Source organism: Thalia democratica, chromosome 9 (genome assembly GCF_965202585.1).
Source record: "Thalia democratica chromosome 9, ktThaDemo2.hap1.1, whole genome shotgun sequence".
Taxonomy (NCBI): Eukaryota; Metazoa; Chordata; class Thaliacea; order Salpida; family Salpidae; genus Thalia; species Thalia democratica.
The window spans coordinates 11,340,035-11,412,123 of NC_139173.1; the positions used below are offsets into that span (position 1 = coordinate 11,340,035).

Consider the following 72,089-nt stretch of genomic DNA (forward strand, 5'->3'; position numbering starts at 1 on the left):
AATTGTGGCTTGTGACGTGTTTTTAGTTAAAAAATAACTAATAATTAATTTAATTTACATAACAAGTTTTCTCTTTTTTACTTATCGATTAAATATATTTTCTTGTTTTATTACTTCTTTAATAATGCATAATTTTTCATATTAAAATATTACTTTAATTAAACGATGAGATTTTTCGAGTGAGCTTGTACTGTTCCTAATAACGGGCAACTGACCCCTTGCTCTAAACTATTTTCGGTGATTTGTGCTAGAAAACAAACTTCAAATAGTATTTATGTTAAAATATAACCCTTTGGGTAATAAACTGAAGCAACACTATGTTTTTTGTTAATTAAAATTTTTTTGATAAAATAATATAAATAAAAAAGCATATAAAAAGATTACACTTAAAAAAGTATTTTAGTAGACTCAAGATTGACTAAAATTTTATAATGGCTTAAATTAATTTCAAACAAGAAAACAATAAAAAAGATAATAAATATTCAATAAAACCTTAAGAAAAACTAACCTTAGATCCAAAAATTAAATTTGATATGCTCTGCTATGTTAAACAAAAAGTATTAAATAAATTTAAAACTACTAAGCTTAAAGTTTAATAAACAGTACTTTTAGTTTGTGTGAAAATATGTAAACAATTCGATTTATCAAAATCAAAAAAAAATAATGTTGCTACTAATTAGTTATAACAGTATTAGTATTATAAATGTTTTGTAAACGTTTTTTTTAGTATCAAAACAATTTAGGCCAGTTTTCGTTTGTTTTCATACCTTATTGACAGTCTTTTTAAAATAAGACTAATGTCTTATTACCTGTTTACAATATTTTTTTAGAGTTTCATTATTAACTGGTGATCTCTTATTTTGGTGTGAAACATTGCTTAGAAAATAAAACCTTAAATATTTAAAGTTATACTATTATCCTTATCAATAAGTTGAGATTTTAATTGTTATCTTTAAAGATAAAACTTTTACAATTTAGAATGGATGGAATTCAGTCCTTACGAAGTAGGAATGCCAAAATATGGAGCTTTCGTTCGAACATCGGATTTTAACAACAAGTTTTTCATGGGAGCAATAGCTAAAAGATACCCGGAACCACCTTTACACTTTCTTATGGTATGTTTGTTGCTATACTTATAATAAGAGATAAGCAAATACACAAGTCAACTTTCAAAGTTTTGTCACAAATTTTCTTTAAAGTTTTTAATAAAAAATAAAACTAAAGTTAACGTCTGATTTTAAATAAAACACTTTAAAAAATGGCTAGCAATAAAAGCTCAGTACTTTGAATAAAATCTAACTTACTAATAAAAACTGATTATGATCATTTTTTTCAAAATTCTATTGAGTTGTAGTACTTGACGAACAAGAGCCGTATAAATTTTCTGCATTGATCTATAATCTAAACTTCAAACAATACTTCTTTCATATGCCATTTTTTGTTAGGGAGTCTGGGGTAGCGCATACTGCATAAAGCTTAGTAGGTTGATCGAAGGATACAAAAAATCGGGAAAAAATATTAAAAACGAAGCAAATTCAAACGTAGATGAAAGCAAAACAACTTTCGACAACTCTGATGGTTAGCCAGTACTTTTAAAAATATATTATATAACTAAAGTTAACTAATTTTTTTTTTTTTTAAAGTTACTAAACTTTTTTGTGTGACTTTATAAATAAGGGTTAAACTTTTTATAAATAAAGAACTACTATTGAGATTTTTCTAAAGATTTTTTTGAAATCTTATACTAAAATCAAATTTTCATATGTTTAAGTTATTTGTTATTCCGAGAGCGTATGAGGAAAATAAACAGCATACGCATCGAAATTTGAATTTTAAAAACTTAGGTTAATACAAATATATTTATGTAGTTTATAAGATAATTTATTAAACTGCTATTTCTAATTGCCCTGTAAACGCACACAGAACAATTGTTTTAATTGTTATTGCAGTTACCTTTAAGTTCAAGCAGAAACCTTTTTTTTTTTCTACTTAAAATAATTATAACTTTACATTACATATGATGAACGTTTTTTTCACGATAAAGAAATAACATTTTTATGAAAATGTTTTTACTTAGCTTATACAGAATATAGCTAAAAACCCATGAGAAACGACTTTAAAAATGTTAAAATAAAAAATGTAATTTAAAAAGTATCTGATATAAAACTGCAATTTTATCTTAAATCAAGTAAGTTGTGTAGTTTACGGTACGTATATCTTGTAATTAAGTAACTTGATAGTATAATAATTCTAGTTTTTAGTTATTCATAAAAAAGTATCCACATTAAATAAAATTGATATTAATTTGTTTTTAAATCTAATTTCTACAAATAAAGTACTAGTTTGGTAGATTTTAAAGTTTCAAAAACTACAAAAAAAAAGTTAGTAAAGTATGTTTTTTTGTTTGTAAATGCAATGACTAGACTGTAAAAGTTAACAAAACAAATATTATACCTGCACATATTAATTCTTAAAAATACAATGGCTGTAAAAGACATTTAACTTATAAAAATAAACCTAAGTTACAAAACAATGTTCTGGGTTACAAAATACAAATGTGCACAAATAAAACTACTAAATTTAATCTTCTTTATATACATAACTTTTTTTTTGATTTATTAAAATGTTAACTTAAGGTATTTCTATTTAATTACTTTAGTTTGTATATGTATTAACTAGCGGGTTTCGATATTTCAACGTTCAATTAATGATTTTTTATAACTATAAATTTTTATATGTTTACTTACCTTTTACAAAGCTCTACAATTTATAACATAAAAATTCAGTTTATACTTTTCCTATCTGCTTTTTACAGACGACCTAAACAGTGATGATGATAGCAATTATGGCAATTTAGAAAATCAAGAAATTAAACAAGTGCTCTCCGATTATGACGTAACAAACTCTCGTGTAGCAGAAGAAAACAAAACGGCCGATCAGGCCACAGATATAAAAAATAATCCTAAGGAATATGGTTTAATATGGTAGTGTAAGCTAGTGTGGATTTGTAAAACTTTTGAATAAAATGCAAGTAAATGAAAATAACAGGTCTACTATAAAATTAATGTGAACTATTTTGTAAACAAGTCTAAATATTTTAACTTATTGTTGCATTAAAGGCATAGGGTGTTCCAACATTACTTTTTACAAAAAATAACATTGGCGTTAACATGAAAGCTTAAAGTATAAACTACAAGCTAGTTTTTATAGGTTATAAAAAAATTAGTTCTTATATAAGATAAAGACATTTTGTAAAACGTTTCTAACATAAATGTATAAATCGTAGTTTTTTTGCTGTCAAATTTTTCAAAAATTTAAAATTTACTAAAAACCAATATTCTCCTTCTTTTTTTGAGGCAGAGACCTAAAATGTTTAGGTAACATTTCTTTTGTAGTTTAAAAGACTTTGACTGTTGCGATTTTAAAACATTAAAAAATAAAAATTTAAGATATAAAAAAGAAATAATAGGTGTTTTTTTTAATATATATATTTTTTTACAAAAAAATTTCAGCATTAAACCGATTTAAATACTAGTATAGACTTACTACGAAAACTTGAAGAAGATTGGTTAAAAAATGAAGGAGAAGATAGAGTTTTAGTGAAATAGTCTTTTTTTGCGTCTTTAGTTTGCGACTTCCATTAGGAACCTGTTGTGCAACACCGACTTTGATCGCTTATTTCTCAAAAGTTACTTTGAAATGTCTTAAGCGGTTATAAACTTGTTATAACTCAGATTAAACTCTACAAATAAAACTAACTTGTAAAAAATAAGGTGAACCCTCCCTATGCCCTTAACTTCAAGTTTAAGTTAAACTTAAATTGTTAATCTAAAATATTTTAAAAGGCAGACGCTTATAAAGACTATAAACTGGATCTTATGGTGGTTTACGCCTCAAAAGACTGAAAAAGACAAATATAAAAACTTGAAATTTGATAAAGAAGAAGCTAAAATCCAAAATAATTTGAGTACCAAGGACAAAATTTTACATTCTTTGCTAAATTCAAAAATGTTCGCAGTATGTCTACGTTAATAAATATAAATAAATCACTTTTTGCTTTAAGATTTTTATTTAAAGCTTTGTAAAAGTAACTTTTAACTTTAAAAAGATAAACTTGTTGTATAAACTAGATACAGATTTCTTTTATAATTCTATACTTCTACAAACAGGGCAGAGAGTTTAGAGCAGGGAAAATACTGAACTTTATGAGAGGTTTAGAAACGTCTTGTTCCTGCCCTCTCATGCCAGATTCAACTGATAAGGAAGGTTTAATTAACAACTATTGTCTTTTGATTAAGAACTGATACAAAATTAAAACTTTAACTTTTGATGTTAAAACTTTCATAACAAAGCTTGAAAAAAAAAACCAAATGAACTGCTTGCGTTAGAATTGAAGTAATTTAAAGTCTTTCCTAAGCAAGATAATAATTAAGTAGAATTTATTGAATACTTCATTTAAATAAAAACGGTAAAAATTAATGTTTTTTAGATAGCGTGAGAGACGACTCTACTATTTTTTTTTAACTTTGATTGTCATAGTTTCTATTGAAGCTAAATAGGTTTGCATTTGTAATGTATCTTAATGTGTTACAATATGAAAATTACTATATAATACAATCTGTAACAAACCTTTTTTTGAAAACAAAAAAAGTAAGCTTAGTATTTTATAATTATAAAAGATTTATTAAGATGTTTTTAGTGCTTTTAATAAAAAAGTTTAGTTTTCAATCAAACTCATTTATTGAAAGTCAAACGCAGTGCAACACTCATTCAACTCCATTTGAAACTAACAGTAAAGGTTTTACAAACAAAAACTGTAACCGCCGTTCCAGCAAACTTGTACAACGTCATTTTTTCAGTAAGCTCAAAACTTTTGAAACAGGTGAGAAGGAATTCAGCAGGATGGACGAAACGATCAGCAGCAAGAAGAAGACAGTGATGCTGATCGACGCGGGACTCGCCTTCAACACTCCCTACCCGCTCGTGCTCAGGCCCGAACGTCGGTGTGACGTCATAATTTCCTTCGATTTCAGCTGGAGGGACAAACACGATATGATGCCTTTCGAAGTTTGTTTGTTTATGATAGTTAAAATTAATGAATCACGTTTAAAAATGAAGTTTATAACAAAAGTACTATTTTAAATCATTTTTATAACAATAAACAATAAGTTTGTTCAAAGAGCTTGCTAATTAAACTTTTTGTGATTAAGTTATTTTTTTGTAATTTATTACTGTGTTCATTAAATTACTTCTAGAATTTTTACAAAAGTCACCAAATGATCACATCAAAAGTAACAAAATAAGTAACTTTGACTTTATGTCAATAAAATACAATAAACTTGTTTTCTAAACTACGATTAGGTTTTAAATACAATCCTTAAAATTTTTTTTTTTTATTAAGTTAAAATTTTGAAACTTTTAATAAAACTTCTATGTCTTTTCGATGGTAATAACTAAAATATATTTTTTTCACAATACATTTCAACTCAGGACCTTTTATTGGCGGAAAAATGGGCAAAACTGCACAACCTTCCATTTCCACCAATTGACACGTCTGTATACGAAAGGGAAGGTTTGAAGGAAATGTACATGTTCAAAGATGAGAGCAATCCTTATTGCCCGGTTGTCATACACTTTTGTTTGTGCAACGTCACCTATAGAAAGTTCATCAAACCTGGTTTGTATTTAAAGAAGTATTTACAGATTTAGGTTTTACTGAACTAATTATCTAGTTTGTAACTGGTAATTAATAATACAAAACTCATTGCTGCATAAAACTAAATTTACTGTTAGTTACAGTGCGCAATTCGAGCAACATAATGAGTAATAATGATCAATGCAAAAGAGGATAAGTTTTTATAAGTTTACGCGCTAACAGCACTTTTTATTCTTACTTTATTCAGGAGTGCCGAGACAACCTGGGGACAAGGAAGGAGACTTCCTGATATTTTCAGAAGACACGCCTTACGCAACGTTCGATTTGGTTTACGAAACTGACGAGTTTGAAAGATTGCACAACCTCATCAAGTTTAACACAATACTCAACAAACAAGTTTACATTTAATTGAAAAATATAATAGTAAGACGGAAATTTCAATAATTGCAAATGCTTTTGTTTATTGAAATTACGACTTGTAAGTATGTAAGCTTCATACTAAAATATCATACTTTACAATACTTTTAGTCTTTAACTTTGTAATATTGTGTAAAAAAATGTTTTAACAAAAAAATACGTGCTGTTGCAAAAACATACGGGTATGAACGAATTCATTTTCGTCATTTAATATTTTATTTGCTTTTTTTTCTACAGAAAGTTCTAGATACAATCGCAGAGCGCGTTGAGATAAAAAGAAATCAAAATGATGTAGAAATTAGCGTCTCAGAAAACGATAATGATGAAAAAAGAAAACTGTTTGCAGAAAAGTTTGGTGAAATACAGGCTGAAATTTCATTTAGTCCTGAAAAAGTTGATCTTATTCGCTAAAACAATTTTTTAAACAAAGTTTTTTTTGGATTTGTCTTTTTGTATCACTCAAAATCTTAAACATTCTTTAAAAAAAGCAAACTTAAGCTATACAAACACTTATACTCAAATATATAGTTGTTTTTCACTTGCGTATGTTTATTCTACTATTTTTATTTAGTTAGTTAAGATGCAGAGTTGTCAAATAAATATAGTAGTTTTACCACTACTACGTTTTAAGTACAACTACTAGTTTTTTCTAACATTAAACGGAAAAGTTAGATTTTTATTATATGTACAAAATACATTTTTTTTTTAGTATTGGTCATAAAAATTACTTCGATTGTAGTTTACTGAGCAGAAAACGATCTTAGTATCAGACAACTAAAATAAATTACATCAAACATGTAAAAATAACATTTTTTTTCTATTAGATCTAAAGTAGTTAACTAAATCTTAACCTATTGTGATCTTACTTTTAAATAATAAACAAATTACAGTGGGATAAAAAAATATATTTAACCTTTTAACTCATGTGTCTTTTGAAATTACAGTTTTATTGATTCGAAGGCTAATATTTGAAATACACCTAAAATGTTTCTTTAATTTTTTGTGATGTTTGAAAGTTCAGTTCCTTTAAAACTTTATTTAAAGACTTTTTATAAATATTTCACAAAGACGGTTTGCTCTTACAAGCCAATTTCAAGCTAGTCTGAATTTTTTACAACACGCAGTTTTATTTCGAAACCATTGTTCTTAGTTTAGTATAGTAAATTAATCGAACTTTTAAAGATATGTAATTGTTTCTTTATTTATGATACTTGTAATATTACTGGATTATAATGCAGTTTTTTAAGAAAGATTCAGCAACTTTTTAAATATTGAAAAAAAGTTTTTTACACTGTTACATAATTAGAATTTTACTTTAATAATCTACTAGTAGCTACAACATTAAAGTTTAATTTCAAACTAAAGTTTTATAAGGAAAAAAATAACGATGAATACCAATAAGAATTTTTCTTTTACAACTTTTTTTTTCTATGTAATATAAATACATGTTTACATTTGCATTTAAAACAAACATAAAAAGCCTATATTGTATCCACATTGTTTGTAAATACACACATATGTAAATTTGAAAGGCAATAGTTACCTTACATAAGGGACAGCTAGTGTCTGTGTTTTGTATTCAAATTTCGGTAGTAACTTTAAGCTTTAAAATTTTAAGTACATTGGTATTTTTTAATTGTGCATGTTTAAGTTATGCTATAAAAAGTAGCTAACACATTTTAATTCATCAAAACTGCAATTATTTTAATGACTAAGCTGTCTAACAAAGATCAATTTTAAACACCATTACATAACAAAAATGTAGACAAATAAAAAACATAGCCTATTCATTAATACTTATGACTATTTAGTAGGCATAATAAGCATTTATTATAAACGAGCGTTAACTTAGCTCGATTAGAGTTTTTTGCAATTTTTTAAAAATTTCTTAACTTAAGATCTAATTATTTTCCTTATCTTTATTGCTAACTTAGATTTTTTTTTAATTCTAGAGAACGAATTTTTTTTTTTAATTAGATTCGGGTTGAATTTTTGAGTGGGGCCCCATAGAACTTTTTTTTTTAATTTTAACTCTAACGGATATTTTAGCCAAAATATGTAAAAAAAGATTTATTATTCGTAGTTTGCTGTGTTCTCAAGGTTTTTTTTTTTCTAAAATCATAATATTTTAATGATATATACAAATATTCCCGATTATTTCAAAAACCTTCAATTTTCTAACGGTCACTTAAGAAAAAATAAACTAATAAAAACATGTTAACTTATTTTAATACACTTAATTATGACTATTTTAAATGGTTAACGCTTTTTTTTTATCTAAACTTTTTTTATGTAAGACATGACCCATGTACGTTTTACCGAAATTTTCATTATTTGAACATTAAATCCTTTATATTTCTTTTATGAGGGATTTCATGTTCAAACAATGATAGTTTTAGTAAAACCTTTTTACACTTTATTATATAATCCATTTTATTGTTTTTTTATTGTCAAGTCTCTCACATAAACCTGGTACCTAACAAAATAGTCATGATATTTTGGGATATTAGGTATGTTAGTCCACAGTTTACTGTCCTTAATCCTTATATGCTAGAGATTTATGTCCATGTCTAATATAACTTAGTTAGTAAAAGTATTTTTTGAGAAAACTTGCTGAAAGTGTAGTTTAACTACGTTTTTTAGATTTTTTAAATATTATTTAAAACTAATTGGTAAAAGTAAATGTTTACATTTATACATAAAAACACCTAGCTCATATTAAAGCAGATTTTTAACATTAATCAATTGTTTTAGACAAATTTTATTTAAACAAAATTGTCGACAAACTTTAAATTCAATTTCAAAACTAGTATGACAATATTTTATATTGTTATGCTAGATACAGAAACTTTTATTTATTATCTAAAGTCTAAACATTAACAACTTTACTAGGTATAAAAAGTATTCTGAATTCTTGATAAAAATAAAACAGTGAAATTTATTAGGTACACAAACTACATGAAATTTAAAAAATCTACACAGAGCACTTAAATCTTAGTTTTTAGAATGGAATTCAATACTATGATCAAAAATTTTAAGTAAATAAATTAGTAAGTAGATAGATTACTATAAAAACTAAGATTTAACTATAAGTTTTCAAGTTTCTAGATTTGTTCTATAAAGTTATTTTTAAGTTGTTTTACCTAAATATATTTAATATTTTGGATTTGTTTATTAAGATTTTTTATTAACATTTAAATGCTGAAAAAAAAATATTTAAAGTAAAGTTTAAGTAGCGTTTTGTTTTAACTAAATAAGTTTATAGATAATAGTTATGGAACATGTTAAAAATAATGAAGTGTTAAAGCCTTTATAAAAGCGATTTGTATTTGAATTTTAGAGTTTTATTTCCAGATAAAATTATACAAAAGTATTTAGCAACCTTTAATACTAAGTTTGGAGTGAAATAATTAAACCTATTGTTTATAAACTATCAACACTTATGGAGTTAAATTTTAACTGTTGTCAAAGTTTATTTTGAAGAAATGTAAAGAAACCATGCTATTTGAAATCACTAAGTTCAATATTTTTTTTAGTATTAGTTTTTTATTAAAAAATACAAAGCTTAGAAATTTCAGAATGACTTTTTTTTAAAGAAAATAAAACACGCTACAACATTTTTTCAACAAACTAACTAAAACAAAAAGTATTAAGGTGTTAACACTATTATTGTTTATTGAGAAACTTTAGTTTATGAAATCAAAACCTAAGCGATTAAAACAAAAGAAAAACTGAATTAAAAATGAAAACGTAAAGGTATAAGATTTTTTCAAAAAACACAAGTTTCTTTTTTGCATTTAAACACAAGAAAACTTAGTACACAAAAATAAAATTAATATTTTTTAATTTAAAAAAAACTTTGATTATTTAAATTATGTTTTTAAAGTAGCACTTTGCATATTTATTAAAGTCTCTGCTTATGATGAGATACTTAACACCTGTTGTTAGGTAGTTGGCACAAGACTTGATAATGAGCTGAACAACTTACATCGTCTAAATTCCTTGATCTTCTCATAAAATAAGCACAATCTTGATCGCCATTGTTGTTAGGTTCACCATGACGCCATGAAAATATGAAGTTTGTAGCCGGCTCTCCGTTGGTGAACTTCCAAGTGCCTTCAGACTCACCATCACTGATGCCGATCCAAAAATCATAGTTTACACTGTTCACAACTCTCCATATTTCACTGTTAAAGTTTATTTAATCTATTGTTACATTACAACTCTTATTTGTTTTAACTTTCTCAGAATTATAGTCTGAATTTATTTTATGTGTAACTTGTTTAGTATTTTTAAATTCAACTTACTGTTTAAAAGCGTTTGATCCATTTTAAAAAAACCTTTAATTTTTGTATAAGCATCAAAACCTTTAATTTATAGTAGGTAATCAAGTAACTAACAGTAGCTATAAAACTTATAGTGCCATATTTGAACAGTTTGAAGATTTACCTGTGATAGTTCAACCCATCGTTTCCTAGTAACCTTGATACTATTTCACCACCGAGATTAATACAAATGTTTTTTGCGTCGTAATAATTTCCAGTAGATGACGGAATCTCAAATCGAAAGCAATTGTCTATTTAATTTTTTTGTTTTATTATTTAGCGTACTAGTGTAGATTATTAACATATTTTATACAGTACGACTCAAGAAGAATGGTGAAACTTAGAACCTCTTAAATGGTAAACAAGGATAAAAAGTTTTTGTTTTTAAGATAAATAAAAAATTCAAACCTATTTCGCAATTAGTTCCTCCATAACCATAAAGACAAAGACACTCGTACAATTCGTCATTTGTAGAGCAAGTTCCTCCATTTAAACATGGATTAGTGTCTTTGCAATATTCTAATAGAATTTCAAAAAAAAAAGTTACTTAAATATTTTTTGCATGAAAATATTTTTTGTACATTAAACTTGTTTTGGACTATTTAATTATAGGAAATTAAGTTTATAATTTAATTGAAAGTTATGTTCTAAAATAGCTAAGTCCGGTTTGGCACTTACCAAATTGACAATTATCCCCATAGAATCGAGGCATACAAGTGCATTTATATCCGGTTCCACCTGCTATTGATTGACAACTTCCACCGTTCAAACAAGGATCAGTGTCCTTACAGTGCTCTGTGTTAAGAATAATTTAGTTTTCAAAAATATTGCAGAGTAATTACAAAAAAACTTTATAATACATAAATCAAATTAACTACTCTATATACAAGTCTAATTTTTAAACACTAATAATTGCTAACATATCTAAACATAAAAGCTTGTAAATTTTTCAGCATAGTAATCAAATTGTTTATTCTTACACTATACAAACAAATGCGAAATACCAACACATAAAAAAAAAGTTTGATGAAACATAGAGTATCTTTTAAAGTTTGATTTAAATTTATAAAATGAAAGTTTAAGATTAATGAAGTTTTGTTTAAAAAATATTCGAAATACATTTTCAATAAATGTTTTTATAAGTTAAATTTATTACTATGAAACTTTTTTATTTTTGCATATTTATTAAACCTTTTTCACAACTTTTACCAAAGAATGGCAAATCACATAAGCAAGTATAATAGTCTTCAACATCAAGATTTGATTTGCACTTTCCATTGTTTTCGCATGGCGTCTGAGAACAAACCTCTGAATATCGATAAATAAAAATTAATTGAATCAAATGTGTTTTACAAATCAATTTAAGTACTAAAATCGAATTTGTTTTATTAAACACTTTACAATAGGATAAAAACAACATTTTAGAATTTCGATAATACTTATAATGCCATAAATTAAATAAAGGTATGTTCTGTATAAAAAACTTATGCAGTTTACGCAAACATAATGTACACTATGAAACTAACCAACGCAGCTAAAAGGTTCAATTGAAAGATACGGGTTGAGTTTGCCTCTCTGGCACCGCCTAACGGCCGCACCTGTCGGAATGTATCCAGCATCGCATCGATACTCTACCGCGTCGCCGTGACGTAATAAAGTTGTTTTGTTGTGACGTAACAATGCTGACGAAGAGTTTGTGGGACGTAACATTGAAGTGACGTTGTTTGACGAGTTTTCTATCGGTGCTACTTCGCAGCCTTGAAGTTAATAATATATAACTAGGTGTTGTGACAAATATGCCGTTTTATAATATAAAAAATTTGATACACTTTAAAAATACTATAAGTACAGATAAAATTTACAACTTTTATAAGTTTTTCATTTATTTGTATAATACAAATTTTTATTTAACATAAATAAAAATTTATTTTATATCAGCCGTTAAAACTAAAATTCACTTAAAATTTAACTATAACAAATCAGTTTATAAGTTTTTAAAATTTTAAAACTGTCAAAGTAAATGCTATATGAGCAACTTACTCGAAAGTTCGTCAATTAAAGCAGAGTTTTTCTTCAACACATCAGACTGGTGTTTAATTAGCAAGGACTGGTTTTCCACGGCTAAAGAGCTCTTTCTCAACAACAGAGATTGTTTTTCAATTAACATAGACTGCTGGTCAACTATTCTCTGATGGTCTTCAATAAGCAAGGAGTTTTCCTCTATCAAGGCGGACTGCCGACCAACAGTTGTTTCAAGCCGTTCAAGCTTGCTAGCGTGCTTCGAAACCACGTGTTTGTTCGTTTCTCCTTTCTGTCCGGGCATTCCGGTGTTCCCCTTTTCTCCCTTTGGCCCCTTCTTGCCTCTTGAGAGGTTGCTGGGGTCGTCAGGGACTTGGCCGTCGCAGACAGTTCTGCACGTTGCGAGACAATTGTGCTGGCCATTGGCGCAGTAGAAAGCACAAAAAACAATGAAAAGTAAAGCTGCTTTAAACGCTGCCATTTCCTGTTGCTAATGTTTTACACTAAAGTTGTAAACAACAAGCTTTTATAATAAAAAATATATTTTTTCTATTTTATGATCTCTTAATCATTGCATATCAATTTTCCTCCTTGTTAAGATTGTTGTGGCTTATACCATCGTAGTATCAGATAAGTAGATTAAGCTGATCGGTGTTGTTTATCAAAAGCTTATTTTTATCGTAAATAATATTGGATGCAAATTTTTTTGTGGTTTTAATTGTTTTACGGTCGAAGACGTCTAGACAAATTATAACGCCAATTATCAGATAAACAATTATGTAGCATATTTTCAAATGGGTTATAACGATATAAAAGGAAAACAGATGAAAAATGCACAAGTCTATTTGAAGTTAAAAAGAGTATGTAATTTTTAAAGATAATTCAACTCTTGACGAACTGACTTATCTTCTTTGAAAAAAAATATATTTATATAAAAATTTGGACTAAAATAAGTTTTTTTAAAACTTCAGTTCTTATTTTACTTTTTTTTTTTGTTATGCAGAGTAAAAAGGAAGAATTGAACAATTCTAACAGAGAGAATTCTAAATTTGATATCAATCTAAATAAATACATTATTGTAAAACTAGCTTTACATTAAGTTTTCAAAAACTAATACAATTTACAAACTTTCATAATAGAAAATCATTTTGTTAGCAGATGGGATACTTAAGATATTTTTTAGTTTCTATCCTTATTCATGCATGCTTATTCTACTTAAGTTTAGAAATTATATTATTTAATACGTTTCAATTTTAAGTTCAACCAAACACTTCTTTAAATTTTAATACAAACAATTTTACTGCTACTACACTTAAAAAAAATAAATTTATAATGTTTTAAAAGATCATTGTTTTAAAAAATTAAAATAATCAGATAAGAACTTTTGCGGTTTTCTTATGGTTCGACGTTAAAAATTTATGAAGCTTTTTATAATGCGAAACTTTGCTTTCGATGGTTTTAATGTCTGCAATCGCTCATTCTTATACAAAAATCCGTTTTATTCTCTGAATAATGTCTAGTAGTATTGAAGATAGTTTTGTACTACTTTAAAGTTAATACTAAAACGTCAGCGGTTCAGATTTACTAGAAAAAGATTTTTCGAAGAAAACATATTTTAAAACAGACTTAATTGGTTTTTTAGTACCAATGATTGTTAACTTAATTACACTTTTGCTTTAAACTTTATAGTAACTTTTCTGAATCCTACTACCCGTAAATAGTTTTCTTCAAAAAAAATTATTCTAGTAATCTAGCCCGCTGATTACAAATAAAATACACTGCTTGGTAATAAAAAAAATAATTTTACCTTAAAAGATATGTGTTAATAAGAACAAAAAACTTTTAGATTTCCATAAGACGTTTTAAAGCTAAAAAATTTGTTGTTGGTTGAATCCAGCCTGCAGGCAGTACATTGCCTACAACTACTATGGTAGAAATTTCGCTGAAGATGTAAGTAATAATTTTATTACGTTTATACATGAACTATGTTTATACATTAAATAAAATTTTTGTACGATACTTTAGTATATTTATTTTTAAGTTTAACATAAAAGTCTACTTATAATACAATATAATAATCATTTTCTTAAACTCTTTTGAACACTGATTTGATTTATTTTTATGAAAAATAGGATAAAAAATTTATAAGTAGGGAATTTTTTTAGTTAAATATTTAATTAAATTCATTTATTAAACTTTTTTATTAATTTTTATGTAGTTTTAATAAACTAATAATAATAGTAACGAACACAATAAAAACTTAATGTTGGTATTTTTTGAGGTTTTTTTAAAACTACATATTACTCTTTCTAGTAATCACTGTTCGCAAACTTTAAAACTTGATGCCTACTGGTCTTGACGAACGTCAAATTTGTTGAATAATATCCTTTTTTAATTAAGTAAATTTGACTTTTTTATTGTTTTTAAATGTGTAAACTCTCTTTCATTCAAAAAAATGTTACTTAATTTTTTCAGTATTTATTTTTTTTAGTCTTCTGGTTATTATACATTTTAACATGATACTTATACTATTGTTATATACTCAGATTGTTTTGTTATCTTTTAATATGTTTTGATTAATTTGTTTTGTGTTTATAATTTATTCATCATAAATTTAAACGAAGTTTTATTTACTAATTGTTGTTTATTATTTTTATCAGTTTTACTGTTATTTAGTTTTGTAACTTATACTTTTTCGATAAATATTTTTTGCTCTAGTAATTTACTTTATTAAAATTCTACAATTTTAATGACATTAAACTTATATTAACAAATATATAAAAAAACGAAAAATTGTTAAAATTTTCTTTTCATGAAAAATCTAGACAGTTTTTTATGGTTTTTACCATATAAATATTTATTAAATTAATAAAAATAGAACAAATATTTCTCAAATAAGACTGACTACTTTCTATAATTGTAATTTTTAAATAACATACGTATAATTTTACTCTTACCTAAATTTTGATATGTAGAAATAACAACTGTTTTAAATTATGTTTAAAAAAAATCAATAGAATATGTTTAGTTATTGAATAAAGTTAAAAAAAATATAAATTTAGCATGTTATCTTTAAATAGTAAGTTTAACAAGGTTTTTTCTTTCCAAAAATAAAGTTAAAAACAGACTCAATGAGGATGTAAGACATTCAGTACTGATGCTATGAATATGTGTGCAAATTATTCGTTAAAAAAAATTAAAGATGACTTAAGGACAAATCTGAATTAATCGACTTACTTTTTAACGGGTAACTTTACGAGTGTAGTTTGTTTACAAAATGACTTTATGTAGAGGATTAAAATTTACAAATGTTGTAACTTTTATAGGTATATTTTTCATGAGAGTTTTTACTTTTGTAGTGAGTTTCTTGATAAGTTAAATTCAGAAGACAAAAGTAAAAGTTTTGTAGATATTTTTTCAATACTCTTATCTTTAAAGTTTAAGTATTAAGATTTACATTAAATGGGTTTTTTCGTGGTTTTGAAAATAAGAAAATATTGATTAGGTTAACTAAACACTAAATTTATAAAACAAAAGAGTCGGTTATTAAAGTATGACTGATGATTTTTTAAATAACGATTAATAGTTATCATACTGTTGTTATCATCATCTGCACAAAAACTACGGTTTTATAAAATCAAAACCTGCGCAAAGCTACCAACTACTTAGTGCTTTGAAGCTTATAAATAATATAGATGAAGTTAATTAAAAAATTAATCTCAAATCAGTTACTTTAAAATAATATAAGTTTTTGTTTTAATCTTGTTGTTAAAGATTTATTTTTTACTAGTTAGACAAACTTGCTAACAATATGTAATAATCTATTTAATAAAATTTTAAAATCATAATTGTAAAATTTAATTTTTTCTTTCAAGCTGATTTCAATACGAGCGTGAATTTGGCTTGAATGGCTTTTTTTGTAATTTTTTTTTTACCAAACTCTAAAACCAGCTATTTTCAAATTCTTTTACGCTAACTTGGCACCTTTTTTTTACTCTAAAGAACGTTCTTTGCTTTGCTTTTCACCATAGTTTCCATCGAATTGGGGTTTGACTTTTGTAGTGGGACCCCTTTAAAAGTTTTGATTTTTTTTATATGATTTTAGTTTTACAAGTTTTTCTCCAAATTTTTTTTTTTCAATTTTTTATTTAACATAGTTATTAAACTAATTTTTAACTTATAATTATTTTTTTTCCAATTTTATTTTTTATACCATAAGCCTAAATAAATGTTTCAGAAAAATTCCAATTTTGCACGATTTTCGATTTTTAGGTTTACAGACTTTTATGCAAAAACTTTTTTTTTACAGACCTGTATAGTTAAGTTTCATGATGTAATTATATTTTTTCCTAATTAATTATTGTTTTTAAATATATGACCTATACAAGTTTTACCTGAATTCTTAGCAAAGCTATTTGAGGAATTTCTTGCTCAAGTGCTAAGAGTTTAAGTAAAACTTGTATGGGTCATATATTCTAAAAACAATAGTTAATTAAGAAAAAAATATAATTACACCATGAAACTTAACTATACAAGTCTGTTAAAAATAAAAATTATTAAAAAATATATATGTTTGCATAAAAGTCTGTAAATCTAAAAATCGAAAATCGTGCGAAATTGGAATTTTTCTGAAAAGTTTATTTAGGCTTATGGTATAAAAAAAAATTATAAAAAAAATAATTACAAGTTTAAACTTAGTTTAATAAGTATGTTAATTTTTTTTTTTAATTATTATTTTTGGAGAAAAACTAGTAAAACTAATAAACATAAAAAAAAACTCAAATTTTTTAAAGGGGCCCCAATACAAAAGTCAATGGAAATTATTGTGAAAAGCTAAGCAAAGAACGTTCTTTAAAATTAAAAAAAAATTCAAATTAGCATAAAAGAATTTGAAAATAATTGGTTTTAAAGTTTGGTTAAAAAAAAATTACAAAAAAATCCATTCAAGCCAAGTTCACGCTCGTGATTTCAATTACTAAAAATAAGTTAACTGTATTAATTGGTAATATAAGCATCAATATTTTTTTCGTCACATTAATGAGATATGACATTGACAAAAATGAATGTAGCTTTGTTAACTTTCTTACTATAGACTTCATGATCTGCATTAACTTTTACAAATCTATGATAGACGATTTTGAAGGCTTGTGTAAAGTTCTAAAAGGTATTTATATCCACTTTTACTAGCTTCTATAAAGTTAATACCTACAAAATGCTAACCTTGTTTAGCAGCAGTAGTCTTGCCCAACTGTGACTTTCAAACCATTTTTATACAACGATTTTTGTCTACTTTAACACCTCTAAGTTTTAAGCAAGGTTATTTTTTTACAATCCAAGATATCACTTAACGATAGCGTTAATTAAAATATTAATCGTTTTGATATGATATTGGTAATTCTCTACGAATCTAGTTTACAAAAGAGTGTTGGATGTACGATTTTCTTTTAATGCTAATGATGTTTACTTTTATATGATGACTTCTGTTAAACTTTATTGGATTAATTTAGTTGAAATTAGAGCTATATGTTTTGATCTATAAGTTTTGAACAATTGTATTTTTATTTTACTAAATAGTTTATTATAATATACTTTGTAGGTTACATGAATAATTACTTTTTTTTAACGTACTTTTTACAAATCAAAAAATTGTAGATAATAATAGTAATATTTTAATCATAACAAAACACCAAGAAAATAGGCTTACAGCTAAAGAAATTTCTAACAAATCAATAAAAAACTTAATCATCTTTTTATTTAGATGCAGCATTTTTTTTTCGTTGACTTTTATTTTTATCGAATATTTTGTTTAAATTGATAAACAATGCATTTAGTTCAAACTATATTAAGGTTCTTAGATAAAACTTTCTAAGCTTAAATCGAAAAAAAAAATTATTTAAATACTAGACATAAAGGAAGCTTATTTTATAGATTTCATTTTATAGAACAACATTTTTTAACCACTGAGATACTTTAAAGCTTGTTGAATTTTAAGTTTAAGTATTCTTGTCTATAAAACTATAGTTTTTAAACACAGTTTAAAATATTATTAAAAATTACAATTGAATTTTTAAAATGGTTGAACACTAACAAAATATTAAAATGTGTTATCCTAAACATCTATTTGTGTCTTGTATATCAAGATATGATAAGTTCGATTACATTTTAACAATTAAAAGTGTTACAATGGTTACAAGCTTTGAAAAATAATCGAATTTCAAATAAGATAAAATGTAAGTTAGTGTATAATTATTTTCCTGATAACTTAAGATCTTTTTTAAACAGTTGTAAAAGTCTTTTAAGTTATTTTCAAAAGTTTATTTGAAAATAAAGAAAAAATTGAAACAAAATTTGATTTTTTCAACAAAGTAGCCTTGCTGTTAGAAAAAATTTAATTGTGGATAACAATAGTACAGTGCTTATTCCTTTATCCGGACATGCTTGACGAGATTATTTACTTTAATTATGTCCGGATAATCATTTTTCCGGATAAGTGCATAAATTCTTATTTTTCACAAAATAATACAACTGCTGTATATTATGCAATGCAAAATAAATAATAAAAGCTCAGCTCTTCTTTTTCAGGGTTAAAACTTTTCTTCACTTTTTTTCACTTTTTAAATTGTCGTACAAAGTCGATCTGCCTATGCTAAACTGCTCAATTATAAAAGATTTTGGCACATTGTTTTTTTACCATTTTACAAACTTCTAGTTTGTTTTCAATGTTTGTGCAACTCGTTTTTTTTTTTTTTTTTGATGACTTGTCTATTTCGAAAACTTGATATGTTGAGTTTTTTAAATTTATATAATTTATAAATAAATTTTAAAATATTTATCTTGCACCTCATCTTAAACAAAAAGTGTTAAAAATAACAACTTTTATAATATAGCTTGAGTTAAAAATCAAACACAAAAGAACTAATATACCGACATTTTTTTCACTTAGAATTTATTTAACTATCAAAAATGTTTGTGCTTAATATTTAAGATTTTCAGAATTTTCTTCTGGACTGAAACTATCCGGATAAGTGAAGTCCAAAAATGTGAATAAGCACTATACTAGGTTAAGTAAATTTTTCAAACAATTCATATTAAATCTAACTTATAAGACTGTGTTTGACAGCGTAAAATGTTTAAATTAAGTTTACTCATTTAAAAAGTTGAGTAAAATTGTTTGTACTTAAGGGCATATTATCTAATAAATTTTAGATCAATATTTGTTCTCATTGAGATTCCATATAAGAAGGGACCAACACGTTTTTAATTCCCTCAGAAGATGGATAGGCACTGGTTTAAAAAAACCATCTAGTAGATCATCAGCGATTGCCGAACACTTATTAAACAATTCAGATTGTGCAAAGAACTATAGTGATAGTAACTTTTCAATTATAAGTAAAGCTCGTAATGATTATCACCTAAGTGTTTTAGAATCTTTATTTATAAAAACATGCAAACCTAATTTGTGTAAGCAACAATACGTTTATAAATCTAATCTTTATAAGTTGTTATAGATTAATTTTATTTGAATTTTGTCGCTTATTTTAGTGTTTGTTTTTTTAATTTTTTTATTGTTGCTTATCTTAGTTAAATTACTGGTCAACTGTTTTATATATGTATTTATGAATTGTGAATGTCTAATTAATTTTTGCTCAATTATGCTAATTAGTGTTAATTGATTTTTTCTGATGTGACCTCTAACTATTTATTTACTCAAAATTTAATCTTAAAATTAGTTGCTAACAAAAGTAATTGAAAAGCGTTAGCCGAAATTGATTTTATTTGTTGTTTTCTTTAATAAAAGATGTTTTTGAATGAATGTTGTCTTAGATTTTTGTACAATATATGTAGTACTAAAAAGTTATATACAAAGTCTCTGTTGTATGACGAGATAGTCGTTGACAAACGCAACCGAGGTCGTCAAAAGTTACAAGGACATATGCAAGAGCGACCTAGAAAGCTTGAATACAAGAACTGATGATTCCCGGACAAGGCGCTAAAAGGCATCCGTGGTGTGCGAATCGATAACCGTAAGGTTCTTCGTGCACCAAGTCTTAAGACATATATTTAGAGCGTTGTTTCAGAGTTTCTTGCAAATGACCGCGCCAAAATGGAGATTTACTGTGCAAAAAAGATTGAAAGAAAGGGAAAAAGAACATATTACCGAAGATAATAAAATGACAAGCAGAATGAATTTTATTTATTTTCATGCATTTGTATTTTTATTTATCTGTTTGTTTTATCTATTGCATCACTGTACTATTTTCAGTTCATTATTATCATATATTTTTATTCTCTATGCACAATTACGCATAGCCGATCCTGGCTGGTGACTGGCCTTTTACTTTTTAATTATTATGTTACTTTATTTAAGTATATATACTGCTAATCAGTAGCGACGCGTGGTATATTTAGTAGTGGGTGCAGAAAAGTGTTAACATAAAATCCTCTACCTTAAAAACTTTTTGAACTGTTAGGCTTCTTAAAATATCATGTTTTTTTTTAATATTGTGTTTGATAGCCAAAAACGGCCTCGAAAAGCTATAGTGCCTTCTTTTTTTAAATCCTTTATTCGAACATTTCTTTTATTCTGAAATAGCGAGGTCAAACATTTTAATATCAAGTAATTTTTTGAAGATATCGTTGGATGAAGTTTTGAAAAGATTTGATAAGATGTTGATTAAGAGCGTGATTTCTGACTTCTTCATAAGTGTTGAAAGTACAAACTTTTTTTAATGCTGATATTAACTTTTAGTGAAAATTAGAAGTGGAAGTTTCGATTTTTTTTTAATAGTTAAGCTACACTTCTATATTAAACTTCGAAAAAAGATTTTTACTTTTTTCAACGTAAGTTTTTTCTTTGAAATTTAATAAAAATATTTAATAAAACGTTTTAATATATTATATGGTGAAATTTATTATGAGAAAGCGTAAATAATTTTGAAGTATTTCAAAAAACAGACTTAGTAAAAAAAACTTAAACTAAAAAAGACTTGGATAATAAGCATTTATTTAGTTTTAAAAGTTATTAAAAATTCAATGCAAAACTAAGCTAAATAATTTGTTTTCATTCCGACTCAACAAAATTAGTTAATGATATTTTTTTATTTTCCTAGACATTAAAAAAGTTCAAAAAATAAAAATATTAAATAATTTTCTATGATTAAAAAAAGGGCTCTATATGAAAAATATAAATCTTAAACTTAAAGCTTAAATTTTTATTTTTTACTAGTGCTAGTTTTTGAGGAACTATAATAATCATTTTTATCTTTCCGTCCTTCTTTTATTGTTTCTTTTTTGTCTTTAAAGTTTCTTTTTCTGTGTTTGGAATGTAAAGAAGTTCTTTGCAGGCTCCTCAACGCAAAAGATGAGCCTTCTTTATTTCTTGGATCTTTATTTCTTTTTTCTTTATTTCTTGAATCTTTATTTATTTTTGTTTCTGACATCCGGGCACTATTGAGTGTGTTTATGAGAAAACGTTTGTTGATGGAGCTTATTTTAGGTTTTTGCCTGAAAAAAATCATTCATTAGAATTTTCCATTCATAAAAAGTAGTTGCAATTACAAGTTTAAAAACTCAAAAAGCAATTTCAAAAAAACTTTAAAACATTATTTATTTTGCATGCTTTCAGAAAAAACTTTGAGAGAGAGCACACACATTTTCACTAATGTATTTTATTTTTATTACACTTGAACATTATAACTGTAATTAAATAGATAATATAGTACAAGCAATCTTATTCAATTTATCAGCGACTGTTTGTTTAGAAACATATACTTGTAGAGTTTAAGAAATTATACACTCTTTGTGCTCTTAGAATTTTTTAAAACTCGACTAAGATCTTAGATTAAATTTATTAGACCATAGTGTTGGACTAAAAAACTTTTTTTTTTCAAATGAGCAATTCTATTTTGTTGTTAAGAGTTTAGAAAAGTTAGGTATTTTATTTAAGAATTGTAAAAAAAGCTTAAAGTAAAAGAAATCTTTTAAACATATTAAAGCTTTATTTAATTTTAAAGATGTAATAATTTTTATTTAAATTTTCTTGTATTCAAACAGATGGGTTTAGATTTTTATTCAAACGTATGGGTTGCAAACTATTTATAAATTAATTTCTTTAAGTTTAAAAATTTATTTCTTCCTAAGTTTTGTAAACTAGATTCCTCAAACTTTCAGGAAGCATTCCTTACATAAACTTTTTGAAAGTTATAAAAAAGTTCAAATAAAAGTTTTAGATAAGTAATAACAAATTAAGAGTCGTGTTCTTTTAGTAATAATTAACAAAAAATTAAAAACTTCCTACGTTTAAAATATTATGAATAAATATCTAGAGATATGGATATTAGCAATGGACTTACTGTAAAAATTTTTAAAAAAAGTTAAAACATGAATGAAAAGATATATTTTTAGTCAAATAGTTTTTTTTCGTCATTTTAGTTTTGTACCTTTATATCTCGAGAATTGCTTTGAATTATGTTTAGCGTCTGATAGCTTGGAACTTAGATAAGACAAGACTAAATTCTAGCTAAAATTTTGAGCAACGTAAAAGTGCATGATACAGAAAAGTAGGGTTGCCACAGATCAAGCTGAGAAAAATTTCCTGACTTTTTTAATTCCAATTCTTAATTTAAACTTATTCTAAAATACATATGCAAACACTTGAAAGTATATAAAGCTTTCAATCTTGTATTTCCTTTTATCATTTAGTATAAAATTTATAACAAATAATCTACTCTTATTTATTTTAAAAAATTATACTTATTCTAAAAAAAATTACAAATAAGTAAACTTAACCATGGAATATACCTCTCTTATAACTTATTTTTCAAATTTAAACAACTTTGAAAAATTATGAAGAGATAAAGCATACACACACCCTTGTTACATAAAATACTAAACTTGAGCTTTATTATAAAGAACTTATTTTTTTACTTAAACAAAAAACACTTTAATTCTAAAATTCTGCAAGATAAACTTTTGTTTATACAGTTCAGTTTCACTATGGAAGTGTCCTTGCCACAGATCATCAATACTAAAAAGCATACAAAAACTGCTAGTTCAAGTAGGTTATCTGTCTAATATACATTAATAGAAAAACTTTGCAGTTTTATAAAGGATATTTTACTAATTTTTACCAGATGAAGGCATTGGAAAATAAGTAATTTTGTAAATTAAAAAGGAAAATTTTGAGGATTTACAATCAATTTTTAACCATTTGATGGCTTTAGAAAATAACGAATTTTGTAAACTAAACAAACAAAATCTGACATTTTTTCAAATTTCTTGACTTTTCCTGACATTTTTCAAAACCCCCATTATTTCCTGACTTTTGTCATTATTTTTAGTTTTTCCTGACTTTTCCTGACTTTCTTGACCTTGTGGCAACCCTGGAAAAGTATTTAAATTAAACGTTTTAAAGTATAACTGTGTAAATCATAATAATGTAATAAATGTTTTGTTTTATTTTATGATTTCTGCTCCGATTAACAACTTTTAAAAATTTTGAAATATTTTTTAAGGCAGAAAATTTGCTGCATTGCAAACAAGTTTGGTAAACACATTTACGCTTTAAAAATAAGAAATATTTCATAAAAAAGAATGTGAGCAATAAATTGACAAAACATATTGTAAAATAAAAATATTTAAAATAACTGCAACAACAATTTAAAAATGACTCAAACACGTTTAAAAAACATATTTAAGTAAAAATGTACAAAAAATACCAACCATCCCATAGTGCCCATCGTTTTACTCCTTTCTCTGCCTCTAGCAGCATCTCTTTTTATTTCCAGGATCGCTTGCTTTTCCAGCTCCATATTTGCTTTTTTTTTCAGCTCCATATTCTTAGCATCATTCGTGCAGTTTGACTTGTTATTTGAACTCATCTGTAGATAAATATTTTATTCATAATTAACATGTTAACAATTGTATTTTGCAGGTACTAAACCAAGGCGAAAATATTTAAAATTTAGTTTTCCAACATATACTGAATGCAATGTTGAATACAGTGAAGCATTGTTGGTAATGTAAAAAATACTGGTGCAAAAAATTTCGATTTTAATTATTATGTATTTAGTAATTTCTCTTTCCATTTTACATATAAATGTTTTACATATTATCTTTTGAACAGCTTTTTTCCGGTGCATAACTTATTAAAAATATATAACAGAATACATTTCATTTTCTTTAAATTTATTTTAGTACTTTCGTAGTAAGGCTCATCAGAAATAGTCTCTTACTGAATTGGAATGATAACAAATTGAAATAAAATCATACTTAAGTTTAAAGTTTTAAGATATAAAATGACGTAATAATCAAATGTTGAAAATTAAATAAGTGCTAATGCTAAACAAATTTGGTATACTAATAAAATTCGTTAGAATTAAAACAAGCTAAATAAACAAGCGATTAAAATTTTAAATTTAAAACTATACTTAAAAATTTTTTTGTTGAATTTTATTTTTAAGTATAGTTTTAAATCATAATTTTTATTTAGATTGTTTTAATTCTAACGAGTTTTATTAGTATACCAAATTTGTTTAGCATTAGCACTTATTTAATTTTTAACATTTGATTATTACGTCATTTTATATCTTAAAACTTTAAACTTCAGTATGATTTTATTTCAATTTGTATTCATTCCAATTCAGTAAGAGACTATTTCTGATGAGCCTTACTACGAAAGTACTAAAATACATTTAAAGAAAATGAAATGTATTCTGTTATATATTTTTAATATTATCTTTTCTATCAAATTTTAGCTTCAATTTTACCTTAAATTTTTGTCGTACGTCTACATATTATTCTTTCTAATTAGTGTATCGGTTACAATAAATAGAAAAACAAACTCAACAAATACTTCTTAAATAAAACAATAGTTTAAAAAAGCTTTCATATCAAAACAAAATGATTGCTATATTTTGATAAAGATAAGTATGTTCTAGCATACGACAATAATATCAAGTTATTTTAAAAATTCAGTTTAAGTACTCTTCGAATATAAAAATGTTTATTTATATTTAATTTGAATTAAAATAAAATAAATTTAATAAACATAAAGGTAATTATTTGAATTTATGACACTTTTGGTCATTTTTGTTCACAAATTTATTAACTTTTAATAAATTTTTACCAACATAGTATCAACTTATAAGTTAATCGATTATGTTGTAAAGTTCTTCAAAACTTATAAAATTTGTATAAAGTAAGGGCTAGATATATATTTACTTTATAATGAACCAAAGTTTAAAATCATGCAGGCTTATTAAATGAGGGTTTATAAAAATCTAGCAAACTTTTTGACTCTTTTTTTTTAATTAATTTAGTAAACAATGTTTTAACGTCTCAATGTGTTTCTGTAACTTGACTACCTTTCATCTTAATTGCATAGAAACTTATTTTTGTCACATCATAATACTTATTTCTATTAAAATTAACATTTCAACAGAACACATTTGAATAGTATTAAACAATTAGTTACAAAAAGACTTACTTTTCCTCTTCTCTATTTGGTATCTCTAAAAGACTTTTTAAATAAACCTGTAAATATTATAAGATTAGACAAAAAGTATAAATGGAAAACCATAGTGAAAATATTATTTTATTCAAGGTCAATTTACAGAGCTCAAAAGAAAACATAGTAAACACACATTTAAAACAAACAGACACAAAAAATTCAAAATAATTTTTTACAAATATTTAAAATATACTAAAAACAAATTGCAGAATGTCTTCAAACTAACTATGGCCTTTCAACTTGTCGTTTAAAAAGTGTAATGTTTTATTGTAAAAAATTTAATTAAAACTGATTTAAATTCAAAACTCAGGTTGATTATAAAACTATTTTTTCAAGTTAACAAAGGATTATAGAGTTTTTTTTACCATTATAAGATAGTCTAAAACAATTCTCAAAAGAAGTGAAAATGAAAAAATTACAGTATAAAAACCACGTAGGTAGTAAAAGTTAGAGCAATAAGACATGATCAAAACCAGTTCCATACAAACAATTTTAAACAACTTAAATAAAACTTCCTCTAAGCTATCATTGATCTTTGTTAATGACATTTAAATCCGGTGCTTGAAACCTATAGTATTTCGACTTTATAATAAAAAAATCATCATGGTTACTTGGCAATGATTGTTTCTACAAAATACCGAAAACTAAAACAGGTCAGTTTATATTAATTTTTAAACATCAGCATTGCCGTATAAGCTTAAAACATAACGAAATGGTCAAAATGATAAAAGTAAATAATGACGAAACACTCTATTACTGGAACTGATCGAAAGAGCTTAAATATTTTTTAAAACTCAAGATCATTAATGTTTTAAAATAAAATAAGTAAATTTATTTGCATTCATAATTGAAATAAATACAAAAAACATGTGTAATCTTTAGAAAAATTATCGAAATTATGTAAAAAAAAACAAGATTAAAAAGTTTAGATATGCAGACTTAATGTACAAAAAGCACTTAAACTGATCATAATATAAAAACTTCATTGCCATGGTAAAAAGTATAATCAAGACACTTAAAAAAACATAAATTACATTTTACCATACAACTTTACATGATATAATACAGTTCATCAAACTCAACCAATGTCTCTCCACCGTCATCAGCACTTTCTCCATACCAATTACGAGTTGCTGACCATGGGGGAAGTACCGTTCTGGTTCATCACGATCTGCTGCTCGTTGGAACCCATCTGCTGCTGCGGCTCCGACTTGACGTTCTGATTGCTGATTGGCCAGTTTCCCTGCATGTTCATGTTCCCGCCAAAATCATCGCCGGGCTGGGGAACTCCCTGCTGGCCCTCAGACTTCACCCTCTGCCCGTTCGGCTGCTGCATGTTGGGCTGCAAGACGGGCGTGCCTTGCTGCGATTGGCTGAAGTTGGGCGTGCCCTGCTGTGAGTGGCTGAAAATGGGCGTGCCCTGCTGCGATTGGACGAACTGGTCGTTCTCGTGGCGAGTGATGGTTCTCTCGTCGTCGTCACCGAAACTCTCCATCAGCGTCGGTTCCTCCACAAGCATGACGTTGGAGGGAGGGGGCAGGGAGGAGGGCGGCTGGAAGTTCTTCTTCTTTGATGAGCCTCCTGATGAAGGTTAAAATTCTAAATTAGACATGCTCGTTGTACAACATTACTTTTGATAAGTTACTGCGTGATTGTTGATCTAGCTGGTTTGTTTTTATTATATTTGTTTAGATAAAATTCTTAAATATGGTATCTACCGTTGAAGTAAAAGCTATACTGTAAAAATAAAAACAATTTGACATAGTTAACTAAAATCTTATGATTTTAAAAACAGAAATGAAAAAACCGGTGGTGGTGGAATTCTTCCTCCTTCTCGGGTTCCTCCCGCTCTTGGTGCTCCTCTGGGGCTGTTCGGTGGCGGTGATGCGCTGCCACTTGTGGAACAGGCAGTTCTTCAGGCACTCGTGCGGGTCCATGTTGTAGGTCTTGTGGCCGGACATGAGCTCGCGCATCGGTTCAAGTATGACGCACAGCTTGAGGAAGCTTAAGACGTTTTGTGGCAGCCCGCAGCGGGTTAAGTGCTTGTACACCTCCTCCGACATCATCGCACCTGTTGATTTGTCGCTTGAACGATTATGATGAGGTGATTATTATATTTGAATCTAGCTTAAATTCATATTGATTGTGTATAACAACTAATTTTAGAGTTTTCAACTCAACTTTTGAGATTTAACCTTTGACTTAACTAGAAGAAATAAAAACAGTACTAGTAAGTTTATTTTTTAATTAATTGTTATTTGAACATTTCAATTTTAGTTTTTGGTTCCATTTTAAAGATCCCATGATTTTCGTTTTGACTAACTGTAACACTTAACATTTTTATACCATTTTTTTTTGTGTAAATTCAAGAAAAACTTGAGTGACATATTTTCAAACCATATACAACTTGTACAAACCAGGGGGTGAGTGGGGGTGTATGACATACTGCTTGGGGATGCATTCGGAGTGGCTTTTTATTGAAAAGTGCCAATTTCTGATGAGCATGTCTTCCACGTTGAACTCAACCACCAAGTACCCTTCGCATGTGACCTGTGAGAAAATATTTGTTACACTTATTCAAACAGTTTTGTTGAGAAGATTTCTGTTTTTATCATTTGCTTTAAACCTTATTAGAAATGCTGCAGCTGAGTTTAAACTTTTCTATATTTTCACAGCTATAAAAAACTGGGAACGGGTTTAAATTGCACTAAGATACTTTTGCACGAGGGGACTAAATTGCATGAGGGGACAAATTGTACGAAGACATTTTGCACCAAGGGTCAATTTTGCACGAGAGTAAAAAAATTAAGAAAAAAAAATCAAAAAAAAATGACAAAAACAAAATGAAGTTACCGACTGAGGGTAAGGGTTAGGGGTTACAATGATAGTAAAAACAACCTTTGTGTAGATGGGCTTGACATGCTGCATGACCATCGACGTGTGCTTGCTCTCCATGTGAAGGCACCCAGTTTGCATGTTCGTCATTTCTTCCGTCATTCTAGTAAAAAAATCAAAACTATAAAGTACCGTACAAACATTAAAAACTGTAAAAAAAATGTTTAATGTGTATCATTTCTTATGTCAAGACCATGGAGGTGTCCGGAACTTCTTTTACATAAACTAATGTTGGCCCTGATTAAAATGTTTAAGTATATACTAGAGGGTTCTTTTTTCACAGAAAAATATAGTCAATAAATTTTTGAGATATAATCAGTTTAGCAAAAAGTTTCAAATAAAAACCTTATGAAGATTTTCATAGTCAGTTATAACAAAACATTTAAAAACTACTAACTACCTATCTTTTAAATATCTGTCGAACATTTTTGACCAATTTACCTGTTTAAAAAATAATTTCATGTAACATACGTTGAAAAAATACTTTGAAATTTTAAAAACACGGGAAAAACCAACTAACAGTTTAGTATTTAGAGTACTAAGACTAAATGTAAAAAAAAAAGATTTAACCTCTACGGCCTTAAATATTATAAATTAACTTAAAGCCATACAAGCTCAAACATTTTTCTTACGAAAACTAACATTGGCTCTTATTTTATTTGAAAACTTTGAGTATAAACTATGAGATAATGTTTATAGCACAAAAAAAAATCAATAAAATTTTGAGATTAAACCAGATTTGTAAAATAAATCCAAAACAATCATGAATAAAAAAAATTATGGCTGGTTTTCTAATAATCTTGACAAATTCATCAAAATTTATCTTTTCCTTCGCTTTTAAAGCAATTTACTTCAAATTTTCAGAAAATGTTCTTTTTAATGTTACTAAGAACTTCTAGGAATTAAATTAAAAATAAACAAAATTAACTTTATGACCAAAATTAATATTATAATAGTATAACTATTCAAAGTATAAATATAATCGTTTGTTAACAAAAGATTCTAGCAAAACAAGTTCACAGGAATATATAATAATAATTAATTGTACAGTATCATAATTAAATTATTAGTTATCCTAATTTATAACACATGTTTCTGTGTGTTAACGGATTAACACACTTCAACGGAGCTATGAAAATGTAGGAGGTACTTCCTATTATCATAATTAATATATTTTTTCAAAACCAAGTTTTTTAATGAAATTTCAACATACCTGAGTGCGATAACAGGAATTTTTAGTCTGGTAATGTTATTAGTTTACATCTACTCTATAGTTCTATAAAAACTCAAAAATAGTTTCAATAAATAATTTTGACTCTACCTTATATATAGTGATAACTTTTCAAAAATTACAAATTTTTCATAATCAATTGTATACTTTATTCTAATTATTAACAGTAAATTTTAAAACTTTTTTATTTTAAACTCAAATTGGTTGTGAAGTTTTTTGTTTAGTTTAGACAAATATTTTCATAGTTTTTCAACTATTATTTCAAAGGAGACGAAATATTTAAATTCATCAAAATATATAGCGATGCTATTTGATTTTCTTTGTTCAAATTAAAATTCTCAGTCATAATGTTCTAAATATTGTTGACTAAATTTCAACATCTTTATTTTAGAATTCTACTTAAATCTAAATTAATTTACTTAAAAATTTGTAAAAAACATATGTTTCACATAAAAATAGACAGATAAAACAGTTTCACAAAAACTAATACTATTTAAAATGACAAAACAGATCTTATAAAGATTATATAAGATGAAAGTGTTTTTAAATTAAAATTATCACAGCAATCACTTCTTTTTTTTTTTTAACTTGTAAAAATAATTTCTCTACAACAAAAAAAAGTTTCTGACTCTTTGAATAACAATATTTAATTTATCTGGCTTTTCCTGACCACTTTGTAAAATAAAAAAATTACTCATTTCCTGATCTTTCTGACAAAATGGCAACCAAGTATATAAAATCTCTAAAATTCAAAGTGCATAGCATAATTGTTACATTAAATAAAATCTGTAACTATAAAAAAACTGCATAAAATAATATAAGGGCCTTATTTTACACTGGTTAAATAATTGTAATTTATAGAAAATGTATCAATTTTATATTCTTTTTGTAGTGTATACATATATTACACAACCATAAAGAGGCTATTTATTATCAATATTTTGATAGTGACCTATATTTTGATACCAAAAACTATTAGAACTGTTTTAATGTCTTTTATATACCACTATCTTTACAGCCTATAGTTGTTCAAAGCTATTTGAAATTGAACATCAGCTATTATATTATCCACAAAATGTTGAGTTAAAACAAAATAACTTAGAACTTTTTATAAATTCAAGAAATAATTCAACTGTTTTTTTTTTATCATATTTATAAAATACTTACTTTGAAACTTTTAAATGAACAAATTTCTTTTTAACAATTTATCAAAAATTTACTAAACAGTTATTACAGTTTGAAATTCAATGATATAACTAACTTTTATTTCAAAGAAAAAAAGTTTTGATAAACATCAAATAAACGAAAACTTGAGATATATATTTATTGCTAAAATTTACCTACTTAGAAAGATATAAAGGACATATAAACTCATTTCTCAAAATATTATTCTTTACTAAATAAGTATGAATAAGTAAAACTTGACCATAGGAAACCATATAAATACAGGATAATTACTATTAACAAAACTATTAACAATATAAAACAGGAGTCAATGTATTTATCATTAGCAAACTAAATTGCTGCTTACAAAACCTATAAATTAATTAACTGTTTAAATTTAAACATTTTATTGCATTCAATCAATTAAGATTTTAATCGAAAAATTTTAATAACTTACCTTGTAATAAAATGAAGATCTACAACTCCTCCTTCATAAATTTTTCTGAAAAATCTTGGAATTAGTGTTCTGCCTAGAGTGTAGTGTTTGTGGCCGTCAAGATAAAATGATATTGTGAAGATTGCTTTAGGATGAAAGAACTCAGAGATGACCATATCCCACCATTTCTGATCTGACTCATCCATTCGCTCCTAAAATAGTTGATGAGCTTTTTTTTTATTTATATATGTACTTAAAATTTAAAAAAACAACTTTAGTTGAAGTATTTAAAGTAGTGAAGAAACTAGTACTTAAAATTAATGTTCTAATATATCTCATAACTAAAAATATACAACAAACAGGGTTGCTATTTTTAGAAATAAAAAAGCCAACTCAGGTTTTAAAGTAGTAAAATTTATTTTTAAATTTTAAAAACATAATGGAAAACTTGAAAAAATTACTGTTATTCAAGCTGTGATACTTAAACAAATTGTAATAATAACAAAAGAAATTAATATATAGCGGAAAAAACTTAAGTTTTAAGAAAAAATATATAAACATTAACCTGAGACTTAGTAAAAAATCCTAATAGCTAGAGCCGGCCTGAGTTTATTAAACTGTATAAAAATATTTTAACTATCCTTATTAGGTCTGAGTCAGCCTGAGTTTTTCTAAAATTTTTAACTAGATTGAGTTATACATTTAGCTTAAATAGCCTGTTTGGTTAGTAACCCGTAAAAAACACTTGTAAAAATTTAAGTTGTTTATTTAAGTTGTTTGTCTCTACTGTATAGTTTATTGAGAACACTTCAAACTCAGAGATTTTATATTCTGATAATTCCAGGGTTGCCACTCTTTAAGTAAAAAAATATTATGAGTGACCTTAAAGTATACTAAATCATCCTGAGTTTTTTAAAATCTTTAGAAAAAAGTTGTTTGTGTCTGGTATGGTGCAAAAACACACTGTTATGTTTTTAAATAATTAACAGTTAGCCTTGGCCGCATGTAATCCAACTAAGAGTGAAGAATATAATAATAAACATTAAATTAAATTAAAAAGTACATAAGTATAAATCCAGTACTGCTTATACCCAGTTAGTAGGACTACCAACAGTCAGCTTCAAAATAAATAAGGGTAGGGTCAATAATAACAAAATTAATTTCAGGGTCATCTTTGAGTCAAAAAATCTTCCCTGAGTGACCAGAAACTTCCCTGAGTAACCTTAAACTTACCTGAGTTTCCTTGAGTTTTTTTCAATTCCTTAAATAAATTTTATTTATTAAAAAATTACCATATTAATTCTTAGCAGGGTTTGTGCGCAAAAATTTTTTCATTTAGCCTGACTGAAAAAAATTTAGCTTGACATTTTTTCAAAGTAAGGAAAACCCCCTTTAGAAGTCATTTTAGGTATTGGATGTCTTGATTAGTACTATTGTAGTCTCCGACTTCAACCAGCTTTATCTCAAAAATATTTTGAGCTTTAAAAATTTGCAAAAAGCAACTCATAGCTTAGTTACAACTCAATAAAATAAGATTAAATTGTGAAAAGAATGATTTACCCCCCTATGCCCTTAAAGTACCAAATTCAGTGATAAGTTTTAAAATAAGTGTTATATATAATCTGTTACTTGTGTAAAAATTTAATATATATTACTAAACACAATTGTTCAATTTAATTAAGCACAAGTAAAAACATTATAACCAGAAGATTTATAATAAAACAACGTGCATTGTTGTGTTTTATTAAAGTTAAAAATGAAACGCTTACTTGAGTATTAAAATAAGTAAAAAATGTTTATTTTAGTATTTTGACTAATATTTAAACTTGATACATAATTATAAATCCTAAACTCTAAATAAGTATAGTGATTGTTGAGTCATATCAGATTTAAAAAGCTTATACTTAAATTAAAAAAAAACCTTTAATATTTTGTTCTTGTATAGAAAAATGAATTGTACCTAAAATTTGTACTCCCACAAAACTTAGTACTTATATCTTAAAGCTAAGTTTTAGTGTTGTGAACATCTCTAATAATTTTAAACAAACAGTAAAATATATAAATAAACTGCTAAGAATTTTAACCTAATAAGTACTTGGTATAATTATAAAGCCTTTAAATTTGAAATTAAAACAGTTCAACCAACAAAGCTCTGAAAAACATATGTAAACAAATTCAAACAAACAGCTAAGTTGTTGAACTAAACCGTAATGTTTAAATAGTATTTTTTTATGAATTTTCATAATTATGACGTATATAATCTACTCAATACAAAATAATGAAGATTCTTAAATTAGAGATTTAGAGATCCAACAAAAGGTTTTAAGCATTTATTTTTACAAATACTGACTTATTTGGTGTTTAATAACTAAATCTTTATTTAGAAATAAATTCACATCTCAATTTGATCTTAAAATGATTTCTCAATATTTTTTTATCAAAAATTTTTAAGCATTTGAACTGAGAAAAACTGAGATTCTCAAATTTTTAAATAAAAAACTGATTTAGCCTGACGCTTTTCAACTTTTTTCAAAAAAACTGATTTAGCCTGACTTAGCCTGATTTAGCCTGACGCGCACAAACCCTATCTTAGACTATTGAAGAACTTGCTGCAAGGCAAAAAATTTCTCAGTAAGCATCTTAAAATAAAAAAAATTAACTTTTTTGAAGAAAATATTGAAACTGGATTAACTAAATCTTATTCTAGATCTAGAAAAAATTTCCCTGAGATTTTTTAGAAGATCTTAAAATTTCCCTGAAGTTTTGGAAAAAACCAAAACTGCCCTGAGTTTCCCTGAGTTAAAAAAAGAGAATCAAAATACCCTGAGTTTTCCTGAGTCTCTGTGAGTTTTCCTGAGATTTTCTACAACTTAAAAACTCCCTGAGTTTCCCTGAATTCCTTGAGTGTGTGGCAACCCTGTAATTTATTATTGAAACTAATACTGATGTCTTTTTGGGTTAAGTTTTTCTAAGCTAAGTTTCTTAAACATAGTTTACTGTAAATCAATATCTTCACTTCCTACTTATTATTGGCAAATTTTAGTTGTTAATGAATAAAAAATTACTGTTTAGATTAAAAAAATATCTAAATAGAACATTTAAAACTCATCAAACAAAAGTACAACTAGAAATTTTATAGTTTCAACAAATATACTAGTAGAAATCAATATAAAAAAATTTGGTAATTACCTAGCATGATGTCTCACCAATCTTGAGCTAAAATTCAAGAATACTGATATCCTACTTTTATTTACTGCCAAGTCCAAATTTCCAGATTGTCATTTTTCTAAAGTATAGACATCTATAATGTACATTCTTTACGATGTACACAGCCGCACTAGATTTTTATTCACACGCATATTTTTAAACTTATAAATATTCCTTATTCTAGACTTCATAATAAATAAAAATTTAGTGCATACCTTGAAGCTGCATACTTCTTTACAAATACATCTAAATTTAATAGATAAAAAGGTGAATAAAAGTTTAATGCCTTCTCCTTAAAGAGTGTATCTTATCTATGTCTTTACTTTTTTAAATCAAGGACTGAAAATTTGCACCTATTGTGAAAAAAAACAGAAAATCAATAAGAAAAAAGTTCCTGTAAATATTGTAAAATTTCAGCACAATATATTATGCAACGTCATACTAGGTAATTACCAAATTTTTTATTTCTAACTATTCATTTTAAGGGCATAGGGGGTAAACACCCTTTTTTGGTTTTTGATCTTATTTTATATAGTTTTTACTAAGCTACAAGATGCTCTTTACAGATTTAAAAAAATCAAAATAGTTTTTGAGATATAGCCGGTCAAAGTCAAAGCCGACAATAGGATCCTTATGGGAGGCGCAAACTAAAACGGCAAAAATAGACTATTTCACTAAAAATCTATCTTCTCCTACGTTTTTTGAGATAACTACCTCAAACTTTCAGGAAATGTTCCTTGATATATTTAGAAAATTCTGTCGGAAGGAATTTTTTTAAATTCTGTTCCGACAGAATTTTCTAAATACTGCAAGGAACATATCCTGAAAATTTGAGGTAGTTATCTTAAAAAACGTAGGAGGAGATAGATTTTTATGATTTCTAGTTATTTGATGTTTTAGTTTGCGCCTTCCATAAGGATCCTATTGTTGCCTCTGACTTTGACCGGCTATATCTCAAAAATTATTTTGAATTTTTAAATCTGTAAAAAGCATCTTGTAGCTTAGTAAAAACTTTATAAAATAAGATCAAAAACCAAAAAAGGGTGTTTTTACCCCCCCCCCCATGCCCTTAATACTTATTATAGGCATAGAAGGGGGGGTATATCACCTTTTTCACAGTTTGGTCATACTTTATTGAGTTTTAACTAAGCTACAAGTTCAAAATAATTTTTGAGATATAGCAGGTAAAAGTCGGATGCAACAATAGGTTTCTTAAGGGACTGGGAGGCGCAAACTAAAACAGCAAATAAAGACTATTTCACTAAAAGTCTATATTCTCCTACGTTTTTTGAGATAAGTACCTAAAACTTTTAGGAGATGTTCCTTGCATTATTTAGACAATTCTGTCAGAACAAAATTTAAAGAAATTTAAAATATAAATTTTATTAAAAAAAATTTAAAAACTTTATCATAGCATTTTGTTTATGTTTATCTTTTTTTTGTTCTAACACAGTTTTTTAAATATTGCAAGGAACATTTCCTAACATTTTGAGGTAGTTATTTTAAAAAACGTAGGATGAGATAGATTTTTAGTGATTTCTAGTTATTTGCTGTTTTGACCTATTGTAGTCTCTGACTTTGACCAAGTATATCTCAAAAACTACTCTGAGTTTTGAAAATCTGCAAAAAGCATATTTTAGCTTAGTTAAAACTCTATAAAATAAGATCAAACTGTGAAAAAATGATTTACCTTATTGCCCTTAAACTGATTTCTAGTAAAGTTCTCATTTAAAAATGTTTAAAACTTGCAATTATGTTTCCTCAACAAGTTTACTTAAATATTAAATTAATCTGAGCAGCAATTTTTAATTCATCAACTACTAAATTTTTCACAGTAATAAGTAAATCAAAATATTGATCTATAGAAACCTATGCTTTAAAAAACTTAGCCTTGAAAAAATTAGTCCAAAAAAATTTGTTAAATAAATGCTTTTATTTTTGCTTTTACCCAATAAAATTATGCAAAACAATAAAAACTCTATACATCATGGACAAGACATTAAAACGCATCCATATTGTGTATGACGTGATATTTTGTTTTTTGCACAAGAACCAAATATCTTGAGTCCTTTTTTTTATCGCTCAATTAGCTAACAACTATAATTCAGGTGGAATAACACGTGATGAGCTCAAACTCACTTGCTTGACCTTCAGAAAACGTTTATCGTTGCAGAGGGGAGAGTGAGTATTTCTGATGTTTTTCTATCATTATAAAAAAAATTAATAATAATTACAAACCTGCAAACGCTTGTTCAAAAGAAATAATCTGTAGTCTGAGTGAAACATGGGCATTGACCTTGGGTGAATTGCATGGGGAGGCATAGGGCCAGACGGTGGAACCATATTTGGAGGTGGTGGTCCAATATTGGGCCCAGGAATGCGTGGCATCGATGATGGCATTGATGATGGCATTGCTGATGGCATAGGAGATTCCATGCAGGAGTTTTGCTGCATTGGGCCAGATCTCATTATGCTTCCTTGCATATTTGACATTACTAAAAACTTTAATAAAGTTTATTGTAACTTTATTATGTGTACTGTTGATGAGCTAATTTTACCAGAATTTTTTTGTTGATGCTGAATTGCTGTATTTTAAATATTTAAATTTACAATTTCGCACTACAAGGTAATTTATTTGCAATAGGCAAACAAATTTATATTTGAGGTTCTAAATTGAACGAATTTAGTTCTCAACTTATTTAAAAATAAGGAGACAAATATACAAGATTATTTTTTCTAAACTTTTATAACATCAAGCATTATAGTATCTTCCATGTTTTGTATATCTTATATTTTGCAGATTTAGGTTGTAACTGAAGATCCCTTAAAGGGTGAAACTTAGCTTTGCAAATAAAAATCTTGATTAATTAATCTTGTATTGGTAAACAAAGGTAGATTTCTAAGACTAATTTTTTTTAATATTATCAATGTAAAAACTTTATATAAATTCAAATGTTTAAATTTAAGCTTATCAAACTATCTTTAATCTGAATTTATTTCTTATAAGGTTTATAATAAACTACTAACACAAGAAGCAAATAAATAAAGAAACCAATTAAAACTATTTCTTGTGTATATTTAACTTGCTAAAACATACAATGAAAACTTAGTGCTAAAACATTATATTATTGTATGTGTATAAGGAAGCCGTAGCCATAACTGCTTTTGAATCTTTGCATATGACCTTTCTGTAGTGTTTAAGTTTAAGTCTTAATGTTTTTTTTCGAAACATAGTTATTTTGAAATTTATTAAAACTTTAAAGATCATTTAAAGATGTATCAAGAATTTTAAAATAAAAAATTTAAACAGTTATACTTTTGCGTTTAATCCGTCAAAAAACAATAACGCTTATAAGAAATTGTTGTTAATCGAAATATTTATAAAATTATTTTTTCTTTAGATTTAACACACTCTTTTAAAGAAAGTCTCGTGAGGGTATTTTTAAATTTTCTGTACTTTTTTATTATTTTTCGTTATTTTTAAGTTTTTTTTGAAGTGCCTTAATGAAACTTCCTTCAATTGTCTGAAAACGCGTAGAATGTGTTTTGTGATGATTGCTACATATACAAAAATAATTTTAGTCAAAACTTGAAGGTGGAAATTTTAAGGTCTCGTACAATTTATAAAGGGGTTGCTTTTAGAAAAATGAAATTAGCGCGACGGTGGCTAAAGCTAGGAAGCTAAATTTTTTGTACTTTCTTTTTATGTGATTGCAACGTATAAAAACTTAAGCTAAGCTCTAATACAAAAATTTCTGACACTCTAATATAAAGTAACTTTTTTTATAACAAAATTAATAAATAATCTTTTACTGCTAGAATTGATTTAAAATCTATTCTAAAATAAGACTAAACTTAAATATTAATAAATAAAAATTGCTAAAAAAACACTGTAATGATAGTATGAATGTTTTTATGACTTTTCAAAATTAAAAAAAACATAAATTTTATTTATTAAAATTTCACCATAATAAAAAAATATTCTTTAAACTTTTCTTTATTTTGAATTATTAACATAGTACTAAAACATTATGTTTAAAATAATCTGAATGATTTTTTTAAAACAATTTTGTGATAGTTGAAAATGGTTTTGTTAATCATTTACAATTAAAAAGCTTTTTTCAGGCAGTTTTGTTTATTCTATAATTGGAATTTAAATTCAATTTTGTTATTAAGTATTTTTATATTTCGATCTTTAAAACAAAATGGCTTGTAATTTAAATCCTAATTAGTGTATCCTTAGAAAATATTTGACCTTTTTAATCAAATAAACATTGTAGTGTACAGTTTGTTATTTATTAAAAAATAAAGATTAGCTTATATTTAAAAAACATTTTTTTCACATTAGTTTCTCACTTACAGTAGCACTTGCTAAAAATCTGCTTATTTAGGATAAAGTTTTATATTTTATAACAAAGCAGATCGTTACAGAAAATTTCTTAAAATTGTTTTCCTTATGCCAAGTATGCCAAACTATTTGGACAACGAATTCGGCTAAAAACATTTATTGTTTAACTGTTTAAATTTCTTGATATCTAATAGTACTTTTAAAAGTGTATAAAATAACAGCAGCAAAAAACACAAAACTTTCTTTTAATCGTTAGATCGACATTTCAAACGATAACCGAAAGGTTTTTAAGTACACCAGGTCTTTAGACTATGATCTTTTTTTTTCAATAAATATAAACAAACGAAAATGCTAAGATGCTTTTGCCCCTCACCTCTAACTATTAAAGTACTATTTGAAGAAAAACAACAGGTTTTGTGTATGAAATCTCTAGTATTTAACCGTGTAGTTGTTTTGTGCTGTAAATAATAACCGTTTTAAATTTTAAATTTAGAAGGTTGTTCTCGCTTACCAATATCACCTTTAAAAATAGATATTAGTCAGTTTCAGGAGTGTGTTTAATATTTTTCATTCATTACATGTATTTTCAAATTGCTTAAAGTTTAAAAATTTTGATGTACCTAAAAATTTAAAATAGTTATTTAGCAACTTTGTCCTTGACAAGATCTTAAAAGGTATCCAAGTGGTGTGCGACTCGATAACCGAAAGAGTTTTTCTTTCACCAGGTCCTAGAACCAAATAACTTGAGAGATTTTATTTTTGTCGTTTAACTAACAGTTTAGTAGAAAGCTTTATAATTTTCTTAAGTGTATCATTGAAAGTAACTACACTTAATACTCTTAAATTGAACAAAACAATTATGCAACCCCGCTAAAAAGTCAAGACATGAGCCTGGTCTATTTCATTACTAGTTTATTACAATTTCAGACAGATGACTGCTAATAAAATTTTTATATTTTTTAATGGGATTTAATGTATATTTATAAGCAACGTATTTACTTTTAAGATAAATCGTTGTCAAATAGTACTATAGCTAATTTCATTTTTCATTTATTTTATCAGACAGTCACTTACTAAACTTAATATCATTACAGTTATTATATATGTTTAAACTATTGCTTATAACTAAAATTTTACTTACTGCGTAATTACTTATTCAAGTTATATCTTTAGAAATCTAACCTTGCCATACCATTGATTTTAAAACTATGCTTTACTTTAAAACTTTAAGTAGTTATATATTTTCAGACGCTGTAAAACTGTCCTGGACAAGACGTTAAAAGGTTTCCGTGGTGTGCGACTCGATAACCGAAAGGGTTTTTTCGTGCACCAGGTCCTAGAACCAAATATGTTGGCGCTTTTTTTGCTGTTCAATAAACTAACTAACTATTCGCACAAAAAACGTTGTAAAACTTGAAAAATATTAGAATTGAATACTTCAAAGTATTGATTTTGTATTTTATTTTTCTGTTTAATAATAAATATATATTTGCTTAAATATCTAATTTCAACTTTTTATAACAGTTTTTTTTTACTCTAAGTTCTTACATTTACAGCGACAATATAGTTAAATAAACAGTAAATTTAAATCAAATTAATACATACCTCATGTCAAGAGTGCTCAAAAATTTTTTTTTAGTAGTTAAAAACTTTTAAACATTTGAGAAATATTGTTTTCAAGAAAACTTATATACTTGGATTGACTCTGTTAATAATAAATTGATTTTCGTTATCTTGAAAAGTTCGCACAATACTACGTATAATTCTGTCAATCGTATGTTAGTTTTGTTATTTTTTGATGATTATTTTAACTTATTAAATTAATAATAAAAGATGACCGAAGTTTACGTCTAATATAATTTATACTCAAATGAATTTTCTTTATTTGCCTATAATATTCCTAAATGTAAGTTTTCGAATTCTGATTTTCAAAACTAAGAAAAATTTATGAGACCTACTGATATAAAACTTATTATTAAAATATTATGAATAAAAGTCTTAATAAAAATCACTTTAGTACTATTATAAAAGCTCATTAAAAATGAAGTTCAATAAAACTTGTAAAATTTTTCCTGCCAGCATTATAAAGTTCTCATGTACGTAAAGAAAATTCATATTAATAAGTTATTTAGTGGACCTTTGATATTATTTTGTTATGTTTTGTGTTTACCAACATACCGACCGTCCAATCTAAAAATATTTTTCAATGCTTCACAACACTGCATAAGTTAAGTAACAAGTTTTCTGAATAAGTTTATTTTTATTTATAGTTTTAAACAACAATCATCTACCGACTAAAACCTCCAGAACAATCGAAGTAGTGCAGCATGTTTTAAATATTATCAGGAGCTAGATATACAAACCACATCACTTATTTTTAAATTTAATAATGACTATTAGTTTATATAACAATGCTATCCATTAAAAGTCGAAATGATAAAAAACAAGATGTCAGTTCCCTTTAATAAACTACCAAAGTATTTTTATAGTTTTGTGGTTTTGTAACATTTTTGTTGTATAATTTACATTTAATTTCTATTTTTTATAACCTTATAATTGTTATATACTTTTTATCATAATTTTAACTAATCTGGAAACCAATGTAAATTTTAAAACTTTATGGAGCATTGTTATTTTACTGAATTACCGCATTATTCAAAGAAAGATAAAAAATATCTTTCAGTGAGATGTTTGAAAGAAATTATTGAAAAAAAAAACAATTTTCTTGCTGTTGTATTAAGTGATGTAACCGTTACTTTAGTTTATTCAGCTTAAATAAAGATATAAAAATGTTTACAAGTTGAAATATATAAAAATTTTCAGTTTTCTGTTTTATTAATTCTGAAACTTTTTATTTTCAATGTTTAGTGTATGGCGTTTAGAACGATAAAAAAAGCGCTAAAAAAGTTTTGTCTAAGGACTTGGTGTATGAAAAAATAATTCGGTTATCGAGTCGTTCACTACATGCTTCTACAATTTTTTACGAGTTATAAAAATTAAATTTCTATAATCTAAAATTTCTAGTTGTAAGAAATAAAACAATCAATAAAACGAAAGAATAAAAAGAAAAGTACTCTTCTATAGTACTATTTTTTTTTCAAATGTATTATTTAAATATTTTGAAGATAGTTTATCTTTAAGTTTATAACTGGTTTAATAGTTTTAAGAAAATAGCATTTTCTTTTAATTTTAGACATTATTAAGTTGTTTTCTTATTTAAGGAAACTTTTAATAATTAAGAATGCCGTGTTAACAGTAGGTAAACTTATATGATGTTCTAACTAATCACTGACTTTGAACAGTTTTTCTTTAAAACATTAAACTAGTTGTTTTTACTTACTTAATCTCAAAAACATTAGATAAAACGTTAGTTTGTAAAACGCAACGCTATTAAAATATGAACAGTGTATTAATTCATACGGAAAAAACTTCTAAAAATTCAATATAATAAATACAAACAATTTAAATAAAAAGTAATTTCATCATTAAATCCGATACTGACTAATCAATTAACACATACTTTTTTGATAGTTATGACTATTTATTTTTAAACAATATAATTTGATTAAAAAAAGCTTTCATAAAAATTCATTTAAATAATTTTTGGCAGACATAGCTGATATTTTCTATCAAACGTTTTTTTATCAACCGTTTTTTTTTTTGTAAATAAAAGCTTAAAGATTTTAGGTAAGTACGACGAAAAGTATCTACAAGACTTAATCATCGATAATTATTCATTATATAGCATCAGATACTCGTAGCTTTGAAAGAGAAAGATTTACAAAATATTCACACATTTTTCCAGCAATCTACGTTTTTAACTTTCATTTTTCTTTTTGACTTTGTTTAGCAAATTAGTTTTCTTCGACATTGAAATAACAATTTGCTCTTTATCTCGTGTGACAAACACTAAGAAATACGTGATTACAAAAACAAAACTGCCGAAAAAATCAAATTTAGAAATTCAGAAAAATAATTTCAGGTGTTTGTTCTTTCAAACCGACCATATACCATGCACTAGAATTAAAGAGCAAACCCGTCGGAAAGGTCAGGAGCCAAAACTCCACTCCGAAAAGTTTTGCTGAGGTATTCATGGCTGTACACAAACAATAATGCCCCGTACAAAATCTCAGCTGACAGCTGGAAAATGACCATACAAAAATGTTCAATGTGGATGCGAACTATTGATCCATCAAATATCAATTCAGACTTCAATAGAGTTACTTCCATAGCTGCAAACGTCAAGCCGACTGCGAATAAAATTATAAACGAAGTCAGCAGGAATAATCTTATTATGATTCTAAAACAAGAATGCTGCATTGCTTTATTTTTGACTTTTTTCACTTTAACGACATAAGGCATTGTTCCTTCATTTCTGTAACATTATTAAGTGTTATACTATCTTCCGCAACTTTTTTGGTCTTGTAAGTATTCTCATCCATTTTTGGTTTTAAGTGAACTTGTTTACTAAAATGTGTCAGACTTATTAGTGTTAAATATGTTATTAGTTTGTCAGACATTTTAGTTTTAAGCATGAAAAACTTTTAAGTATAAATTTTGTTATTCTAAGACTAACTTATAGAGTTTTGTCAAGTATATCTTATCCATACTACATGATTTCTTTTTTTTTCTATGAGCATATTTATTTTAGTTGTAGTTATTTGCTTAAAATTTTTGACTAAATATTATTTGTAATCAGCATAGTTTACGAAGAGAAGCATTAATTATAAACTATTTTTCTTGAAATTTTATTTAGTGTTCGTTTTTTGGTTTTTAAGTTTAAATTATTTGTATTTAGATATCTCTAGTTATGTAACAATTATATATTTCTTAACAAGCTTGTTTTATGTAAAAGTTTTATTGGCGGCTAAATGTGTTAATAACCCATATGAAATAAGCTTTTAAGATGCACCTTTTTTCAAAAAGTTTTGATTTACTGTATATTATAAAGATTTCATAAGAAGTTATAAATTATGATACAGCTTAATTTTTACTAATAGCCCTTTTTGAAGACTTTATTTTTAACTCTATAACTGTTTTCTTTTAATTTTGTAATGTTTTTTGTATAATTAGTTAAGTAAATAAAGTAGGTATTGGTTTAATGTTTCGTTGTTTTTATAAGTATCTAACTATAATTTATATTTTCTTCATTGGAAATTACTTTTTCTTATAGTTTTAGTATAGTTATGAGCCTGTTTCAAAAACATTAAAATAGTTTTACTAGTGTAGTAGATAACTTATTAAATAAAATAATACTGTTACTCATTTTGTTTAAAAGCTTAGATAGATATATTACTATAACAATAAGATTGACTTCATTTGGATAAAAATAACAAACGTAACACAAAATATTTTAAACAATAGTTTACTTATTTTAATCTAAATTAGCAAAAAGTAACTGAAAAAAGGAGACTTTTTAACAAAGCATAAGCTATTTAAAATGCTTTATTTTAACTAAAACTAAAGGATATAAATTTTAAATTCTTTTTTTTTTTAATTTTCAACGTTTTTAGTTTCTTATACATTAAGTGTATCTAATAATTAAAGTTTTAAAGTCAATAATGTAAACAATTGTTCATTAACAACAAAAAATTACAAGTTTAATTTAAAGTTGTTTATCTTTTCTGTTTCAATGAAATCAAGTGTTACAAAAATGCTGTAAAAACGAATCTAAATTCTTTAAACTTTTTATAAATCTTTAAAGTTTATTTTTACTAATAATATGCTTATTACAAGTCGAAATACGCTATGCGTGTTGTCTTAAATTTATACATAAAACTCTAATTAATAAAGGCAGAAACAGTGATGGATCAAAGTGATAAATAAAACAATAAACTTAATTAAAGAATATGATAACAATTATATAAATTATCCTGCTTTTTATTTCCTCGTCTGCTTCGGTTTCTAAGAGTGGTGCTTTTTGTTGTGTTTTGTGAATAAAAGATTGGCAATTGTCGAAAATAATAGCTAGGATTTTAAACTTATCAGGGCTGAGATTCAATCTCTTTTGTATTTGTAAATGTCCTTAAAACATAGTGTTGGACGACCTTGGTTGCGTCTGCCTACAGCCAACCGGCTGTAATTAAAACTTTTTGAATCGTCACCCTTTCTCAAATACAACTTAGCCAACAAGTCCTGAGCTGGCTAAAGTAAATAAATTAAAACAGGTTTAACGCCTAATTAAACACTTCCTTAATGACGAACTCAAGTAAATTTCATAATAAAATATGTTCAAATTCGATAGCAACATTTTAAAAAAGAATGGAATAACAGTAAAATTGAGTTATACTCCGATAATACGCTTAGAAACGAGGTGTTACGACTTAGGGTCAATATGATAATAAACAAAACTCAGATAATTATATCAAGTAAAGCAAACCGTTATAATTAAGTGCTAGGTAAATAAAGCGGCGACAAAGAATAACTTTCAAAAAACAACGGGATAATCCAAAAAAAGATTTTTTCTTATATAAAAATGTTCATATGCTTATTTTATTACCTTCACTATTGCTTAAATAACTATTGATAAATTTATTCTTTCAAGAATTTATTTTACAAACTAAGTTTCGGTCAAAGATCTCGTCAGTGCTTAAATAAATCTAAAAAGATATGTGACAGTCATGGAAAGTAGCACTTAAACAATTAAATCAAAATAAAAACTAATTTTTACTCAAAACATTTACTTATTTTAATTTTATTGTTTAAGTGCTACTTTCCATGACTGTCACATATCTTTTTAGATTTATTTAAGTACTGACGAGGTCTTTGACCGAAACTTAATTTGTATAATAAATTCTTGAAAGAATAAATTCATTATTGCTCCTCCAGTAGTTGAGATCTCTCTATTTGTTTTCATAAAACCAAAACATATAATAACTAATGATGTAGATAGCTAGAATCATTACAAAGTACAAAGGATGTCATTTAATACACGTACTTTTTCAGATATTAACCCTATATAATTCTTTTATCTAACTTAGAGTATATTTTTTTATTTATTCTGGCATATCTTCTACATTAAGTTATATGAAAATTGAGCTATAAATAAAAAGAATATACTTTATTGAAAACCTACAATTACTGCAACTATATTTCTAGCTACTTGCAAGTAATGGCTTAATAGTATTTAATATTTATTAATGTGCAATTACAGTTAATATATAAAACAACTTATGTTTTTTTATTTTTCGGAAAATCAGTGATGTTTTATGTAAATTGATACTACAGTTTTCATTTATTATATACCCTTTTTTATTTTAATTTCCATTAACCCTTAAATACCTTTACTTAAGATCATACTAAATTTTAGATTTTGTTTAATTTAGTTTGTTATCTCAAAAAACTAAATATTTTTAATTTGAAGATAAATAACACCAAAATTTACATTCTGCGAAATGTAATTATTTTTATGAGCTTGAAAAACAAATGGTTGTAGCTTAGTTTTACTTTAAAATGTGTCGCATTAGTACTAATTGTTAGCATTTGATTAGTTGTTAATGTAACCATAATTTACAAAGGTTTAATAATTTGTACAGTTGTAACTAAAAAGCTTTATCTAATTTAGAATATAATGCATTCAGTCTTAAATTAATAAAGTAAGATTTAAAGTTTTACAATCAAAAAATAACATATACCTAAAACAAAGTAGTTTTGAAAATAAGAATTCATAAATGTGTTGCTTTATATATGTATATATAAACTCTGATTGCAGTATAACTATGCTCAAAAGTCAAAAGCATAGTTAGTAGACTTCTAAAATTAATTATCACTTGGATTTAATGCTTGAACAAACAAACTTTAGTTCATTATTCAGAAATTTATTTATTGAATTCTGACAATACTGGTCTAAAGAAAACTGGTTATTTGTTAAATTAAAACAGAACTAATTATAAAAAATTAATGTTTTAAACTAACATTATTATAAAAAAATTAAATCAACAAAAACTTGTATTGATACACTTTTTTTCCCAAACTTAACGGTTTAATTAAGGATAAAATTAACTAAAATCCAAAAATATTGTTATTATTAAACATTTTTATCATATTAGTAGAATAGTGTAATTTTGTTAAAGTTATATCTTATGAAGAACAATTTTTAAACAAAAATTAAATTTTTTTTGAATACATAAGTACTGTATATTTATCAACTTACTTCAAAACAGACACCATTTTATAAAGAAGTATACTTTGTATCGTTTAAAAGTTCAAGTAAAACTTTTGATTTTTTGTACTAAAAATTAAAAAAAAAAGATTTTAAGAAATTTATATAAGCTATCTATTTTTTGCAAATTTTCGTTTTTAAATGTTAATCTATTTAAAAGTATTGGCTTGTTTTGCAAAAAGAAATTACATTTTACTTAATGAAAAGTATCAAGTGAATATAATTTATGTTTTTTTGAAACTTTTAAGTAATATAGTATAAAATAAAACTTTATTTATTAAAATAGCTAAAACTAAGAAGTCTAGGGATTAATAATTAATAGTAACGTTAGATTGAATAAAGATTTATTTTATTTTTTATTTTTTTATTAATAATTTAACTATCTGCATAGAATTTTCTAAACTAAAAAAAAATCGTTTAATGTAAGTTTGTTAACTAGTTTTTAAATAAGCTTTCATTAGTTTTCTGTTTCAATTGTGATCAAAGTAAATTTGATCTTTCTGTAATTTTATGTTTACAAAAAATCGAAGCTTTAATATAAACTTTTTCCGAAATTAACGTTTTGTAATCAATACATTTATAAAAAAATTTGTATTGATTTTGCTAGCTTTTTAAAATGTTAAAATTAATTTTATTTGTTTGATAAACAAACTAAAAATCATAAATTAGTATTGATAAGTTGAAGTTTTACAGTTTTATTAGATACGAATTCAAATATTTTTCATTAATATGAAAAATATCATGTTATGTTTATTATTGCAAACTGAAGGCTTTCTGTACAATTTAAAATGATCAAAGATAACGTCGGTTAAAGTCTACAGAGTAGAGTGAATAAAATGCTGATACTTTTCATGCCTAATGAGGACTGAAGTGTATAAAGTTTTGTTTGTTTCATGTTAATAATTTCAAGCTTCAGTAAACCTAACACTGCTTTTTACCAAGCCTGTACATAGTCTTAGCCTGGACTTCCGTATGCCGTGAGACGAGCTCTAAACAACATATGATTTGATCATACTACTTTGACCATCAGACCACAAGCCTTCGGTAGATTAGACCCAAGTTCCGTTCTACTGAAGGCTTGTGATCTTATGATCGAAGTGTTATGATCAAACCATATATTAATGACTTAAAATGTTAAGATTGTTATATAAAAGCAAGCAAAAGTAAAAAACAATAAAATATATACATTAAGATCTTGATATGAAGTTTTCATACTTTTTTCTTTAAGGTCAACGTGTACTTTTTTCATATAATAATATTTAAGAGAAATTACTTGAACCAATGAGACAAAAAGTTAAACCCTTATCACTGGTAAATAAATTTGTCTTAGAATAAAAAAAGCCAATTTAGTCTATTTTCATCTAACTTCATATTTTCCAACTTAACTCTTCTGCTACATCTAAGGTATGTTCTGTAATTATTTATATTTAGCTCAAAATTGAAATATATCTGGTACAAAAGCTAATTTATTGTTACAAGTATTTTATCAGCAAATTGAAACTTATCAAGTTAAATTTAATTACAGTCTTTTTTTTATTTTAATTGCAGATGTTTAAGCAACCCTTTCAACAATCCTGCTTTACTTAACCTATTATTTAGTGTGTATTTGTTGTTTAATATCTATAATATTTGAAATAAATGACACATAAGTACACAGTATCAGTTTATTTCCAGATTTTAAATTTCTGTTCTTACATTTAAGTAAAATACTAATAAAGGTTCATTGAATGGAAAAAAAAAAAAAAATTTTAAATAATCAAGTATAAATGTTACTTTTGCAAATGGGTTATGATTTTAGATTCTTAACCATATTCCAAAATTATGACCAAACATATTTAAATGAAGCCCATTTACATCTTTAAAATGAAAACATATACTCATTTTTGATATACTCAATGTTGAATATTTGTCTTTTTTCCATTAGCATAAACTTTTTCCTTTATAAATTAAGAATTATTCTGTTCCAGTGAATTAGTTTAATTTGATTTTACCCATATGTTAAACTTTGCTGAGCTTGTTTACAACAATAAAATAATAGTCTTGTATTTAATTTATCTCAATTTTACTAAACATTTATTTACCACTGTTTTAGGAAAACTTTCAATTTAACTTATATTTCAATCGAAAAATTGTGTGAGATTTATTGTTAAAATGATATTTTTGATTTAATTAATCTTCATTTTCATTATAAAAAGAGTTGCAACAAAATCTGGTGTCCTGAAAAAAATCTGAAATTTGAGATATTAAAAATTTTTTTTTTGAAATTTCCAGCAAATTATATATGTTTAGTGATAAAAGTTAGAATTAAGTCTTTTATAAAGGTAATTTATTTTTTTAATAAATAAATATTACAGACAAAATATTTCAAGTAGCTTAGCATACTACTTAACACTGTTTGAAACTTGAAGCTAAACTTCAAATTAAAATTGACCAAAAATCTTAACTTTCAAAAACCTTGATGAATTTTCTACAAAACCAGTTGTAACCCTGTATATAATAGATATGGAGTTTTTATTCAAAAACAGTCTGTCATGGTTTATAATAATTAGAAATTTAAATCAGTTATTAAGTTTTACACACCTTAAATATAGACCAAAAATATATTGAATTTGCTATGAAAAAAACTAATAATTAATTGTGTTATTACAGTTAACACTTATACTATTGAGTTCCAATAGTTATAATGTATTTGTATATTTTTCATTTTTTAATTAACAAAATTTATAATGTTCATGTAAAAAACAGAAAATTTCAGTTTTTATTGATTTTAAAGAATAGTTAATAGGATAAATTTCAGTGGAGATACTGTGTTAGCAGGGTTGCCTCTTTACTTGGAAATCCAAAAAGACCTGGGATTTGAAAATTTAGGCAAAAAAAACCTAGCAAAAACCTGTAATTTCACATGCTGATCTGTCTCAAATATCTTTATTGAAAAACATATTTAAAGTAACTTAACAGTATCTTTTCAATGGTTTTATGCTGCTTAAACACAGTTTCTATCCTTAAAATAGACCCAAAATGTTTACTTTTAAAAACCTAGATTTTTTTTTAAACAAGGTGGCAACCCTACTAAATATTATCACTTAATCAAATTGAATGGCTGTTGTAACTGTGTATAAAAGTTATTTCTAAACTATTACAAGGATTTTAATCCTAAATATCTTAAATCTCATCATTTATACAGGCAAATTTTAAGGCATCATGTCCAGGTCAAAGATTGTTAAGCAAGGTAAAGACCAGCCCACTGAAGTGGAGCAAAAAGTCTCACAAGCTCTCATGGAGTTGGAGCAAAACAGCAGTGACCTCAAACAACAACTCCGTGAGTTGTACATCCATGGTGCTAAGGTTGGATTGTTAGAAATTATCAGAAGGAACATTCTTAGCATAATTATGTTGAAAGTTAAAAATATTTAAAACATTTTCTTTTAAACACCATTATTGTATAAATCAGCAACACTTGCATCACTTGAAATAATCAATTCATTTAATTGAATAATTACAAAATTAAATTTGTGACTATTTTGTAATGTACAAAATGATATTTTAAGATTTTTTCTAAGAAAGTTTCCAGCAAATAAACAACTTAACAGACACATTTAAAAAAATGAAGTAAATTGTTTGCAAGTTGAAGAAAATTATTTTAATTTTGTTGCATTGCTTCTGGAAATTTAAGTACGTTCAAACCCCTTGTTAATCTATTTTTTTCATGAAATTTATGCTGAGTTTAAGTTCAAATTATCTCATATGACTAAATAAAGTCAGCGTTACCAACTCAGTATACTATTGACATTTTTAAACTTTAAAAAATCTTGGCTATCTCATATTACTATGTTTTATTTTAAACTCACAATAACTTTTATTTTTCAAGATCTCATGATATTATAAAGATTTAAAAAATATCAGGTCAAGGTTTTTTTATATTCTGATTGAAATTCAATGTATTGATTTAAAATAATTTTATAACAATATATTGATCAATACTTGAATTTATTGACTTTAAAAAAAATAAACAGATAACCTTTCCAACGATTTGAAAAAAACTTGAGGTCACTCCTGACAGTTCGAGTGGCAACCCTGATATACATAAAGCTATTCTTATGATTTTTAAGATATTAATAACAATATTTTGATTTCTTATTTATTGCAACATTTTACAGTAAGGTGAAAAAAAGCTCATGATTAAAATTTTTCATTGATTTTACCCCATATAATTTATCAAATATATCAGTTCTATAATTTTTAAGTTATACGGTTTGTTTTCCAAAATACATTACTTAACAAATACAAAAACTAAAACATGTGGATAAATAATTTACAAACCAATTTCAAATCTTATCACAAAGTTTTTACATGTAATTTGTTTGAAAGTTGTTATAAGTTATGAAACTAGAAAATCAATGATCGACAATTGTATTTACTAATAGTAATGGGAATGATTTAAATATTTTTTAATAATTATGGCCATGGGGAGGACTAAAACTTTTTGAGTTATTTTTTTATACTTATAATTACGGTAGGAGTTGTCTAAAAATAATTTTTACTGTTATAATATTAATAACATTTGAAATATCTGAAACATTTTAATTTTTTCTTCATATTGCTAGGGACATATTTTAAAACTTTTGTTTACTAGCACAAAAATGAGTGCATCTTTGAATGTATGTCTAAATTGTCAATGGTAACTTAAGGTCAATAGGTTTGTATTGAAAACTTAACAAACTACAATTGAAAATTTCAAGTTGGTCTAAAGTTGGTACTTTTGAAGATTCATTAAAAAGCCAGTTTGAAAATAAAAAAAATCAGATTTATGGATTTTTACTATAGTCTTCTTTATTTTAAAACTGGACCATTCAAGGTTTCCAAAACCTCTGAATCCTGGAGAATCTTTGTATTTGATAATCAAGGCAAAAAAAAAACTATAAATCAGGAAATTTGTAAGAATTATCTTTAAGAAACCTATCATTTTAAAATGTTTCTATTTGTTAAGTAACAAAACCTTAACTCAATACGAAATATGTTTTCTAAGAATAAAATATTTTTTGTACCATATACTTTTTTTCATAAATAAACAAATTTTAAAATAGCTTTGAATTGTCTTTTAAGTTGTGTACTATTTAAACAGTTTTTTAAACCTCGATGTAATTATATACTAAAATAGGACAGTTTTTTTAATTGGTAGAAATTCACAAAACCTGGAAAAAATTTACAAAAAACATCTGAGAATCCTGACCATTTAAATATAGATATGCATAATTGAAGTCTTATATGAATTGGTTTATTATTACCGTCATTATATGGATTGGGAGAAATACTGACTTTTAAGAAAAACTAATTTTTACGAAACATATTGGCTGGCAGGTAGAAAATTGTACGTTTCGAATTTGTTGACATAAAGGATTTTCTTTATTTTTTTTTGAAAAAGATTATGTTTTAAAGGTGAAACTAAAGTTATATATTTTCTTTGGACACCAATTGTATTAATTTAATTGAAACAAGGCTTTAAATGTGGGTCTTAATTTGCTGACGCCTAGTATAGTCCCTAAAAAAACTATTATTGAATAAAATTTCATTTTCAAATATAAATTATAATGGTTTGTTTTTTAATTTTTATTTCTCTTTAATCTAAAGATTATACATATGTTATTGATTTTCTCTGAACATATTAGAAGATTGGTTAAAAATAAGATTATTCAAAAGAATGTATTTTTAGTTTGGTAGTCTTTGATTTTTTAGTTTGTACTTACCATTTTATTCAAGCAATTCCACCATTTTATTTGCCTATACCTCGAAAATGGCTTTAATTTTTTTAGAATGATAAATATTTTATATACCTAAGAAAAAAATCAAATAAGATCATTTATAAACACTCAGTGGATCAATTTACTTCTAGAATCTAAAGTTTCTTTAATATAATTATGCTTTGTCTAATTTTTAATTGTTTATTTTTGTATTTAATACAAAAATTTTAAGTCATTTTAAAATGTTTAGTTGTTAAAAATAATAAGTTTATTAAGCATTTATAATTTTTGTTTTTTAAAGGAAATTGATGTTGGAAACAACAAAAGAGCAATGGTTCTCTTTGTTCCAGTACCACAGAAAAGATCATGGAACAAAATCCAATCATCTGTTGTCAGAGAACTCGAGAAGAAATTCTCCGGTAAACACGTTTTGATTGTTGCCCAAGTATGTTTTGTCTTAATGAAAATATCTATGTTTGATAAATTTATCTAGTATATCAATTTAGAATATATTTGAATTTTTGTTATCAATTTCAAACATTTCTTCGTCTTTTAATATTGTACTTTGAATTATTTAACATGTTGAAGTATTTCAAATAAGTTCTAATAGTTTACATTTTGGATATAATCAGTAATATATAATTCATCAAGTTTATGATATTTTTTGTCTACCAAATATTACTCCTTGAACACCATTGGTTTAGAAATTAATGTAATGATTTAAATATGATATAATAATTTACATTCAGTAATAAATATTTTTAGGAAATTAAAAATATGTAAAAAATTGTGTGACACACTTAGTTATAGATAATTGTTATAGAAATTTTAAAACTAATTGAACATTTTATTGGATTCTTAACTATCTCTTAGGTTGTGCAATTTTTTTGTAAAAATCTATAAATTTTGATTTTCTCGTTTTATCTCGTTATATTAGCTTTATGTAAGCTTAAGTTGATTTATTAGTTTTTGTTATAATTTTTATTAAGTAACTATTTATCAGAGGCGCATCCTCCCCAAAGAAACCCGTAAGCAAACCAGGAAGGGAGCACAGAAACGTCCAATGAGGTAAATTTTATTCAATCAAGTATTATTTACTGCATTTAAAACTATTTATCAGTTTTATAACAATATGTAGTGATAATCTAATTCTAGTCAGCAAAATACTATTCATGAAATATTGGTTACCATGATTTACACTTAATAAGTCTGTATAGAAGTCTGTATAGTATCCCTGATTATTTTGAAACCTGAAAAAAGTTTTTCCTAAAAAAATCTTAGAATTTAAAACTTTAACTGATACTTACTGAGCTGTAATGTTTTATAATTTGAGTTTAAATCTTAATGTTTATTTTTGCAAAAATTGTGTTTATTTAATGTGCTGCAATTGAGAAATATAGTATGAAATAAATTTTAATGTGTTGAGTTTTAGTTTAGTGAAATAAGTATAAAACGAAAAATGTTTAGATGTTTCAAAGCTCTAAAATTACCTGTAGATATGTTTGAACTTTAACATCAATGTAAAAATTTTCAAAGTTCTAAGTATTGTTATGTGTTAATGATAAATATTTTTTTTCATCTAATACTTCAAATTTCTGGGGTTGTATAAAAATTAAGGTTAATATGAATCCAGTAACAAAGTATAGTTTTTAAATAAAGTTTTCACAAATAATTACTTGTACTTATATTTAATAAGATGTCATAACGAATGTTCCAAGTTGAAAGTCTTTTTAAATGAATTCAAATTGTCTTGCCAAACAATTTATTGCCATGCGTTAAATGTAGATTTAATATATTTCAGCCGTACCTTGACTTCCGTTCACGACAAGATCTTGGAAGATCTCGTCTTCCCAGCTGAAATCGTCGGAAAGAGAACCCGCGTCAAACTCGACTCCTCAAAACTCATCAAGATCCACTTAGATAAAGCAAACCAGAACAGCGTAGAACACAAGGTTAGCATTGCTGATTTGATTAAAAGTTCTAAGTTTAAAGTATTGTAATGATGATACATCACGATGGTCTTCTGAAAAAAGTATATGAAGATTAATTTAGCTCTATCTGAAAAATATCACTGCTTTTTATCAATAAATAAGTTTATAAACGTGTGTTAATCAAAAATTTGTTTTCAGACCGACACCTACGTCAGTGTTTACAAGAAGCTCACCGGAAAGGATGTCACTTTCGAATTCCCAGAGTTTTAAGAAATTACGTAGACTATTTTTTAGTTAATAAAATTTACTAGTCAAAATGGTGTACTTTTAAAAATTGTCGTTGTGTTTTTGTTTAGAACAGTAAGTTAGAATCTCTTAATTGTGTTTAAACGTTAAAATTTTTTAGGTACTTTTTTATACATTAATATAATATACTGTTCCGTCCTTTTCATGGTTTCAAGTAAGTACGTGATACTTAAAGTAGTAACCAAAATTATCTAATAACTTACTATACTAAAGAAGGTCCTAAGCTTTTTAAAAGTGTTCTCTGGCATTTAATTAAAATTAAAGTTATGTTACAATGATGCTATTTATTAACTTAAACTTAATCATAACTGTTGAATCCGATTTAAAAATATTGCCAGTTAATAATTCCTCCAAATGAGGTTCACACGATTAAAAAACGTACAATGAACTAATTTTTCAATACAACTAGCATGTTACTAAACTAAGAGAAAACTGATAAAAACTACATTATTTACTGGTTTATAAGTCTAACACCAGTGTAAACCTTGGTCTATTTTTTTAGGTCAAATAAATAAGTTTTGAACTATGCGTCTTATTAATGCGTAGTTACTCAAGTAATTTTAAGTATTACATTACGATAAAATTTAATTACGTTTCTTAAAGACAAACACAACTTAAAAAAAAATTATATCTTTGCCACTATAGGTTTTTATGTTGTAAAATTAGAAAGATTATTCTTTACAGTAACCTTCTAACTAGGAACGAACCCTGAAAGCATCGCAAAAATGCGTATCCAACTGGTAGTGCGTACCTAGATTTTTACATAAGTACGCTTGAATCACTTTTCTCAGCTCGCTATTTAAATACTTAATTTTCTGTTTAAGTATATACATCTTAAATATTTTTGCATTTACATGCAAAAAGGAATAATCTATAAGTATTCTGAATTGTATTCAAAACAGTAGTCTTAAAAAATAATATAAATAGTAACCAGATAGAAATAGCTGCAATCTAAACTTCTGTTATTGTAACCGATCATATCAACTTCGAGAAAAAAGAAATTGAGTCCTAAATGACAAAAGCTAGTAATTCTTTAAACAAAAGTAGATAGACTAGTCATGATTACTTGTGACTTTGAAAAACACTATTTAATTGTTAAGTTCATCCTGGAACTTATGATAATGACTTTAACATAATGGTAGCTTACTTTTGGTCTATAATTTACTACTTATGTAAGATAGCAATTTATGACCTATTTTACTGTTGAATATAGGTAGGGAAATTTGTTTCTGATGACCTCGTTTGAGAATTGTGGACACTTTTTATACTAATAATTAAATTTAGCTGATGATAAATTATTGTTAAACTTTAAGGTAAACCGGCGTAATTCATATAGATATAGGCTTTCAACATCTAATATTATTCTATAGGTCTTCAATTTTCTTACACTATCATCATATTTCTTTCAGTGTGTGTATTTAAGCGTGTTCTTATGAATAGTGCTCTATTTATAAGAACATGGATACAATTTTATTTTCTCTTCACCAGCATAATAAACCATAATCTAACATTGCCCATACACAAATAATTAAGGATTAAATATAATGGTTTTCATTTTTAAAATGCCTTGTTTTATATTTTAAACACATTTTTTTTAATAATTTTGTTTTTATAGTTTCTATATGTTCTGGCCAATCTAAATTTCTGTCTATAATTATTACCAAATGTTCATAGCTATTTGCTTCCTCTTTGTTCTTATTACCACGGTAGTCTTTATCAAAATATTACTTGGTTAGAATTTAATTTAAACTAACTAGTTTTTTCAATTCTTTTAGAGACATCAAATGTTAAACTACTACTGTTTAAGAAGTAAAATACATTTGTTAACTATAACTTTTTATTTTATACTACAGTTTTACAAAGCTTGGCAGCCCTCTAACAAAAGTTAATTTGTGATATGTCCGGACTACGTAAAATTTTGTCTATAAACTTTAGCCTGTCAATAAAAAAATTAAAAATATTATTCTAGATCTTGTATCTTGTGATCTATCAAAAGTACATAAAAGTGAAGTTTCTTGAAACCAGTATACCTGGCCAACTCAACGACTAACTCATCTGAGCACAAAATAGTAAAATGATTCCTAAAACTTTTAAAAAAATTATAATTTTACTTTAATAGAAATATTTCGCTGCTGAGACTTTTAGGTTCTTTGTTTGTAGTTTATACTTATAAAGTATGAAAGTGTAGAGGAAAAAATATAAAGTATTAACATTATCAAATCTTATAAATATGTTAGAATTATTAAATACTACTGGGGAACTAATAAATGTTCGTTAAATTGTTTATGTGTGTACTTAGCAAAAAAAAAACTGTATTAGTTCTTCAAAACTTCAAGTTAAAACTCTTAGTACTAGTTTTAGCGCAAACAATTTTTTTATTTGAAAAAGGACAAGGTTTCAAAGATAGTTAAATTTTTAAGCTATGATTTAATGTCAAAGGAGCTTGTTGTACTGTTTTCTTAAGAATTCTAAATTGATTGAGTATTAAAACTTAATTCTAACAGTACTGTGCGTATTTAAAAAAACGATACTAAGTAGAAATTGTGCGATAAAAACTTAACAACATGCTCATAAACTAAGTGTTTACTATAGAAAACTCAATAAACAGTTTTTTTTTTGTTTTTAGATGTAGTTTTTCATTTAGATAAGCAAAGTTTTTTACAAGTATATTAGCCCTGATCAAAATAAAACTAGCATGATATGTTGTTTCGCTAACATAGTTTATTTCTGGTCTGATAGGTATTTAGCAGAATAACTTTTAAACTTTTGAAGAACATTTAACACTATCATTGAGAGACGTTAAAAGGTATCCTTGGTGTGCGACTCGATAACCGAAAGGTTCTTTGTTCACCAGGTCCTATGACAAAATATTTGGAGCGTCATTTTTTGTTCTTCAATAAGCTATATATATATGGGTTATTCTATTGATAAGGTCTATAATGATTTAAAAAAGTAAATATTGCAATAACAAAATTGGGAACGGGTATAAATTGCACGAGGGGATTAAATTGCACGAGACAAAGTTGCACTAGTGCACAAAATTACACGAAGCCAAATATGCACGAGGGCACAAAATTGCACGAAGACGGTTTTGCACCAAGATTCAATTTTGCACGAGTTATATTTTTAGGGGTAACAGTGATAGTAAAAACAAAAATAAAAAACAACTGGTAAAATTAAAAAATTTAAGAATAAATAAATTAAGTAAAAATTAAAAAAAGCTACCGACCGAGGCTAAGGGTTAGGGGTAACAGTGATAGTAAAATAAACCAAATAAAAAAAAAATAGTAAAAAAAAACAAATTAATAAATAAAAATCTTATCCGTGCAAAAATGTCTCCGTGCAAAATTGTCTGCTCGTGCAAAAGTGTCTTCAGTTAATTTTTTTCACTCGTGCAATTTTATTCCCTCATGCAATTTTGTACGCTCGTGCAACTTGACAACTACCCAACAAAACTAGTTCTTACAATATATCCAGTGTATTTAAAATGACTCATAACAATAAAAAGACCTTACAATACAACTGAAAATCATAGTTCAAAAATGTTATCACCTTGTAACGGGAACGGGTCTAAATTGCGCGAAGACAAAATTGCGCGAGTGTACAAAATTGCACGATGATACTTTTGCACGAAGACTAGTTTGCACGCGGGCACAAAATTGCACGAGGGGACAAAATTGCACAAAGACTATTTTGCACGGAAGGTCAATTTTGCACGAGTTACAATTTTGCACGGAAGGTCAATTTTGCACGACAGACAGTTTTGCACGGAGGGTCAATTTTGCACAAAAAAATACTAACTTAAAATAACTAAATAAAAAACATATTATAACCTTTATATTTAAAAAAAAAGCATGTATTAATGTAACTAATTTTATTTTTATTAGGTTTATATTGATTTTATTTATTTATTTTAATTTATTTAGCTTTTTTTTAAATTAAAAATAAGTTGTTGTGCTTAAAAACTAATATAAGTTAAAAAAGTTTTTAATAAAAACAAAACCCGTGCGAAATTGACCCTCCGTGCAAAATTGTCACTTGTGCAAAAATTACCTTTCGTGCAAAAGTGTCTGCGTGCAAAATTGTCAGCTCGTGCAAAAATATACCCTCGTGCAAATGTGTCTTCGTGCAAAAGTGACCTTCGTGCAATTCTGTCTACGTGCAATTTTATCTTCGTGCAATTTTGTGCTCTCGTGCAAATTAGTCTTCGTGCAAAAGTATCTTCGTGCAATTTTGTGTTTTCGTGCAATTTTGTCCCCTCGTGCAATTTTTTACGCTCGCGCAATTTAGACAGCTACCCCCTTGTAACACTAATAGTAACTTTAAAAAAAAAAAAAGAAAAGTTTCCAGTAAACAACAATGACCGACTTCCCTAAAATCATAAAAACAACATTTAAAAAACTTTTAAGTGATTGTAAAAATACATACGTGTGAAGATACACAATTAGTTAAACTTTCCAAATAGTTAATTTAGTAGCAATAGCATTGCAAAAAAAAAACATCAATACTGCATAAAAATAATGTATATATACCATAAAGTGTAAAGTTTGGCGTGTTTAAAAATTATCTTAAATGCTCTTAAATGTTCTTTTTTATTAATCGCGTGTAATAAATGTAAACTAATCTCATCCTCTTTTAATATTTTTTTGGTTTTAATTTAGGATTATTTAAATAATCTGCTTGTTTAAATGGTGTACTGCGTGCATAGTAAGAACTGCAGCTTTAAAAGTTGTAAAAAAAAAGTAGCAATATATTAGCGAGATGATTTATAACTGTGAACAAAGTTATCTTACTATTATGTATTTTCTTAAGCAGGCAGACGCGTTAATGATGTAAGTTGTGATATATTTTTACCTAAAACTTGAACGATGTAAAGTAAAATGCTTACTTTTTTCTTGTACACGTCAATGATTTAATTTCTACAATAGATTTTTAAAATAAGATGAATGCTGATGTGCATATTTGAGTTTTTAACATAAACATCATACAAATGTAATAGCGTTTTTGAGTTATTTTATTTTTACATTTATTTGTTTAATTTTGTTTAACTTTGTTGACAATAATATATTTTTTATAAGCCTTTAACTTTGCTTTCTGAGAGCAGCGGCTTTTCTTACGGTAGCCAACTTCATTCCTTTTCGATATATGTTCTTCTAAAAACAATCTAAAGAACCTTCCTGTCATTTTCGTTCAATTGAGGTTCGGTCAAAATACTTGCAGTTTTTTTTTTCTTTTGAGCTTTTTGTAATCATAGTAATTTTGCCTTCCCCCACATTAATTCAAACATTTCTTTTTGTGAAGAAGCCCATTCATTGTATCTGAAAAAGTTAAAGAATTTGAGATTGCTATATTCCTTTAAGAAAGCGCAATTTTTCTCTTTATGAGTTGTTGCGGATGCAAAGCCACTGTTTAGATGGTTGAGTTGATAATAAAGTCTGATAAAGTTTGATAAATTATAGTTTTTGCTTGATTTGTTGTTTTTTAGTTTTTAAATAATTCTTTAAAGAAACTTTTTTTTTGGAGATTATTTTAGTATTACCGAAATTGTTTTAAATGGAAAAAAGTAAAGTTTTAGACTGCTTAGGTTATAATAATAAAAATCTAATATTAATTATTTAAAAGCAAAAACTTGTATTAGAATATTTTTAATAAGGTTCCTTAAAAGTGTTTTTTCACGTAGTTTTTTGAATAAGTTAAGAACTACTTATATAGCACAGTCTGTTTTATCCGTGTATTTACTACTTTACAATTGCTTTAGTTTATGTTGCTGAAATTTATGTATACTTGAAATATCTGTTGTGAAAAATTGTCTAAAGAATCTTTATAGACACATATTCTAGTAATTGTATTAAATGAGTTGAGAATACTGTTTATTGCAAATATAAATTTTGTTGATTAATAAGATCACCAAATTTTGGGCAATTTTTTGTTTGATTTTATAATAAAAAGGTATTGTAAACTGTTTACGAATTATTAAAACTATTGAAAATAACACTTTATAAAGTATTATATACTTTTTATTGTATTTTTAAACAGTAGAGCATGTATCGTACTATCGTATTAGATAACGTACTACTTTAGAAAATTCTACTTGTTGCTTTACGTGTGAACCACTTAGATGCATCATTGCATTGTAATTATAGCACAGTTGCCACATTTTTTATTGTTTATTGAACGACAAAAAATACGCTCAAAAGGTTTGGTCCAAGGTTCTGGTGTACAAAAAACCTTCCGGTTATCGAGTCATACACCAGAACAGTTTAACGTCATGCCCAGGACCAGAGATGTTAAAATGCTAAAAGTTACTATGGTAATTCAGCAATGAAGTGTTTTATTTTTGGTTTGTTTTAAGTTAGTAATTTCACGCTTGAGTAAACAAAGCAGAGCTTTTTAACATGTCTGCCCAGGACATATTTAAAAGTTTATCTAGATTACCAGGTTTAAAAAATTTGAAGTTTTACTTTTCAACTGTAATGTTAGACCAAGGGTCGGCCTACTGTGGCCTGTTGGTCAAATTCGGCTTGCAAAGCCAAAATATGCCGCCTGCGATAAATTTTGACTAAAAACGTACATTTTTAAAACAATAAAAAAGTTTATGTAGTATAAACTTACAGGTAGGTTCACTAATAAATAGCGCTTTATATTAGTTATTATTTAAAACTTTTGGTTATAAATTTTATTTTTAAATGAATACTACAAATATTTAAAGTAGTTGCAGCCTGTGGAATGAATTTTTCAATACAAAGCGGTCCGCGAGCAATTTTTTGAACATTTGTCCGTTTTTTATGAAAGGAGTTTTAACTTCAAAAAATTATAGTTGCAGATACTTCGTAGGTCATTATTGTTTTTAAACTTAAAGATACTGCATAGTGCTTTAAATCTTGTGATTTAAGTATCAGGTTAATTTGGATTTGTATTTAATAACTAATTGTAGATTACCTTAGGTAAAAGTGATTAAAGAATAAAATAGTCGGAATTTTTTAAATTTATAGTTATGGTAAACACTTGCTCTTAGATTTTATCTTTATAGTTTTCTTACATTTTGTGTTTACAATGTTTAAATATAATTTTTGAGAATGACGTGCACCAATAAGCCTAATATATTTTTTTATCTGAATAGCAAAATATCCATACGTCTAAAAGACTCAACTATGAACTTATGTTAAAATTGGAAGTGTGTAACTTAAAAGACAAACTTAAAATTTGTTTAATTCCCATTTTTATTGATAAAAAAGTTAAAGCTAGTTTCGAACTTTAGTATTGAAAATAAGATTTTAAATCAAAATGTATGTACTCACAAATAAAATGTTTACTCAAAAAAAAAAAAAACAACAGTAATGATTGATTAAAACTAAGGAAAGTTTAACCTTTTAGGAAATTTAATCTCAAGCAGCTTATATTTATTTACTTTCTAATATTTTTTTTCTTTCAAAATATCAACTTTATTTTTCTTCATACTTTAACAAATATATACTATAAAAACTTTTTTTTTTGTAAAAAATTAATAAAACTTTTGTAATAAAATATTTGCGAGAGAGTTTAAAAGTTTTTTTGATACTTAGTTCTAATTTTAAATATCTTATTTATTGCAATAAAAATAGAAAACATTTTTTATTATTCTTTTAGATACTGTAACATAATTAACTTTAGATAAGAGTTTATAGGAAAAAAATATAGCAAAACAAACTGGAAAGGATCTAATGCTAACGTCGTGTTGTTTTACTCCAATAATTCAACGTACTTGTTTTAAACAGAGTTTGGATAATATCTGTTACAAAATAAACTGTTAGTTTTTACGACCTTAGTTTTCTATAAATTAAGTACTCTATCGTCTGTAGTTATATATTTTATAATAACAGTAGCTTTTTATCTATCGCAAGCCAATTTTCCTAAAGAAATTACTTGCAAGCCGCATTGTTTAGTTAAATCTTAACGGGCTGTTATTTTAAAATAGTTGTACTAGTTATTGTAATAGGTAGTAATCAATATAAGAATACTTTTTTATTACTAAGATATGATGAAAAGTTAAGTATACTTAGTAAGTTTGTTCAATCGAAACGAAAAAAATAAACGACGGTTTCCAAAACACTTTGCTCTAAAAATTATGGGTCTTAATTGAAAATCTATCTATTTTTCAAAAAACCTCTCAGTAACCGAGTCTTACACAGTTATTATTTTATTGAACGACAAAAAATAACGCTCAAAAAATTTGGTCCTAGGACCTGGTGCTCGAAGAACCTTTCGGTTATCGAGGTGCACACCACGGATACCTTATAACGTCTTGTCAAGGACAACTAACTCAATTTAACATTACAATGAGCTAAAAACTGAACAGTAAACATTTAACCCCTAAAGAAATAAAAACTTACAATAAAGAGTAAAAAGAAACTTAACAAAAAAACTAAATTAAATACGACAACTAGTTTAGCACACGATCAAAACAGGCTTAACTAAAATAATATCGAAAAGTTAAAAACTATGTCATCTAATTCCTGGTCTTGGAAAAGACGTTAAAAGGTATCCGTTGTGTGCGACTTGATTACCGAAAGGTTTTTTTGTGCACCATCTCCTAGAACCAAATATTTTGAGCGCTTTTTGTTTTTCGTTCGGAAAAAAATTTATAAAAAATAAATAAAAATTTAAACTGTTGAAAAATATAGGTGTAATCGTTTGCTAATAAAAGATCCCAGTGAAGTAAATTCACTGGAACATAAATAAAAACAAATTGTACAGTAATCTTCCTTTATTGTACCAACATATGTTTCTGTGTGTTAACGAATCAACACACAGAAACATATGTTGGTTTGGTACAATAAAGGAAGATTACTTATCATCAATAAATACAATAAAGGTTTGGTACAATAAAGGAATAATTAAATCGTTGAATATCTGTAATTGCCGTTAAAAACTAAAATTAAAACTAATATAGTTTGTTTTCGTTATTTTTTTTTTAATTTAATAAATATTTTTATGCCTATTACAATGCTTTATACGTAGTATTACGGAAATTAACTTACAGTTATATAACTTATAGTTTGGAAAAAAACGTTTGAATTTTTAAATACAAACAAATTGTACAGTAATCTTCCTTTATTGTACCAAACCAACATATGTTTCTGTGAGTTATCTTTCCCATTAACAACCCAGTTGAAGTGTGTTGATTCGTTAACACACAGAAACATATGTTGGTTTGGTACAATAAAGGAAGATTACTGTACAATTTGTTTTTATTTAAAAATTCAAACGTTGTTTTCCAAAATATAAGTTGTATAACTGTAAGTTAATTTCAGTAATATTACGTATAAAGCATTGTAATAGGCATGAAAATATTTATTAAATTAAAAAAAAAAAAAAACAAAAACAAACTATAATACTTTCAATTTTAGTTTTTATCGGCAATTACAGGTATTCAACGATTTAATTACTATAAATGACTAATTAATTTAAAACTTGATTAGTAAACAAATTTTATCTAAAAGTAGAACCTTAACTGTATTTACTTGTTTAGTTTTCAAATAATAATTAAAATTTTATTTTTTAATTGAAACCTAAAAAGAGTTCTGTCATTATTAGACTATTAAACTTTACAACTGTAATTAATTTTCCAAACTAAAATTCCTAAAAAAACAAAAAAAAAATTGTAAAATATTATCCAAAAACCAATAACAAACCGAAACCAATAACTGTAATGTTTTTTCTTACACCAAGTCGTTGGAAAAAACTTTTTGAGTACTTTTTTTGTCGTTCAATAAAAAATAATTATAAAAAAAATTAAAAACATCAAAGCACAATAAAAAAAAGGTTAAATACAGAAACTGTTACCATAAGTAAGTCTTTCATTATTTTATAAAAGTATGTTTATATCTGAAAAGCAGATGGCAAAATCAAGTTTTAAGGACTCCATTTAGCCCGCGGGCTACAGTTTTCCGATCCGAGTTATATACCAATGAACTTACTTCGTTCGAATTTATAGTAGTAAAACTTGTTAAAAAATAATCATTTTTAAAAACTTTGTTCAAAAGTATTTACTTTTACGTAAAATGTTTTAGCAACTGTACAAAACATTAAAAAATAAGTATTGAGTTTTTAAGTACGTTGTTTTAAATACTGAATGCTTTTCTGTTTTGTGTGCATTCAAGTGTAAAAGTAAGCATGTTTGTTGAACAGCAATTTTGCTTACTAGTTTAATACTATAGTAACAGTAAAGCAGTAATCAACAAACTTTTGAAAGTAATAGGATATTATCAGTAAAAAAATCTTAAGAAAATAATAAAGCATAAGCTAGGGAAAACTGTCTGAAGTTTATCAAACTTCGTTTTTATTTCAGCTACAATGATATACTTGTGTGGTCTGATGGCATATGACTCCTAATGATTGTTTTAAAAACTATTTGAGTTGAATTGTAAGATACAAACCCAGTGATTGATACATATACAAAAACAATTAAGTTAAATATGTAATTAAGAAATTAAATTAAATATCACATACCCAGCTATTCTTACATAAAAGCTTGTTGAAATCCATGGTGAAAACAATTTTAAACTCTTGAATATTTAAACTAGTAAGCCTCTGCCTTTTGTCCATTTGATTTTAGAATAACATTTTATTTTGTTTCTATTGAAATTATTAATGATTAATTTAATAGTTTTAAATGATACTTTCTAATAATAATCCAAACAAAACAAGTCTGTTTCAATGTAATAATTTCAACTACTAAAGGACTCAACTTTTTAATGTTTCACTATTTAACTTTACTTTGAAACAATTCTACAGAGTTATACCTAAGGTTGTTGTATTCAGGATTTCCAAAAAATCTGGAATCCTGGAAATGTCTGGAATGTGAGACGTTTTGAAAAAAAACCTAGAATTTTTAACAAAAATCACAAAAATTCTGCAATTTAAAGTAGTTTTTACATGTTAAGTAGTGAAATTTTGATCTGACACAAAAAAAAGTGTCATATAGATAATTATATTTTGCTATTATTGTTTTTTTGAAATAAAAAACACATTTAAAGTAGCTTTACAATATATTTTTAACATTTTAATAGAAATTAAAAAAGTTTTATACGTTAAACTTAATTTTATACTAAAAATAGAGCTAAAATTTTGTACTTTCAAAATACTAGAAGAAATTTTTCAAAAACCTTTGGAAACCCTCTATATGCTTAACCAAGGTTGTTTATAAGATTACTTAAAAAAAACATGGTTAAAAATATAAAAAAATGTGTTGTCAAGTTTATCTAGATAAACATGATGTATCTTATAAATTACTTATGATATTTTAAGTATTTTATTAGTTATTGTCCTGGACAACAACGTTAAACTGTATCCAAGTAGTGTACAACTCAATAAGCAAAAGGTTACTTGTACTCAAGGTCTTAGAACTAAATATTTTGAGCACTTTTTTTTTGTTGTTCAATAAACAACAGTATTGTAATAAAAATAGTAGCAAATTTAGTTAATAAATTAATAAAAAAGAAAAAACTGTGCACACAATATTACTACGTGTAATGACTTTTGTTTTGATAATCATAACTTATACATAAAGCAAAGTTTGACTAATAATAGTTTAAAAATTCTGAATTAAGTTTTAAAATTAAAAGAGTCAAAAGGATACACCTAACTATTCTATAAAAATGATTAAAAAATATATAGTTTAGATAAGATATATACTCCTAAAAATATAAACAAGTTTTTATTTACTCTTACTTTTGAAACGTTGCTATGCTTTTAGAGGTTTTTTTTAGGTAAAATAATGCTTACAGTTTTTAAAACTAGAAAATAAACAAATTTTGGTAATTCAGTTTTACAAGTAGCTGTAATTATTGTAATATAATAATTTTTCATATGGTGTTTATCACTTTTAAGGTCTTCTTAAAGTTAAAAGTTGTTTTTGAAATTTTATAGTCAAAAATTTGAAAAGCTTTGTCATAAATCTATAATCCATAAAAATTTAACTATACTTAATTGGCTGCATTTGCTTATTTTGTATCATGCATTTGTTTCTATTGTTCTAAAATATCTCAATAGTTTCGTATTGTTTGACCATTCAACATAACAGCAGTTATTTGAAATACTTGAAGACATTCACAAATTAAGTTAAATTTTTCATCACATCGCTAATAATCTTAAACTTAATTAATGGTATTAAACAAGTGCTGTTAAACATTTTACAAAAAGTTAAACTGTAATTAGTGCTATTTTGTTTAAAATAATTAACTCAATGTATATAAACTTTTAATGTTAAATTTTTTAAAGTTAGACTAAGTTTGTATTATTTATGCAAGGTTATGCACAGATGTTGTTAAAAATCATGTTATAGTTTTATATAATTTTTACCACACTCTCTTATTTGTTTAAAAATAAACACATTGTGGTTTCAGATAGTTTTGTTAAATAAACACAATGGGAAGTTATGGTGGCCATATCCTTCCTGGAACTTTTTTTCTTATTTTTGGAATCTGGTATGCTATTAGATACTCTGTAGCTTATTTAAGGTAAGTTTTATTTATTTATTTTTCTCTAACTTTAAACAATGTGCTCATACTACTTATTTAATAATTATTTTTGGATTTTAGATACCTAAAGTTTATTCTTTGTATTTACTTGTATTATATGTTTTTTTAATAGAAACATACACTTTCTGATTTTCTTTCAAATTGTTTTTTTACATTGTATAATCTATTTTTGTTGCTAAATATTTTTTAACAAGCTTAAAATGTTCAAATATTTATTAACGTTTTATATGCTATGTTCTTGTATTGTAATAAATATAAGATTTTAATTGTAAAAAATAGAAAACTAAAACTTGTCACACCAAAAAGTAAATTACTAAAATTAAGACTTAAGTATTATTAATTCAAGTTAATTTTACAACCCATCTAAAACTATTATAAAATATAAAACATATTATACGTATAAAACAGTTTCTGTTTTTTTTTATAACAGAAAAGTTATGAGAAAAATAAAGATTTATTATAAGTTAAAATTTTCTTGACGATTTACGTTTTAATTAAATCATTCAATTTATGTTCTTTTTAAATGGTTTGTTGAAGTGGTGTTTGATTGAACATATAGTAATAAAATATTGTTTGTTTTTTTTTTCATTTACAAGCTTGTACTTAGCTTTTATAAGCATTTGCTACAAAAAAAATTGCTACATTTGCTACTACTAATTAACAAAGTAGTGTCTGAAATTTTAGACTTTGAAATTTTGTTTATAGCCCTTGCTTTTATGAATTTCTAAATACTAGTTGTAATGAATCATGTATATGCTAGAAAATGAAATAGATAAGTGCTATATCTTATGCATATTACCTACTCAATACAGAACTAAAAGCAAAAATGAAGTTTTTTACTGCTGTAAAGGAAAAATACCCTTTTCTGTGCCAGTGATAGAAGGTGTAACAAAAATTGTCTTTATCTGTATAGGTTTGGTTTTTCTAATATTATATACTATCACAAAACAGTCATATAGATTATTAGCTTTATATTAATTAAAATAAGTAACTTTTTCTGTTAGCTTTTAATATATTTTAGCTATAACTAACTAAAATGAATAATAATTATTCATGAAGTACTTGGCTTGTTTATGTTTAAAGCAGTTTGCTCAAAACAAATATTGTTTTAAGTATTCTTATCAGTCTTATTTGGTGACTCATATACTAAGTCTAGTAAAATAAAGTTTATTTACTTTATATTGTACAAAAACATATCTTTGTTTTAAAAGTATTGTATTAAACTTTACTTGAAAAATAAAACTATATTTGTATTTTTTACTAGATTACATTATAAACTCTTATTATATTCCAAATGATTTTATATTAAAATGTTAAAAAAATATTTTTCTATTAAAGTTTCAATATAATTATATTTAGTTTTTTTACTTTCATAAAGGTTTATATTTTTCCGCAGACTGATTTTAACAACAAGTAACAGGTATTTTGGTTGAACTGTATTACCCCGGAGCACCAATGGGTCAAATACACAACAGTGAAGGAAAGTTCACAGGACCAATGAACTGGCAGCATGCCACCATGTACTTTTTCTTCGGTATTTCAGGTCTGGCAGATGTGATCAGCTATTCTGCCCGCCACGTTGTCCCTCCTGGTTAGTTGTATAAGTTAAATTTAATGGTAATGATTTTTCTAATACTTCAAGTTTAGACATTTTTTAAATGTGAAGAAACATAAGTCTAAACAAGAATATAAAAATATTAAAGTTAAAAGCATTTAATACACCAAAACTTATTTTACTACAAGTGTTTATCTCGTTGTTTTAATTTGACAAAAATCATGTTAATCTTTTTTTAAAAGTTAAAAAATTGTTTATATATTATTTGTTATACTAAAATACTTTTTATTACAAATTTTCCTCTACTTAAATAGTTTTACATGTTGACTATGGTACATTAGAAACTTACTTTTATTAAACTTATTTTTTTAAATGTTCTTTTTTAAGTTGTATTGAGCTGTGTACAAAGTGTATTGACTTTTGTATTAGTTACTTAAACCATAAATTTTTGTTATACTTAACTAAAAACATTTTAACTTTTAGGATACTGTTATCGATTATGCTCTATTGTCTCTCTTTTCAAAATTCCAATACTACGATTTGAATTAACAAAATAGTTATTGGTTTTAGAGCTTTAATTGTATTAAACTGAACAAATTTCTTACTGATTTGAACTATTGTTGGTTATTAGCTTCAAAAAATTTGAAACAAAATATAATAGAAAACTATTAACTATTTAAGAAAATATACTTTTTTAGCGTTTGAATGATTTTATTAACAGGCCTTGATCGATTTTTTGGAGGTTTGGCACTTTTTATTGAAGGTTATCTGTTCTTTTTCCATCTACATGGAAGATCACTTGTTGACATACGGGTCCACGTTTTGCTGGTAAGCTCAATTAGTATTTTAAAGTGAATATGATTTTATGAACAAATTAAACTTTCTACAAATAAATTGTAGGTTGTTTATTGAGGTATAAATTTAAGTTTTATTATAAACTTTCTATTTTAACAAAAAAAAATTCACATAAATTTAAATAGTTCAAATTAAGCTTGTTTATGTGATTTACCTAAATTAGATACTTTTAAGCGTCTTAATTAATTTGATAACATTAAAAAGTTAAACAGGTTAATAAAAAAAAAAAAAATTATGAAATATTTAAAAATTTTGTTGTCAGCCCATTGACAAAGTAGAAAGTTCTTCTTTCAGGATTACTGCCTAAGCATAAAATAGATCAAACCTAAAAAATTAAAGATTTTAAAATGTATATTTTTTTCCAGAAATATCTTCATTCACATAAAATGTGTTACGATTCCTAGTAACATCAGGGTATGTTTGTGTAATTGATTATCTAATCTCATTTATTGAAGTGGAACTAAAATTAAATGGATACTAGAATAACTAATGCATAACAATGACAGAACTAAATTACTAATACCAAAAATAAACAGCTTACTAATTAACTAATACATCATCTAAATTTTAAAGTTTAGGTTTAGAATATATTTTTTTTATTAACAAATACAAAAATATAAATATCCTTAGCTGAAATAAAGAATTTAGTATAGTCCAAAAGAGTAATTTTTTGTAAGTGCTATAACTTAAGGGAAGATTAGTTGGCCAGTCCAATTCTCTTATGTCTTTACTAGATAAGAGTTCAAATTGTATATTTCTTTACCTTACAATGGACCAGAATTGTGCTGAGCTTGACATAGGAGCTAAAATTTTGTATAAAATGGATGATTGTTAATCTTTAAAAAAATTTCCTGTAGCCCAAGGTTATACCAATTGAATTGAAAAAATAATTATTACAATTCCTAAATAAACAAAAGTTATCAGACTTTAAATAGTAGCTTCTTAAAATATTCCTGTCTAAGGTTATGGGTTGCAAAAGAGATATCTGAGCAAGTCTAAACTCTTAATAGATAAATAAGAAGAAAGTTTTACTGATATTCTATGAAACTTCTGGATAAAAAAATGAAGAAAATAAACAAATTGCGTTAAGAACTGTTGAGATATTATTTAGCGGTACATTATGATTTTTTTGAAACTTATTTTCAAAATAACTACAACCAGGGTTCGTGCGCGTCAGGCTAAATCAGTTTTTTTATTTAAAAGTTTGAGAATCTCAGTTTTTCTCAGTTCAAATGCTTGAAAATTTTTGATAAAAAAAAGATTGAGAAATCATTTTAAGATCAAATTGAAATGTGAATTTATTTCTAAATAAAGATTAAGTTATTAAAGACAAAATCAGTCAGTATTTGTAAATATAAATGCTTAAGACCTTTTGTTGAATCTCTAAAAAAATTTAAGAATCTTCATTATTTTGTTTTGAGTAGATTATATACGTCATAATTATAAAACTTCATAAAAAAATACAGTTTAAACATTACAGTTTAGTTCAACAACTTAGCTGTTTGTTTGAATTTGTTTACATCAGCTATGTTTTTCAGAGCTTAGTTAGTTGAACTGTTTTATTTTCTAATTTAAAGGCTTTATACCAAATACTTTTTAGATTAAAACTCTTAGCAGTTTATTCATATATTTTACTGTTTGTTTAAAGTTATTAGAGATATTCACAACACTAAAACTTAGCTTTAAGATATAAGTACTAAGTTTTGTTGGAGTACAAATTTTAGGTACAATTCATTTTTCTTTACAAGAACAAAACATTTAAGGTTTTTTTCTATTTAAATGTAAGCTTTTTAAATCTGATACGACGTCAACAATCA

At 25.7% G+C, this 72,089-nt stretch overlaps 5 protein-coding genes across 5 annotated transcripts in view; 2 read left to right on the plus strand and 3 right to left on the minus strand.

Moving 5' to 3' along the window:
- Positions 1–9,964: 9,964 nt before the first annotated feature.
- On the minus strand, positions 9,965–12,898 carry LOC145844814 (uncharacterized). Its single transcript, XM_082952234.1, has 7 exons — positions 12,439–12,898; positions 11,925–12,155; positions 11,590–11,706; positions 11,077–11,193; positions 10,807–10,917; positions 10,523–10,649; positions 9,965–10,260 (listed from the first exon to the last, which is right to left on the minus strand). Exons 1-7 carry the CDS (start codon positions 12,896–12,898, stop codon positions 10,005–10,007), a joined length of 1,419 nt encoding a protein of 472 aa, XP_082808360.1. The 3' UTR covers positions 9,965–10,004.
- Positions 12,899–21,589: 8,691 nt separating this feature from the next.
- LOC145844617 (uncharacterized) lies at positions 21,590–25,951 on the minus strand. Its single transcript, XM_082952013.1, has 3 exons — positions 25,904–25,951; positions 24,139–24,296; positions 21,590–21,921 (listed from the first exon to the last, which is right to left on the minus strand). Exons 2-3 carry the CDS (start codon positions 24,294–24,296, stop codon positions 21,630–21,632), a joined length of 450 nt encoding a protein of 149 aa, XP_082808139.1. The 5' UTR covers positions 25,904–25,951; the 3' UTR covers positions 21,590–21,629.
- Positions 25,952–26,040: 89 nt separating this feature from the next.
- LOC145843835 (LIM domain-binding protein 1-like) lies at positions 26,041–37,413 on the minus strand. Its single transcript, XM_082951075.1, has 6 exons — positions 37,099–37,413; positions 31,675–31,865; positions 28,826–28,925; positions 28,345–28,477; positions 27,735–27,998; positions 26,041–27,508 (listed from the first exon to the last, which is right to left on the minus strand). Exons 1-6 carry the CDS (start codon positions 37,351–37,353, stop codon positions 27,051–27,053), a joined length of 1,401 nt encoding a protein of 466 aa, XP_082807201.1. The 5' UTR covers positions 37,354–37,413; the 3' UTR covers positions 26,041–27,050.
- Positions 37,414–50,557: 13,144 nt separating this feature from the next.
- LOC145844658 (small ribosomal subunit protein eS7-like) lies at positions 50,558–55,372 on the plus strand. Its single transcript, XM_082952061.1, has 5 exons — positions 50,558–50,714; positions 53,409–53,552; positions 54,111–54,175; positions 54,909–55,059; positions 55,237–55,372. Exons 1-5 carry the CDS (start codon positions 50,571–50,573, stop codon positions 55,306–55,308), a joined length of 576 nt encoding a protein of 191 aa, XP_082808187.1. The 5' UTR covers positions 50,558–50,570; the 3' UTR covers positions 55,309–55,372.
- Positions 55,373–67,726: 12,354 nt separating this feature from the next.
- LOC145844150 (transmembrane protein 45B-like) overlaps positions 67,727–72,089 on the plus strand; it is a 15,602-nt gene continuing 11,239 nt past the window's right edge. The window contains exons 1-4 of the mRNA XM_082951512.1: positions 67,727–67,841; positions 68,675–68,775; positions 69,283–69,453; positions 70,139–70,245. Coding sequence (XP_082807638.1) covers positions 67,750–67,841; positions 68,675–68,775; positions 69,283–69,453; positions 70,139–70,245 — 471 coding nt within the window. The 5' untranslated portion in view covers positions 67,727–67,749. The remainder of the gene's footprint in view (positions 67,842–68,674; positions 68,776–69,282; positions 69,454–70,138; positions 70,246–72,089) is intronic.

Bases quoted from the DNA above. Each gene is read 5' to 3' on its own strand.
- LOC145843835 (XM_082951075.1), bottom strand. From the start codon at position 37,353: ATGTCAAATATGCAAGGAAGCATAATGAGATCTGGCCCAATGCAGCAA. The intron at 31,866-37,098 runs GTTTGTAATTAT...CAACTATTTTAG, and splicing joins TTTTGAACAAGCGTTTGCAG to GAGCGAATGGATGAGTCAGA. The intron at 28,478-28,825 runs GTTGTTTTTACT...ATTTTCTCACAG, and splicing joins TCAAGCCCATCTACACAAAG to GTCACATGCGAAGGGTACTT.
- LOC145844658 (XM_082952061.1), top strand. From the start codon at position 50,571: ATGTCCAGGTCAAAGATTGTTAAGCAAGGTAAAGACCAGCCCACTGAA. The intron at 50,715-53,408 runs GTTGGATTGTTA...TGTTTTTTAAAG, and splicing joins TGTACATCCATGGTGCTAAG to GAAATTGATGTTGGAAACAA. The intron at 54,176-54,908 runs GTAAATTTTATT...AATATATTTCAG, and splicing joins GCACAGAAACGTCCAATGAG to CCGTACCTTGACTTCCGTTC.
- LOC145844617 (XM_082952013.1), bottom strand. From the start codon at position 24,296: ATGAGTTCAAATAACAAGTCAAACTGCACGAATGATGCTAAGAATATG. The intron at 21,922-24,138 runs GTTGGTATTTTT...GATTTTTTTCAG, and splicing joins ACGATGGGCACTATGGGATG to GCAAAAACCTAAAATAAGCT.
- LOC145844814 (XM_082952234.1), bottom strand. From the start codon at position 12,898: ATGGCAGCGTTTAAAGCAGCTTTACTTTTCATTGTTTTTTGTGCTTTC. The intron at 10,918-11,076 runs GTAAGTGCCAAA...AAATTCTATTAG, and splicing joins TGGGGATAATTGTCAATTTG to AATATTGCAAAGACACTAAT. The intron at 10,650-10,806 runs GTTTGAATTTTT...AAAATTAAATAG, and splicing joins AGGAACTAATTGCGAAATAG to ACAATTGCTTTCGATTTGAG.